Source organism: Aegilops tauschii, chromosome 5 (assembly GCF_002575655.3).
Source record: "Aegilops tauschii subsp. strangulata cultivar AL8/78 chromosome 5, Aet v6.0, whole genome shotgun sequence".
In the NCBI taxonomy this organism is placed as follows: domain Eukaryota; kingdom Viridiplantae; phylum Streptophyta; class Magnoliopsida; order Poales; family Poaceae; genus Aegilops; species Aegilops tauschii.
This window is the reverse complement of record NC_053039.3, coordinates 117,093,129-117,165,217: the sequence shown is the minus strand read 5'-3', so window position 1 is coordinate 117,165,217 and position 72,089 is coordinate 117,093,129. Positions and strand designations below refer to the sequence as shown.

The window sequence follows — 72,089 nt, the reverse complement described above, 5'->3', positions numbered from 1 at the left end:
ACAGCAAGATCACATTAACTTTCACCCAAGTCTTCCCAAAGGTCTTACTTGGCACTTTATTGAAACAAAAGATACAAAACATGATTAATACAGTAGATTAATCATGTAAACACACAAAAACAGTAAGGGTAAATATTGGGTTGTCTCCCAACAAGCGCTTTTCTTTAATGCCTTTTAGCTAGGCATGATGATTTCAATGATGCTCACATAAAAGATAGGAATTGAAGCACAAAGAGAGCATCTTGAAGAATATGACTAGCACATTTAAATATAACCTACTTCCTATGCCTACAGATTTTGTGAGCACACAATTTATAAGAACAATAATCAACTAGCATAGGAAGGCAAAACAAGTATAACTTCAAAACTTTAAGCACATAGAGAGGAAACTTGATATTATTGCAACTCCTACAAGCATGTATTCCTCCCTCATAATAATTTTCAGTAGCATCATGGATAGCAACTTTGTTCTCATACTCAATTGGAACCTCTTCCGAAATAGTGGAATCATTACTAGCTAAAGTTGACACTCTTCCAAATCCACTTTCATAAATATCACACTAAGATTCAGCACCCTCCAAAATAGTGGGATCACTAATTCCTAAAGTTGACACTCTTCCAAACCCACTTTAAATGATAGTATTATTCATACTCCAAAAGATATAAGTGAAGTTCATGGAGCATTCTACAATTAACATAGACTAACCAATATCCAAGCTCAAAATATATAAGTGAAGCACACGAAGCATTCTATAAAACCATACTCAAAAGATTTAAGTGAAGCACAAAGAGTAATTCTATAAGGTCATACTTAAAAGATATAAGTGAAGCACATGAAGTATTCTATAAATTGATGAAGGGACATCTCATACTAGCATGGTTCTTAAAGAAAAAGAAAAACACAAAGGACACAAATCATGTGAACAAAACAAAAACCGAGGTATACCGATATTTGTTGAAGAAGAAAGATGGGATACCAACCGGCGCATCCCCAAGCTTAGATGCTTGAGTATCCTTTGAAATATTTACTTGGGGTTCCTTGGGCATCCCCAAGCTTGAACTCTTGCCTCTCTTTATTCTTCTCATATTGATAGCTCCTCGATCTTCGAACACTTCATCCATAAAAACTTAACAAAAACTTTGTGAGATCCGTTAGTATAACAAAGCAAATCACTACTATAAGTACTGTTGCAAACCAATTCATATTTTGTTTTTGCATTGTAGCTACTGTAATATAACTTTTCCATGGCTTAATCCACTGATAGAAATCAATAGTTTCATCAAAACAAGCAATCAATGCATCAAAAACAGAATCTGTCTTAAACAGGACAGTCTGTAGTAATCTGGAAGTTTAGTATACTTCTGCAACTCCTAAAATTATGAACTAAACTTTACAATTTGAACAATTTGTACAGAAGTAATGTGCAAAAAGTTTCAGACCCATTTGACTTTCCAGTAAAAAATGTAAAATCATGCACTACAGCCAAAGTTTCTGTTTTTGTTCTGCACATAGCAAACAAGCAATCTAATCATCCTAAAACCAAAGCTTGGCACATTTATTTTTGGGATAATTAGATTTATGCCCCTAGTTGTGTCCCACTCGTCTGTTTTACCCCTAATTCCCAAAAGTCACCGGTTCTGTCCAAATCACTTTGCTCCTCTTATGCTTTTGCCCTTTGACCGTTTGACCGTCAGTTTGAAAACTTCATAACTAATTCATACTAAATCAGAAAAATGCAAATAAGATACCAAAATGTTCAGAAAAACATCACCTATATGTCAGTGTCATTTGCATTCATGAAAAAAGTGTTGGAAAGTGCCCATCTGAGTTTTAGCTCTTATGCTACCACCATTAATAGTAAAATCTAAAAAAGTTCAAAAAAAATCAAAAATAATTTGGTGGCAAAGAATGAAAAATGTTTTAAGTGCCTGCCAAGTTTTATTAGGGAATAACATTAGTGGGTGCCGCGGCAAAAAAACAATCAGCACTCCAAAATAGATTATTTTTTTGCCACGACTTCCACGAATGTCGTTCCCTAATGAAACTTGGCAAGCACTTAGAACACTTGTCGTTCTTTGCCACCATATTTTTTTGATTTTTTTGAATTTTTTTAGAGTTTACTATTCATGGTGGTATCAAAAGAGCTAAAACTCAGATGTGCACTTTCCAACACTTTTTTCATGAATGCAAATGACACTGACATATAGGTGATGTTTTTCTGAACATTTGGTATCTTATTTGCATTTTTTTGATTTTGTATGAATTAGTTATGAAGTTTTCAAACTGACGGTCAAACGGTCAAAGGGCAAAAGCATAAGAGGATCAAAGTGACTTGGACAGAACCGGTGACTTTTGGGAATTAGGGGTAAAACAGATGAGTGGGACACAACTAGGGGCATAAATCTAATTATCCCATTATTTTTATAATACAATGGATATATACAAGGGGATAATTATTTACAGAGAAACTTCCATGAAAAATTCTACATTGTTTCCATGAGCATGAACACATGTGCTCAAGGTCGACCCTCACTTCTTCAATGCATAACTTTCCAATCACTTCTCTTTTTGAAAAACTTTTTAGGCATGAGAGGCAAGTAATTTTTTTTGTATTTTCATTCTTTTAATTTTTTGTATGTTTCACCCACAACTAAACAGAAACAAAAAGGAAAAACAAAATCTACTTAGTGAAGAAAGCAGACAAGCACACACGAGAATATCAACCCCACGCTATTGCTCCCCGGCAACGGCGCCAGAAAAGAGCTTGATAATCCCCAAGTGCAAGGAATCATCGTAGCAATTTCCAAAGGTGGAAGTGATAAGTATGGAGTGTCGAACCCACAAGGAGCTAAAGGTAAGATCAATATTCTCTCAAGCCCTATCTGCCACTGATACGACTCTACGTACACCGAACGTTTGCTTCCAACTAGCAACGAGAAATAAAACTATGTTGTCGGTATGAAGAGGATAACTTTGTATGATATCGGAGAGCTAAAATATAAAAGTAGGTGCTGTTATCATAAAGTTAGAATATATTACTAAATATTATAAATAGCGAGTGTGGAATAATGGTGGATCGGTGTGCGGAATTGTCCAAAGCAATTATTAACAAGACCGGTAGTCGTCATTGCAATTTCATATGAGGAAGAGGCATAAGCTAACATACTTTCTCTACTTGGATCATATGCACTTATGATTGGAACTCTAGCAAGCATCCGCAACTACTAAAGATCATTAAGGTAAAACCCAACCGTAGCATTAAAGCATCAAGTCCTCTTTATTCCCATACGCAACAATCCCTCTTACTCGGGTTTGTGTTTCAGTCACTCACCAACCCACTATAAGCAAATCATGAACGTATTGCAACACCCTACAACGGGAATCCCTCATGCTTGCACGACACGGAGGGCGCCATAGGACAGCACCAAAATAAAACATACAACTCTTACCAATCTAGATCATCAATCAACCCAAAGACAAAGGATATCTACTCAAAACATCATAAGATGGCAACACATCATTGGATCATAATATGTGGCATAAAGCACCATGTTCAAGTAGGGATTACAGCGGGGTGCAGGAGAGTGGACCGCGTAAAAGAGATGAGGATGCCAATGATGATGGTGATGTTGATGAAGACGATCACCGTGGCGATGATTCCCCTCCCGATGGCACTCCGGCGCCACCGGAAGAGAGGAGGAGAGGTTCTCTCCCTTGTGCTTCCTCCTCCATGGCCTCCCCCCTAGATGGGGAAAGGTTCTCCCTCTGGTCCTTGGCCTTCATGGCGATGATGGCCTCTCTGGGATACTCCTCCATGGCCACCGGTGATGATGGCCCCCTCCGGCAGGGTGCCGGAGAGGGCCTAGATTGATTTCTCGTGGCTACAGAGGCTTGCGGCGGCGGAACTTCCGATCTAGGTTTCTTTCTGGAAGTTTGGGTATATATGAGAGGTGTTGGTGTTGATTTCACGTAAGGGGGGTTTCCGGGCTGTCCACGAGGCAGGGAGGGCGCGCCCCAGGGGGGTGGGCGTGCCCCCCACCCTCGTGGGCAGCCCAGGACTCTTCTGGCTTACTTCTGGTACTCCGTGGGCTTCTTCTGGTCTAAAAATGATCTCCGTCAAGTTGTACGTCAATTGGACTCCATTTGGTTTTCCTTTTCTGTGATACTCTAAAACAAGGAGAAAACAGAAACTGACACTGGGCTCTAGGTTAATAGGTTAGTCCCAAAAATCATATAAAAGTGTATAATAAAGCCCATTAAACATCCAAGATAGATAATATAACAACATGAATACTTCATAAATTATAGATACGTTGGAGACGTATCTGTTGGGGAACGTAGCAATAATTCAAAATTTTCCTACGTGTCACCAAGATCAATCTATGGAGTCATCTAGCAACGAGGGAGGAGTGGATCTACATACCCTTGTAGATCGCGAGCGGAAGCGTTCAAGAGAACGGGGTTGATGGAGTCGTACTCGTCGTGATCCAAATCACCGATGATCCTAGCGCCGAACGGACGGCACCTCCGCGTTCAACACACGTACAGAGCAGCGACGTCTCCTCCTTCTTGATCCAGCAAGGGGGGAGGAGAGGTTGATGGAGATCTAGCAGCACGACGGCGTGGTGGTGGAAGTAGCGGGATTCCAACAGGGCTTCGCCAAGCGCTGCGGGAGGAGGGAGATGTGTCACGGGAGGGAGAGGGAGGCGCCAGGGCTTGGGTATTGCTGTCCTCCCCTTACCCACATATATATAGGGGCAAGGGAGAGGGGGGGCGCAGCCTTGGCCGTTCCTCCAAGGAAGGGTGCGGCCAGGGAGGAGTCCATCCTCCCAAAGGCACCTAGGAGGTGCCTTCCCCCTTTAGGACTCTCCCTTTCCCTTATCTCTTGGAGCATGGGCCTCTTGGGGCTAGTGCCCTTGACCCATATAGGCCAAGGCGCACACCCCTACAGCCCATGTGCCCCCCCCCGGGGCTGGTGGACCCCTTTGGTGGACCCCCGGACCCCTTTCGGCACTCCCGGTACAATACCGATAATGCGCAAAACTTTTCCGGCGACCAAAATAAGACTTCCCATATATAAATCTTTACCTCTGGACCATTCCAGAACTCCTCGTGACGTCTGGGATCTCATCCGGGACTCCGAACAACTTTCGGGTTACCGCATACTAATATCTCTACAACCCTAGCGTCACCGAACCTTAAGTGTGTAGACCCTACGAGTTCGGGAGACACGCAGACATGACCGAGACGACTCTCCGGTCAATAACCAACATCGGGATCTGGATACCCATGTTGGCTCCCACATGCTCCTCGATGATCTCATCGGATGAACCACGATGTCGAGGATTCAATCAATCCCGTATACAATTCCCTTTGTCTATCGGTATGTTACTTGCCCGAGATTCGATCGTCGGTATCCCAATACCTCGTTCAATCTCGTTACCGACAAGTCACTTTACTCGTACCGTAATGCATGATCCCGTGACTAACTCCTTAGTCACATTGAGCTCATTATGATGATGCATTACCGAGTGGGCCCAGAGATACCTCTCCGTCATACGGAGTGACAAATCCCAGTCTCGATTCGTGCCAACCCAACAGACACTTTCGGAGATACCTGTAGTGTACCTTTATAGCCACCCAGTTACGTTGTGACGTTTGGTACACCCAAAGCATTCCTACGGTATCCGGGAGTTGCACAATCTCATGGTCTAAGGAAATGATACTTGACATTAGAAAAGCTCTAGCAAATGAACTACACGATCTTGTGCTATGCTTAGGATTGGGTCTTGTCCATCACATCATTCTCCTAATGATGTGATCCCGTTATCAATGACATCCAATGTCCATGGTCAGGAAACCATAACCATCTATTGATCAACGAGCTAGTAAACTAGAGGCTTACTAGGGACATGTTGTGGTCTATGTATTCACACATGTATTACGGTTTCCAGTTAATACAATTATAGCATGAACAACAGACAATTATCATGAACAAGGAAATACAATAATAACCATTTTATTATTGCCTCTAGGGCATATTTCCAATAGTCTCCCACTTGCAGTAGAGTCAATAATCTAGTTCACATCACCATGTGATTAACACTCAAAGTTCACATCGCCATGTGACTAATACCCAAGAGTTTACTAGAGTCAATAATCTAGTTCACATCACCTTGTGATTAACACTCAATGAGTTCTAGGGTTTGATCATGTTATGCTTACGAGAGAGGTTTTAGTCAACGGGTCTGCAACATTCAGATCCGTGTGTGCTTTACAAATCTCTATGTCATCTTGTAGATGCAGCTACCACGCACTACTTGGAGCTATTCCAAATAACTGCTCTACTATACGAATCCGGTTCACTACTCTGAGTCATCCGGATTAGTGTCAAAGTTTGCATCGACGTAACCCTTTACGATGAACTATTTTACCACCTCCATAATCGAGATAATTCCTTAGTCCACTAGATACTAAGGATAAGTTCGACCGCTGTCATGTGATCCATTCCCGGATCACTATTGTACCCCTTGACTAACTCATGGCAAGGCACACTTCAGGTGCGGTACACAGCATAGCATACTGTAGAGCCTAGGTCTAAAGCATAGGGGACGACCTTCGTCCTTTCTCTCTCTTCTGCCGTGGTCAGGTCTTGAGTCTTACTCAATACTCACACCTTGTAACACAGTCAAGAACTCCTTCTTTGCTGATCTATTTTGAACTCCTTCAAAATCTTGTCACGGTATGTATTCATTTGAAAGTACTATTAAGCGTTTTTGATCTATCCTTATAGATCTTGATGCTCAATGTTCAAGTAGCTTAATCCAGGTTTTCCATTGAAAACCAGTTTTCAAATAACCCTTTATGCTTTCCAGAAATTCTACATCATTTCTGATCAACAATATGTCAACAACATATACTCATCAGAAATTCTATAGTGCTCCCACTCACTTCTTTGGAAATACAAGTTTCTCATAAACTTTGTAAAGAACCCAAAATCTTTGATCATCTCATCAAAGCATACATTCCAACTCCGAGATGCTTACTCCAATCCTTAGAAGGATTGCTGGAGCTTTGCATACTTGTTAGCATCTTTCAGGATTGACAAAACCATCTGGTTGTATCACATACAACCTTTCCTCAAGAAAATCGTCGAGGAAACAATGTTTTGACATCCTATCTGCAAGATTTCATAAATAATGCAGTAACTGCTAATATAGACCCAACAGACTCTTAGCATCGCTACGAGTGAGAAAATCTCATTGTAGTCAACTCCTTGAACTTGTCGGAAAACATGTTAACGACAAGTCGAGCTTTCTTAATGGTGATACTTACCATCATTGTTTGTCTTCCCTTTTAAAATCCATGTGTACCCAACAGCCTTACGACCATCAAGTAGTTCTTCCAAAGTCTATACTTTGTTTTCATACATGGATCCTCTCGGTTTTATGGCCTCAAGCCATTCGTCAGAATCCGGGCCCACCATCACTTCTCCATAGCTCGTAGGTTCATTGTTGTCTAGCAACATGACTTCCAAGACAGGATCAAGTACCACTCTGAAGTAGTACGCATCCTTGTCGTCCTACGAGGTTTGGTAGTGACTTGATCCGAAGTTTCATGATCACTATCATAAGCTTCCACTTCAATTGGTGTAGGTGCCACAGGAACAACTTCCTGTGCCCTGCTACACACTAGTTGAAGTCATGGTTCAATAACCTCATCAAGTCTCCACCATCCTCCCACTCAATTCTTTCGAGAGAAACTTTTCCTCGATAAAGGACCCGTTTCTAGAAACAATCACTTTTGCTTCCAGATCTGAAATAGGAGGTATACCCAACTGTTTTGGGTATTCTATGAAGATGCATTTATCCGCTTTGGGTTCGAACTTATCAGCCTGAAACTTTTCCACATAAGCGTCGCAGCCCCAAACTTTTAAGAAACGACAGCTTAGGTTTCTCTAAACCATAGTTCATACGGTGTCGTCTCAATGGAATTGCGTGGTGCCCTATTTAAAGTGAATGCGGTTGTCTCTAATGCCTAACCCATAAACGATAGTGTAATTCGAAAAGAGACATCATGGTATGCACCATATCCAATAGGGTGCAGTTATGATGTTCGGACACATCATCACACTATGGTGTTCCAGGCGGTATTAGTTGTGAAACAATTTCCACAATGTCTTAATTGTGTGCCAAACTCGTAACTCAGATATTCATCTCTATGATCATATCATAGACATTTTATCCTCTTGTCACGACGATCTTCAATTTCACTCTGAAATTACTTGAACCTTTCAATAATTCAGACTTTTGTTTCATCAAGTAAACATACTTAGCATCTACTCAAATCATCTGTGAAGTAAGAGCATAATGATATTCACTGCGTGCCTCAGCACTCATTGGATTGCACACATCAAAATGTATTACTTCCAACAAGTTGCTCTCTTGTTCCATCTCACTGAAAACGAGGCCTTTCAGTCATCTTGCCCATGTGGTATGATTTGCATGTCTCAAGTGATTCAAAATCAAGTGAGTCCAAATGATCCATCTGTATGGAGTTTCTTCATGCATATATACCAATAGACATGGTTCGCATGTCTCAATCTTTTCAAAAACGAGTGAGTCCAAAGATCCATCAACATGGAGCTTCTTCATGCGTTTTATACCAATATGACTCAAGTGGCAGTGCCACAAGTATGTGGTACTATCATTACTATCTTATATCTTTTGGCATGAACATGTGTATCACTACGATCGAGATTCAATAAACCATTCATTTTAGGTGCAAGACCATTGAAGGTATTATTCAAATAGATAGAGTAACCATTATTCTCCTTAAATGAATAACCGTATTGAGATAAACATAATCCAATCATGTCTATGCTCAACGCAAACACCAAATAACAATTATTTAGGTTTAACACCAATCTCGATGGTAGAGGGAGCATGCGATGCTTGATCACATCAACCTTGGAAACACTTCCAACACATATCGTCATCTCACCTTTAGCTAGTCTCCGTTTATTCCGTAGCCTTTTATTTCGAGTTACCAACACTTAGCAACCGAACCGGTATCTAATACCCAGGTGCTACTAGGAGTACTAGTAAAGTACACATTAATATAATGTATATCCAATATACTTCTGTCGACCTTGCCTACCTTCTCATCTACCAAGTATCTAGGGTAGTTCTGCTTCAGTGACCGTTCCCCTCATTACAGAAGCACTTAGTCTCGGGTTTGGGTTCAACCTTGGCTTTCTTCACTAGAGCTGCAACTGATTTGCCGTTTCATGAAGTATCCCTTGTTGCCCGTGCCCTTCTTTAAACTAGTGGTTTTACTAACCATCAACAATTGATGCTCCTACTTGATTTCTACTTTCGTGGTGTCAAACATCACGAATAGCTCAAGGATCATCATATCTATCCCTGATTTGTTATAGTTCATCACGAAGCTCTAGTAGCTTGGTGGCAGTGACTTTGGAGAACCATCACTATCTCATCTGGAAGATTAACTCCCACTCGATTCAAGCGATTGTAGTACTCAGACAATCTGAGCACATGCTCAACGGTTGAGCTTTTCTCCCTTAGTTTGCAGGCTTAAGAAACTTGTCCGAGGTCTCATACCTCTTGACGTGGGCACGAGCCTAAAATCCCAATTTCAGCTCTTGGAACATCTCATATGTTCCGCGACGTTTCAAAATGTCTTCGGTGCCTCAATTCTAAACCGTTCAACATTACGCACTGAACTATCACGTAGTCATCAAAACGTGTATGTCAGATGTTCGCAACATCCACAAACGACGCTCGAGGTTCAGCACACCAAGCGGTGCATTAAGGACATAAGCCTTCTGTGCAGCAATGAGGACAATCCTCTGTTTACGGACACAGTCCGCATAATTGCTACTATCAACTTTCAACTAAATTTTCTCTAGGAACATATCTTAAACAGTAGAACTAAAGCGTAAGCTACGACATAATTTGCAAAGACCTTTTCACTATGTTCATGATAATTAAGTTCATCTGATTATTTAATGAACTCCCACTCAGATAGACATCCCTCTAGTCATCTAAGTGATACATGATCCGAGTCAACTAGGCCGTGTCCGATCATCACGTGAGACGGACTAGTCATCATCGGTGAACATCTGCATGTTGATCGTATCTACTATACGACTCATGTTCGACCTTTCGGTCTCTTGTGTTCCGAGGCCATGTCTGTACATGCTAGGCTCGTCAAGTCAACCTAAGTGTTTTGCTTGTGTTCCGAGGCCATGTCTGTACATGCTAGGCTCGTCAACACCCGTTGTATGCAAATGTTAGAATCTATCACACCCGATCATCACGTGGTGCTTCGAAACAACGAACCTTCGCAACGGTGCACAGTTAGGGGGAACACATCTCTTGAAATTTTAGTGAGGGATCATCTTATTTATGCTAGCGCCATTCTAAGCAAATAAGATGTAAACACGACAAACATCACATGCAAATCATAAAGTGACATGATATGGCCAATATCATCTTGCGCCTTTTGATTTCCATCTTCGAGGCGCGGCATGATCATCTTCGTCACCGGCATGACACCATGATCTCCATCATCATGATCTCCATCATCGTGTCTTCATGAAGTTGTCTCGCCAACCATTACTTCTACTACTATGGCTAACGGTTAGCAATAAAGTAAAGTAATTACATGGCATTTTTCATTGACACGCAGGTCATACAATAAATTAAGACAACTCCTATGGCTCCTGCCGGTTGTCATACTCATCGACATGCAAGTCGTGATTCCTATTACAAGAACATGATCAATCTCATACATCACATCCTTTTGGCCATATCACATCACATAGCATACCCTGCAAAAACAAGTTAGACGTCTTCTAATTGTTGTTGCATGTTTTACGTGGCTGCTATGGGTTTCTAGCAAGAACGTTTCTTACCTACGCAAAAGCCACAACGGTGATATGCCAATTTCTATTTACCCTTCATAAGGACCCTGTTCATCAAATCTGATCCAACTAAAGTGGGAGAGACAGACACCCGCTAGCCACCTTATGCATCAAGTGCATGTCAGTCGGTGGAACCTGTCTCACGTAAGAGTACGTGTAAGGTCGGTCCGGGCCGCTTCATCCCACAATGTCGTCGAATCAAGATAAGACTAGTAACGGTAAGAAAATTGAACAAATCATCGCCCACAACTACTTTGTGTTCTACTCGTGCATAGAATCTACGCATAGACCTAGCTCATGATGCCACTGTTGGGGAATGTAGCAATAATTCAAAATTTTCCTACGTGTCACCAAGATCAATCTATGGAGTCATCTAGCAACAAGGGAGGAGTGGATCTACATACCCTTGTAGATCGCGAGCGGAAGCGTTCAAGTGAACGGGGTTGATGGAGTCGTACTCGTCGTGATCCAAATCACCGATGATCCTAGCGCCGAACGGACGGCACCTCCGCGTTCAACACACGTACGGAGCAGCGACGTATCCTCCTTCTTGATCCAGCAAGGGGGGAGGAGAGGTTGATGGAGATCCAGCAGCATGACGGCGTGGTGGTGGAAGTAGCGGGATTCCAACAGGGCTTCGCCAAGCGCTGCGGGAGGAGGGAGATGTGTCACGGGAGGGAGAGGGAGGCGCCAGGGCTTGGGTATTGCTGCCCTCCCCTTCCCCACATATATATAGGGGCAAGGGAGAGGGGGGCGCAGCCTTGGCCCTTCCTCCAAGGAAGGGTGCGGCCAGGGAGGAGTCCATCCTCCCCAAGGCACCTAGGAGGTGCCTTCCCCCTTTAGGACTCTCCCTTTCCCTTATCTCTTGGCGCATGGGCCTCTTGGGGCTGGTGCCCTTGACCCATATAGGCTAAGGCGTACACCCCTACAGCCCATGTGGCCCCCCCGGGGCTGGTGGACCCCTTTGGTGGACCCCCGGACCCCTTTCGGCACTCCCGGTACAATACCGATAATGCGCGAAACTTTTCCGGCGACCAAAATAAGACTTCCCATATATATATCTTTACGTCCGGACCATTCCGGAACTCCTCGTGACGTCTGGGATCTCATCCGGGACTCCGAACAACTTTCGGGTTACCGCATACTAATATCTCTACAACCCTAGCGTCACTGAACCTTAAGTGTGTAGACCCTACGGGTTCGGGAGACACGCAGACATGACCGACACGACTCTCCGATCAATAACCAACAGCGGGATCTGGATACCCATGTTGGCTCCCACATGCTCCTCGATGATCTCATCGGGTGAACCACGATGTCGAGGATTCAATCAATCCCGTATACAATTCCCTTTGTCTATCGGTATGTTACTTGCCCGAGATTCGATCGTCGGTATCCCAATACCTCGTTCAATCTCGTTACCGACAAGTCACTTTACTCGTACTGTAATGCATGATCCTGTGACTAACTCCTTAGTCACATTGAGCTCATTATGATGATGCATTACCGAGTGGGCCCAGAGATACCTCTCCGTCATACGGAGTGACAAATCCCAGTCTCGATTCGTGCCAACCCAACAGACACTTTCGGAGATACCTGTAGTGTACCTTTATAGCCACCCAGTTACGTTGTGACGTTTGGTACACCCAAAGCATTCCTACGGTATCCGGGAGTTGCACAATCTCATGGTCTAAGGAAATGATACTTGACATTAGAAAAGCTCTAGCAAACGAACTACACGATCTTGTGCTATGCTTAGGATTGGGTCTTGTCCATCACATCATTCTCCTAATGATGTGATCCCGTTATCAATGACATCCAATGTCCATGGTTAGGAAACCATAACCATCTATTGATCAACGAGCTATTCAACTAGAGGCTTACTAGGGACATGTTGTGGTCTATGTATTCACACATGTATTACGGTTTCCAGTTAATACAATTATAGCATGAACAACAGACAATTATCGTGAACAAGGAAATACAATAATAACCATTTTATTATTGCCTCTAGGGCATATTTCCAACAGTATCATCCCCCAAGCTTAGACCTCGCTTGTCCTCAAGCGGAAGCCGATAACAAAAAATATGTCCACATGTTTAGAGATAGAGGTGTCGATAAATTAAAATACGGACATGAGGGCATCATGATCATTCTTAAAACAACAACATATATATATATATATTGTCATATGACTTCTTATGCTAAAGTAACAACCTATTCACAATGTCAAGTATGAATCAGAAACATCATTGAAAACTAACAAACTATGATCTCGGTCATTGAAGCAATTGCAATTTATCATAACATCGGAAAGAGTCAATATAAGAGCTTTTCAGCAAGTCCACATACTCAACTATCATTTAGTCTTTCACAATTGCTAACATTCACGCAATACTTATGGGTATGGAGTTTTAATCGGACACAGAGAAAGATTGGGGCTTATAGTGTTGCCTCCCAACCTTTTACCTCAAGGGTAATATCAACAATAATAGTTTATGATAACTTACATCCAATTGGATATATATATCAGGATCTTTCCAACACAATGTGCTTTCCAAAGGATAAAGTGTAAAAAGGAAAGGTGAAGATCACCATGACTCTTACATAAGGCATAAGACAAAAATAAAAGGCAGGCCCTTCGCTGAGGGAAGCAGAGGTTGTCATGTGCTTTTATGGTTGGATGCACAAAATCTTAATGCGAAAGAACGTCACTTTATATTGCCACTTGTGATAGGGACCTTTATTATGAAGTCCGTCGCTTTTATTGCTTCCATATCACAAGATCGTATAAAACTTATTTTCTCCACACTAATAGATCATACATATTTAGAGAGAAATTTTTATTGCATGCAACAATGACAACTTACTTGAAGGATCTTACTCAATCCATAGGTAGATATGGTGGACTCTCATGGCAAAACTGGGTTTAAGGATATTTGGAAGCACAAGTAGTATCTCTACTTGGTGCAAAGAATTTGGCTAGCATGAGGGGGGAAGGCAAGCTCAACATGTTGGATGATCCATGACAATATACTTTATTTCGGATATAAGAAAACATAACCCATTACGTTGTCTTCCTTGTCCAACATCAACTTTTTAGCATGTCATATTTTAATGAGTGCTCACAATCATAAAAGATGTCCAAGATAGTATATTTATATGTGAAAACCTCTCTTTCTTTATTACTTCCTATTAATTGCAACGATGACCAAAACTATGTTTGTCAACTCTCAACAACTTTTATTCATCATACTCTTTTATATGTGAAGTAATTACTCTCCATAAGATCAATATGATCTCTTTAATTCTTTTTATTCTTTCTTTTATTCCCTCAAGATCATAGCAAGATAACCAAGCCCTCGACTCAAGACTAATCTTTATTATATATAGCTCACGGACTCGATTACATAGAAGGATCATAAAGCAAAACTCAAAACTAGATCATACTAAAACTTTATTCTACTAGATCAAGATATTACCAAAAGGATCGAACTAAGAAAAACGATAAAGATAGAAGTGTGATGGTGATACGATACCGGGGCACCTCCCCCAAGCTTGGCAGTTGCCAAGGGGAGTGCCCATACCCATGTATTTACGTCTCTTTCTTCGGAGGTGGTGAAGATGGAGTTATTGATGACGTAGGCTTGTCGTCCAACATCGAGCGTAGGAGGTGCTCCAACTTACGAATAATGCCCTTGAGTGCGGTGATATGCTCTTGCAACAGAATATTTTCACGAGTTAGATACTTGTTCTGCACCTGAACTATTTCAATCATCTTGAAAGCTTCAATTTCAGTAGGGGTAAGAAGATTATAATGAGGTTGAAGGATGTCTTCTTCTTTTGCTGTCGGAGCTTGATCCTCCGTGGCCTTTTTGATCCTATCATCCTTGTTGATCTCCCCGGGTTCTTCTCTCTTCAGCTCTATCTTCATTAGCCAAGCATCATCGCCCTCAATATTGGAGGAGGGGGACGACATGATGCCTGGCCTTGACAACTCTGGCAGAAAACATCTCGAAACAAAAACAGAGGATATTTGTGTGGTACAGTGGTCAAAACCTTTGGGGGATTATATAGTGAATTTTTATCGACCAAAAGAAGTATCGTGCAAGAGGTGCCCACGAGGCAGGGGGCGCGCCCAGGGGGTAGGGCGCGCCCACCACCCTCATGGATGCCTCGTGTCCCTTTCGGACTACTTCTTATTTTCCTATTTTCTTAAATATTCCAAAACGGAGAAAAATTGCCATTAGAACTGTTTTGGAGGCGGGTTACTTACCGTACCACATACCTATTCCTTTTCGGAGTCTGAAAAGTTCTGGAAAGTGTCCCTTATATATTTCTCCGGGGTTACGGTCTCAATAACATTAGTTTCAACATTTATTGGATTACCTGAGATATAATGTTTGATTCTTTGACCGTTCACCACCTTTGGATTTGTGCCTTCGAAGTTGTTGATTTTTATGGCACCGGAACAATAGACCTCCTCGATAACGTAAGGACCTTCCCATTTAGAGAGAAGTTTTCTTGCAAAAAATCTTAAACGAGAGTTGTATAGAAAAACATAATCACCTACGTTAAACTCACGCTTTTGTATCCTTTTGTCATGCCATCTTTTAACTTTTTCTTTAAACAGTTTGTCATTCTCATAGGCGTGGGTTCTCCACTCATCAAGTGAGCTAATGTCAAATAGTCTCTTCTCACCGGCAAGTTTGAAATCATAATTGAGCTCTTTAATGGCCCAATATGCCTTATGTTCTAGTTCGAGAGGTAAGTGACATGATTTTCCACAAACCATTTTATATGGAGACATACCCATAGGATTTTTATATGCAGTTCTATAGGCCCATAATGCATCATCAAGTTTTTTGGACCATTCTTTCTAGATCTATTAACCGTATTTTACAAAATTAATTTAATCTCTCTATTACTCAATTCTACTTGACCACTAGACTATGGATGGTATGGAGATGCAATTCTATGATTAACATCATACTTAGCAAGCATTTTACGAAACACACCATGAATAAAATGTAAACCACCATCAGTCATTAAATATCTAGGGACTCCAAACCTCGGAAAAATAACTTCTTTAAGCATCTTAATAGAGGTGTTATGATCAGCACTACTAGTTGGAATAGCTTCTACCCACTTAGTAACGTAATCAACAACAACTAAAATATGTGTATACCCATTAGAGGAAGGAAATGGTCCCATATAATCAAAGCCCCAAACATCAAATGGTAACAAGTGAATAGTTCATATGCATTTCTTGACGTCTACTAATATTACCAATTCTTTGACATTCATCACAAGACAAGACAAACTTATGGGCATCTTTAAAAAGAGTAGGCCATTAAAAACCGGATTGCAATACCTTATGCGCAGTTCTATCTCCAGCATGGTGTCCTCCATAAGCCTCGGAGTGACACTTGTGTAGGATCTGTACCTGTTCATGCTCAGGTAGACAACGTCTAATAACACCATCTACTCCTTCTTTATAAAGGTGTGGGTCATCCCAGAAGTAATGTCTTAAATCATAGAAAAACTTTTTCTTTTGCTGGTATGTGAAACTAGATGGTATAAATTTAGCAACAATGTAATTGGCATAATCAGCATACCATGGAGCAGTACGAGAAGCATTTATGACAGTTAATTGTTCATCAGGAAAGCTATCATCAATAGGTAGTGGGTCATCAAGAACATTCTCTAACCTAGACAAGTTGTCTGCAACGGGGTTCTCAGGTCCCTTTCTATCAATAATATGCAAATGAAATTCTCATAGTAGGAGAACCCATCTAATAAGTCTAGGTTTAGCATCTTTCTTTTCCATAAGATATTTAATAGCAGCATGATCAGTGTGAACAGTTACTTTAGAATCAACAATATAAGGTCTGAACTTGTCATAAGCAAATACAACTGCTAAAAATTCTTTTTCAGTAGTAGCATAATTTCTCTGGGCACTGTCTAGAGTTTTACTAGCATATTGAATAACATTTAATTTCTTATCAACTCTTTGTCCTAGAACAACACCTATATCATAATCACTAGCATCACACATAATTTCAAAGGGTAAATTCCAATCAGGTGGCTGAACAATGGGTGCAGAAATCAAGGCTTTCTTAAGTATTTCAAATGCTTCTACACAATCATCATCAAAGACAAAAGGAACATCTTTTTGTAAGAGATTAGTCAGAGGCCTAGAAATTTTTGAGAAGTCTTTAATGAACCTCCTATAAAAACCGGCATGACCAAGGAAACTTCTTATACCTTTAATGTCCTTAGGACACGACATCTTTTCAATAGCATCAACTTTAGCTTTATCAACTTCAATACCTCTTTCGGAAATTTTATGTCCGAAGACAATACCTTCATTAACCATAAAGTGGCACTTCTCCCAATTCAAGACAAGATTAGTTTCTTCACATCTCTGCAAAACTCGATCAAGGTTGCTTAAGCAATCATCAAAAGAAGTTCCATAAATGGAGAAATCATCCATGAAAACCTCAACAATCTTTTCACAAAAGTCAGAGAATATAGCAGTCATACATCTTTGAAAGGTAGCAGGTGCATTACATAAACCAAAAGGCATATGTCTATAAGCAAAGGTACCGAAAGGGCAAGTAAAAGTGGTCTTTTATTGATCCTCTTTTGACACAGGTATTTGAGAGAAACCAGAATAACCTTCTAGAAAGCAAAAATGTGTATGTTTGGATAATCTTTCTAGCATTTGATCGATAAAAGGTAAAGGGTAATGATCTTTTCTAGTAGCTTTATTCAATTTGCGGAAATCAATTACCATTCTATAACCTGTAACAATTCTTTGTGGGATCAATTCATCTTTATCATTAGGAACAACAGTAATACCTCCCTTCTTAGGGACACAATGGACAGGACTTACCCACTGACTATCAGCAACGGGATAAATTATACCTGCCTCCAAAAGCTTTAGTATTTCATTTCTTACCACTTCTTTCATCTTAGGATTTAACCGTCGTTGGTGATCAACAACCGGTTTAGCGTCTTTTTCCAATTTTATTTTGTGCTGGCATAGAGTGGGACTAATGCCCTTAAGATCATCCAGAGTATATCCAATAGCAGCACGGTGCTTCTTCAGAGTTTTCAATAATTTCTCTTCTTCCTGCTCTGAAAGATTAGCACTAATAATAACAGGATATATCTTCTTTTTATCAAGATAAGCATATTTAAGAGTATCAGGTAATGGTTTAAGCTCAAACACGAGATCACCCTTGGGTGGAGGAGGATCCCCTAGAATTTCAACACGCAAGTTGTGTTTCAAAATAGGTCCCTGTTTAAAAATACTTCATCTATTTCCCTTCTTTCATTCATAAACATATCATTTTGATGGTCTAACAAATATTGTTCTAAAGGATCATTAGGAGGCATGGCAATAGAAGCAAGACCAATAATTTCATCTTTACTAGGAAATTCTTTATCATGGGGTTGTCTACAAAATTTAGCAAAATTAAAATCATGAGACATATCCCCTAAACCAACAGAAACAATATCCTTTTTGTAGTCTATCTTAGCATTAACGGTATTCAAGAAGGGTCTATGTTGAGGATATAGACCTTAGAGTCACCCGCCAGGAGGGGCCGGGTTACTCATATGGTCATTGCCAGAAGCCCGGCGCCAAGCTTAAAGACGGTGGGCCAAGGATGGGCTTAAGACCCGGATATGGCTTAAGGCCCATAGTTACAATCATTATTATGGTAGAACTTGTAGTGTAAGGCAAGAATAGTTGAGAGTCCGAGCCGGACACTCTTATGAGCCGGCCGGGACTCTGAGAGCTGCAGGGCGTCAGCCTCCCTATATAAAGGGACGACCCAGCAGCAGTTTAAGGGCGACAACAATCTCATCGAGAGCCGGGATAGCAGTTTAGCTCCCTGGTTATCGAAACCCTAATCAATACCACATCAAACTGGACGTAGGCTTTTACCTTCACCGTAAGGGGCCGAACTAGTATAATCCCTCGTGTTCCTTGTCCCGCATTAACCCCTTCAAGCTTCCTAGTTGCGATGGCTCCACGACTAAGTCCTAACTCAAGGACATCTGCCGTGACAATTCCACGACAGTTGGCGCCCACCGTGGGGCCAGCGCACGGTGGATTTGAGTTCTTGAAGGGCAGCTTCGAAGGGCTCAAGGGATACGCTGTGGGCCGGATGACCAAGAGTCGTCACGGCAAGCTCTACATCGACGATGCAAACTGGGGCCCCGACGCCGGCTCAATTGAGTACGGGTACCGGGTCCCCTTCGGCGGGATTCATGTTTTCATTGGCAAGATTGGTGAGCCGGGCCCTGAGCCGGGTCTCTGCGCCGATCTCGTCGAGACGGCTCAGCGTGCGCGACCCGCCCGGGCCCGGCCTGCCGTAAGGCGCGCTTTTGTGGGATGTATCCATGGAGGGCCCTCTGATCCACCTGGGTCCGGTGATGAGGCGGCCGCCGGCTCTGATGGCGAGTTGGCCACCGATGAGTCAAACTCGTTGTATCAACTTCAAGATGGCAGGCTCATGGGTTGTTCCGACGGTGACAGTATTCCGGACCCGTTTGAGCCGCCAAGTCAGGTTGGAGTCTTTATGGATGGCGCGCAGCCTGTTCAGAACCCCGCTGCTGGAGCGGGAAACCCGGTGCCTTCTCCGGCTCAGGTGCTGATGGATCTCACGGACAAGATGACGGCCCTGTTAACCGCCACGGTTGACCCGGCGGATCAGGCCCAGCATGATGCGGAGGTGGCACAGTTAAAATTGGATCTAGTGAAAGCTAAGGAGGAGCTTGCAGCGGAAGGGATCAGGATGGCTGCAGAGAGGGCGGCTCTCGATGCCCAAACTCAGCTGATCCAGGCGCAGTCCTTCCAACTCACGATGGATCAGAACGCGTCCAATGAGGTCATGAGAAGGAGGCATCAAAAGGCCCAATCTCGACTCCCTCCGGTTTACGATCCACGCAACCTCTTCAACACGCTAGGAGCAGGGTCTAGTAACCCGCCAAGGGTCATAGTGCCCGGGTCTGGAACCCCTATTCAGCCACAAGTGATGGGGCCTCCCCAGGTGCCCCCTGCCCCGCTTCAGTACGTGCCAATACCCCCGGGTCATTATAATAACCCGCTGGAGAACATGGTCGCTGCGGCAGCACGGCTGGCGGCTCTCCCAGTTGACGACGACTCTCCGACGGCTATTGAAACCCGCCTGGTCAGGGAACTCCTTCAGACGGCACTGGCGCAGCAAGAGGCGTACTCCTACAGCCGGGATAGGATCCACTCAACCCCTCGTCCGGGCCAGAGCCCGAGTTACAGCCGGCACATGGTCTCAGCAACCGGCTCAAGTAACGTCCGACGCCATGACCCGCCCCTGGCCACGGCCCAGCTTATAACGGAGCCTTTCACGCCGCAGATCAGGACAGAGCGCGGCAAGAGGCGGAGCAAGTGCCTCAATTGACGGCTTACCAGACCCCCCCGGCTTATCCGACGACTTCCGTCGACGTGGGTATCCCCACCAGGACTGGGGGTGTCCCTTGTTTAGTACCAGCTATCCGCAATGAGCGTCTACCCAAGGACTTCAAAGGCCCTAGGAAGGTGCCTAATTACACAGCAGACTTACAGCCTGCGGCCTGGATCGAGAGTTATGAGATGGCTATGGAGCTGCTGGAGGTCAGTGAGGCGGCCATGGCTAAGTATTTCACCATGATGTTAGATGGAACTGCCCGCACTTGGTTGCAAGGGCTACCACCGAATTCCATTGGGTCTTGGGCTGAGCTGAAAGCCCGGTTCATCCAAAACTTCAAAGATACCTGTAGGCAGTCTATGCCAATTGTGGATTTGACTAACTGTAAGCAGCAGGAGGGTGAGTCTACAACCCATTGGGTTCGCCGGGTTAAGGAGATCATACACTCGTCAGACAAGATGGATGCCGGCTCAGCGGTTTTAATGCTGGAGCAGAATTGTCGTTTTGTGCCCCTGAAGATGAAACTCGGGGGGCTTAAGCGCGACTGCAGTGATATGGGTACACTAATGGCGGCTCTTGTCAAGTACGCCGATTCTGATGGTACCAAGGATCCCCCTTCAGATGATGAAAGGACAGGGAAGGGAAAGAAGAACGGCAATGGCAAGGGTCCTCAGTTTAACCCGGGAAAGCCAAGGAGGAGGCAAGCGCAAGGCTGATGGCAGCCTAGAGTTTGTAGCCAACGCCAGCTCACAAGGTAATAACCAGCGACGCAAGGGGAGGCCCCCTCCCCGAGGCGGCGGGTCAGGTCCGATGCTGGAGCAGCTGTTGAATGAACCTTGTCCAAGGCATGGCTCTAGAGAGAAACCAGCGACTCATCTGTGGAAGGATTGTGCAATCATGAAGGCCTTTAAGAATTACAATGGCCCGGGCGGCGGCTCAGGCGCCGGCGGTTTTCATGGCCCGGGCGGCGGCTCAAACTCCGGTCCTCAGAACGGTCAAGGGGGCTTTAATCAACAGTCTGGCCAGGGTCATCAACAGTAGCAGGGGGGTTATCAGACCAATCCAAAGCAGCTTAGCGGTGGACAGTATCATGTGTTTACCACTAGTTTGTGCAAGCGAGATCAGAAGCTTCACAAGAGGGCTGTGAATACTGTTGAGCCGGCGGTTCCACGCTACTTGCGGTGGTCTGAGCAGCCTATAGTGTGGAGCAGGGAGGATCACCCTCCACGGGTGGATAATCCGGGTCACTTGGCCCTGGTGGTGGCTCCTCAGGTGGGAGGATATAAGTTCACTAAGGTGCTCATGGATGGAGGCAGCAGCATCAACATCCTCTATTATGAGACGTTCCGTCGTATGGGGTTGATTGATAAGAACCTCAGCCAGTCCAACACTATTTTTCACGGGGTGGTACCTGGTAAGTCGGCTTATCCAGTCGGCAAGATTGAGTTGGAAGTGGCCTTTGGAGATGAGAACAACTACAGGGTGGAGAAATTGACCTTTGAGGTAGTCAAGATAAGAAGTCCATACCATGCTATATTTGGACGGCCGGCTTACGCCAAGTTCATGGCACGACCGTGTTATGTATACTTACAGCTCAAGATGCCGGGTCATAATGGGACCATTACGGTTCATGGCAGCCGGAAAGTGGCTCTGGAGTGTGAGGAAGGCGATGCAGCTTATGCAGAATCTGTTTGTGCAACAGAGGAGTTGAAGTTTTACAAAGACAACGTTGACCCAACAGATATGACCTCTCTGAAGAAGCCGACTACGGAGAATGGGCCGGCGATGAAATTTAAGTCAGCTGATGAGACTAAACTTGTTGATTTCGTTCCAGGAGACTCATCTCAGCAATTTAGCATCAGTGCCAATCTAGATCCAAAATAGGAAGGCGCGCTCATCGAGTTCATCCGTGAGAATAGGGACATCTTCGCATGGAAACCTTCTGACATGCCAGGTGTACCTAGAGAGCTCGCTGAGCACACTCTCAATGTTGATCCGAAATTTAAGCCGGTCAGGCAGTTCCTTCGGCGGTTTAATGAAGAGAGGCGGAAAGCCATTGGTGAAGAGGTGGCCCGGCTCTTGGCGGCCGGGTTTATTGTTGAAGTCTTTCACCCAGAGTGGTTGGCTAACCCAGTGCTCGTACTCAAGAAGAACAGCACCTGGCGGATGTGTGTGGACTACACGGACTTAAACAAGGCGTGTCCGGCTGATCCTTTTGCCCTCCCCCGTATTGATCAAATCATTGATGCTACGGCAGGTTGTGCACGCTTAAGTTTCTTGGATGCTTATTCTGGATATCATCAGATTAAGATGGCAGTTAAGGACCAGGAGAAGATGGCGTTCATCACTCCCTTTGGAGCCTTCTGCTATGTGTCTATGCCCTTTGGACTCAAGTGTGCACAGGCGACTTACCAGCGTTGTGTACAGAACTGTCTTCATAAACAGATTGGGCGCAATGTTCATGCCTATGTGGACGATATTGTGGTTAAGTCCATTAAGGAGGAAACCCTGATAGATGATTTAAGGGAGACCTTTGATAACCTCCGGATCTACAAGATGATGCTTAACCCGGCCAAGTGTGTTTTTGGTGTTCCTGCAGGCAAACTCTTGGGTTTTTTGGTTTCTGACAGAGGCATTGAAGCTAACCCGAAGAAGATCAAGGCCATCACCTCCCTGGCTAAGCCGGCGTGTATAAATGACGTTCAGCGCTTGGCAGGTCGCATCGCTGCTTTAAGCCTGTTTATAAGCCGTTTGGGTGAGAAAGCCATGCCATTATATCAGTTGATGAAGAAAACTGATAACTTTGTCTGGAATGATGCGGCTAATACTGCCTTTGAGGATTTGAAAAAGCAGCTGGCAGAGCCCCCAGTCCTTGCTGCTCAGGTTGATAAGGAGCCCTTGTTACTGTATGTGGCGGCGAACACACGAGCCGTCAGTGTGGCTATGGTGGTGGAGCGCAAGGAGGAGGGCAAGGAGCATCCAGTTCAGCGGCCGGTTTATTATGTCAGCGAAGTGCTCATTGAGTCCAAGCAGCGATATCCGCATTGGCAGAAGCTTGTTTATGGTGTGTTCATGGCAAGCCGGAAACTCAAGCATTATTTTCAGGGTCATCCCATCACCGTGGTCAGTTCTGCCCCTCTTGGTGATATCATTCAAAACAGAGAGGCCACAGGGAGAGTAGCTAAGTGGGCTATAGAGCTTGGACCTCAAGGTCTCAAGTACGTGCCACGCACTGCTGTTAAATCTCAGGCCTTGGTGGATTTCATCAATGACTGGACAGAGTCACAAGTGCCCGAGCAGAAGCCGGATAACACATATTGGACTATCCACTTTGATGGGTCCAGGCAGTTGGAGGGCTCGGGGGCTGGAGTTGTATTGGCTTCCCCTAAAGGTGACAAGTTCCATTATGTGTTACGGTTGATGTTTCCTTGCACTAACAATGCGGCTGAGTACGAGGCCTTTCTCCACGGTCTTCGGATGGCTAAGGAGATGAGCTTGAGCCGGGTAAGGTGTTTCGGTGACTCAGACTTGGTGGCTCAACAAGTATCAGGCAAGTGGGACTCTAAAGACCCTCTCATGGCGGCTTATCACCGCGAAGTTGATGCCATTGCTGGGCACTTTCAAGGCTACCAAGTGGAGCACATTGATCGCAGGAAGAACGAGGCGGCTGATGCCCTAAGCCGGCTAGGCTCTCAGCGAAAGCCGGTACCGCCTAATAGTTTCCTGGATGTCCTGTATAATCCTTCTGTTAAGCTGCCTACGGAGGAAGACTTGGCTGTCCCTGACCCGGAGGCGCGACTGGTGGCGGCTCTCCACGTCATACCAGACTGGACAATGCTGTATCTAGCTTACATGACCCGAGGCGAGTTGCCTGAGGATGAAACTTTGGCCAGGCAAATAACCCGGCGAGCTAAGTCAATGATTGTTATCGACGGCGAGCTGCATCATCGCAGTGTTACAGGGGCGTTTCAGCGTTGTGTTTCCCCTGAGGAAGGGCAAGAGATCTTGCGTGAAATTCATGAAGGGGATTGTGGCCATCACGCCGGCTCAAAGTCCCTTGTGGCCAAGGCTTTTCGCCATGGTTTTTATTGGCTGATGGCTCATGCTGATGCAGAGGACTTGGTCAGTAAATGTGATGGTTGCCAGAGGTTTTCGCGACGGGCTCATGTGCCGGCTCAGGAGTTGAGGATGATCCCAATTACTTGGCCCTTTGCGGTCTGGGGGCTTGATATGGTTGGGCCTTTCAAACGATCCAAAGATAAGAAGACTCACCTATTGGTGGCGGTTGACAAATTTACCAAGTGGGTGGAAGCTGAGCCAGTTAGCAAGTGTGATGCGGCCACGGCGGTTCAATTTATGGAAAAGGTGATTTTCCGCTTTGGTTTTCCACACAGCATTATAACTGACAATGGCACCAATCTATCTAAAGGCGCCATGGAAGAGTTTTGTCAACGAGAGCATATCCGACTTGATGTCTCCTCAGTTGCTCATCCTCAATCCAATGGTCAAGCTGAGAGAGCTAATCAGGAGATTCTGAAGGGTATCAAGCCCCGGCTTTTGGTCCCTTTGCAACAGACGCCGGGTTGTTGGGTGGAGGAGTTGCCCTCCGTGTTATGGAGCATCAACACTACTCCTAACAGATCTACAGGCTTCACGCCTTTCTTCATGGTTTATGGGGCGGAGGCCGTCCTCCCCAGTGACATCCGTCATGATTCACCTCGAGTGGCGGCTTATGTTGAGGCGGATAATGAACAGACGAGCCAAGATGCTCTTCATTTGTTGGACAAACAGCGTGATGTGCCAGCAGCCCGTTCAGCAATTTACCAACAAGACCTACGCCGTTATCATAGCCGCCGGGTTAAATCCCGGGTCTTCCAGGAAGGCGATCTCGTGCTCCGGCTCATCCAGGATCAAACAGACGCACACAAGTTATCACCACCTTGGGAAGGGCCCTTTGTGGTCAGCAAGAACTTGCACAACGGGTCATATTACCTCATTGACATTCGGGAGCATAAAGATTCACGTAAGTCGGAGGAAGAGACCCGTCGGCCATGGAACATAGCTCAGCTTCGGCCTTACTACACTTGAGCCACCGGCTCTCGTGGTGTACATATTTCTCTTAGCCCTGTATATATTATGATAAGCAATAAAGCAGGACCTTTGTCCTTTTTTCTCCTCCAAATATGCGCGTGTTATTTTTTGGAAGATTACATGATGACTTAAAGGAGGATCCGGCTTATGATCGTATTCGAATTTAGCCGTAAGCAATAAAGTCACTTGGGGGCTTCCTGTTCAAACATGGGTCGTATTCGAACCAAAGAGAACATAGCTGTCGATACCCATTTGATTGGCAAAGTGCCGAGCTCATTGGGAGGTTACCTTTGGTCATATTTGAATCATCGCTTAACCCCTCTGAGAACCGACGTGGATCGTATTCGAATCAGCGTCGTTAAACAATTCTTAAAATCACTTGGGGGCTTCCTGTTCAAACATGGGTCGTATTCGAACCAAAGAGAACATAGCTGTCGGTACCCTCTTGATTGGCATCGCCACACCCACTGGGGGCTATGTGATCGTATCCGAATCTTAGCTTAACCCCTTTGGGCCGGGTCTCTGGTCGTATTCGAACCGGAAGCCCCTAAGTTTTTCTGCTTTATCACAAGTTTTCTTTGATTATGTCAAGGTGTGTACAGCCGGGTTTCACTTTGCCGGCTTAACTTTGGTTTACAGTATTGCTAAACGCAATGGGTGTTATAAGGCAGGTAAACCGGAGTTGCGGTACCAACTTTCTCATCCGGATTATCTAAACTGGAAGTATGCTTGCAGGCCGTTAAGTATGTTCTTACGGTTGTATTCAGGATATCATTGAAGACCAGTCCTTTTTGATTCATATTCCGAGTTATCTAAAAATTTATGATTCTCAGGACGGTAAGCCGCCTCGAGACTTGTGATTTGCCCTTTTATGCAGTATAATTAAAGGCACCTCTTTTGAGGTTAAGAAAAAACAAAGGATTGATTATGACCCGGAGAAATATCAAAGAGACAACTTCAAAAGACTTTAGCATTCAATACATGCACGATGGCACGGCAGAGATAAACTGTTGTCCCTACTCTATTACAAAACTCATCAAGTCTAAAAGGGTGGAGCATTGTTTGGTAAACCGCCAGCCGAGTTATGATGCTTGCTGAGTTGAAGTCTCCGGCTCGTTCCTATCCTCTCCTCCGGCTGATCCCAAGAGCTGGAAAGTTGATGACTTCCAGTCGATGCCACTGAGAGCTTCGAATTGGGCTTCCTCGTCAATTAACCCGGCCGGGTCAATCTCTGGGGCGAAAGTGTGCTGACGAGCCGGTGGGATCAAGGTGAGGGCTTCATAGCGAGGGGTTGGAATCCTCTGATTCTCCGTGTTGTAACCCGGCTGGTACTTGGTTAGATCTGTGTCGTTCCTGATAAGGGTGGCCACCGGGCGTACAGCCTTCACGCAAGCTGTGAAGTCCTTCTGATCGAAAGCTGAGCCGTCTTCCTTCAGGCTTGGATAGCCAAGGGCGATGTCTGCCGGGTCTAACTCCGGCAGGAATGCCTTGGCCCGGCTCAGCGCGGCGATCACTCCGGCTCTCGCAGAGGCCCGTCGCAGCTCTTGGATCCGCTGAGGCAGAACGGCGAGCCGGCGCAGGACTTCTGCCAGGTGAGTCGGCACCTCGTTGGATAAGGCCACCACAGCTAAGGCACGCTGTGACCCGGTGTAGAGCTGCTCCACCAGGGTATACACGGCCTTCAGCTTGGTGACCACGCTCTGGTTGAGGTTGGCACTTCTGGGACCTGTTTAATAGAATCAGACAAGCCGGCGACAAGGATGAGTTATGAGATATAAACATTTTAAACTTGATGAAAGCCGGTGACGCGACTTACCGAAGATGGCGGCCACCATCTGGGAAACCTGGCGCTTTGGGCCGGAGAGCTCAGCGGTTTTCTCGAAGAGAGTTTTCTCTGCCTGTTTAGCCCGGGTTACCAATGCGGCCTTCTCTTCGGCCCAGGCTTTCCGCTCAGCATCAAATTCTGTCTTCAGCTTCTCTTGAGCAGCGATGCTGGATACAAACTTGGCGTTTGCCTTTCGGGTCTCCATTTCTTGCATCTTTAGCCGGCTCGTGAGATCAGCAAGGTCAGTCTCCAGCTTCTTGCTAGCAGCCTGTATAAATTTCCGGGTTATGGCATGAACAATTACTCTACAAATTTAAAGTCCCAAGCGTTTTCCAAGCAAAGACACTTGGCACTTGGGGGCTAATGCATATTGAACGTTTTCTATCCACATATTGCCGGTTCAAATGGAGTAAGCCGGAACCTAAGTCTACAACATACTCAGTCATAAGTCGTCGACTTGGGGGCTAGCATGGTACAGGTAACTAAGCAGTAAATAAGAGGACAAAAGGATGTTACCTCAGACTTCTGCTGGATCTGGGTCACCATGGCAACCTCGGCGTCCCGGCTCTTGTGCACTTGGCTGATGTAGCCAGAGACGAGCTCTCCAATGCTCAGGTTGGTGTAGTCGGAGAGGTCCAGGTTCACCCGGCGGGGCTGCAGCAACTCCCCCTTAGCGGAGCACTTGGCCAGTACGGTAGGTCTCCCCGGCTCAACGAACTCCGTCCGGGTGATTACCACGTCCGGGTCATTTGTTGGTTGGGCCGAGCCGGAGGCCTCCGGGTCAGCAGAAGCTTCTATAGGCGCCGTGTCCATTGGAGTGGTGGCTTCGGGGGCGGAGGCAGCTGGTGGGTCTTGGACCGTCACCTCCGGCTCAGGCAAATCCGGCACTCCGGCCGACTTGGTTTTCTTCACCCTCTTGGTGAGCTTTGCCTGGGCACTGAAAGAGCAACAAAGGTTAATACAAAAAATATGAGTAAAGATCAGAACAACATGAGATGATTATCGTTACCCGGGCGAGGTCTTGAAAGCCGGAAGACTCGACTGCATAGAGTCGCCCGAAGAGGGGGAGGTCTCCTGATAATTGGAGTCAGAAGAGTTGAGTGGCTGACGGATAACACCTGCCAACGGGTGAAAAGGGTACAAGTGGGAAATAACCTCAGTTCGGTGTTTCCTTGATGTGTCAGGTAACCCGGCGGAGAGGTCGGTGTCCTTGTTGGTCTGGGTGTGACGCCGGCTCTCATGAACCTATTGCTTCAAAATAAATTGAGGATCTTGATAAGCTAAGGGATGTGAAAAGCTTACTTTCTGGGTTACCCTTCGGACTTTCAGCCTTGGCAAGGGCTCCGAGTAGGAGGAAAGTGACATTACCTCTTCAACCACCGGGTTACTTGCGCCGGTGTCATCCTGTCAATGAGCAAGTATTGATAAGGCGGACAGCAACAAACAACAAGTACAGCAAGGACTTAAAGGCTCAGGGGTTACCTCTGACTCGGAGCTGTCGCTTAATTGCATCAGCTCTGAAGCAGAAGGCCTGCTTCCTTTCCTGCGAGGGGCGGCTTTCTTGGCGGCTTTCTTCACCTTTCTGGCCTTCTTGGCCGCCTCATGGTCATATTTGACCCGCCAGAACTTGTCGTCAGCCTGAAAAATATAATGGTGATTTCTTTAAACGATTCAGATGAGAATTATATACAGAAGAAGATAGGATGTTCAGATTGGCGGCTTACCGCTGGGGCTGGGTTGGTCTTGCAGAAGGGGGCTAACCCGGTACTTCCACAGTCTGCCAGGCTCTCGTTCAAGAGAGCCTTGGTCATCTCCCCTGCAACGTCTTCAGGAAGATCGTTGCGGCTGTGTCTCTGAGGGTCGTCTTTGTGGCCCGTATACTCACACATTAAGCCGGGGCGGCGGCTCAATGGGATCACCCGCCATGAGATCCAGACCCGGACCAGATCGATTCCATTCAGACCATTGCCCAGGAGAGCCTTGATCTTGTTGATGGTTGGGAGCAGAGGCTGGCGCTCCGCCGGAGTCAGTTTGTCTGACAGTGGGTGTGTTGACTCCAGACGTGATGGGCGAAAGCCGGGCAGCGGACTTTCATCAGCCGGTGATGTATCTTGGCAATAGAACCAAGTCATGTTCCAGTCCTTTGGGTGGCTCGGCGGCTCTACGTAAGGGAAAAGGCAGTCCCTACACCACTGGATGGAGATGCCGACTAACTCCAGACTTGGCCCATTGGCGCACTCATTCTGACGGTTTAAGTAAAAAAGCTCTCTGAAGAGCAGTAGACTAGGCTCTTCTCCAAGATAAACCTCGCAGAAGACTTGGAAATTGCAGATGTTGGACACTGAGTTGGGTCCTATGTCTTGAGGCCGTAAATCAAAGAAATTTAGAACATCTCTAAAAAACTTTGAGCCGGGCGGTGCGAAACCCCGGCTCATGTGATCCGCAAAAATCACTACCTCCCCATCCTTTGGCTGTGGCCTTTCTTCTGACGGGTCAGGGGCACGGTAGGACATGATGTCTTTCTTGGGAAGATATCCTGACTTAACAAAATCCGCTAGGGTCTCGTTGGTGACATTGGACCTCATCCAGTTACAAGTAATGGGAGCTTTGGGAGGCATGGTGAAAGTCGGCAGTCTATGACAAAAAGGAAAAACGTCTGGGTTAATGATAAGCCGGAGGAGATCTACAGTTCAAAGCTAAGGTGGCGGCTTATGAAGGGGACTAATGGTATATACCTAAGTACATCGGGTTATTTAAGCCGCAGGGGCATTCAGAATAAATTGATTATCTACGGCCTTATCACAGCTAAGCCGGAGGATTCTATGAAGCATGGTTCTCTTTAAGCCAGAAGGTTCTACGGCGCGTGGTTTCTTTAAGCCGGAACTGTAAACCGCCAAGATTCAATGATTGCAGTTTTTTACGAAGTGTGGTAAAACAGGTTTCACACATTGCAGTAACTTTTTTGGATCGAAATGGTCGGGCAAAAGAAAAATTTCTAGACCTAGAAACAGAAGCGAGGGAGTTCTTGGGCCCGAACAAAGTTCCTATGCAGTAAAAAGAGAGCTGTTTGCGTGTAAAATGGGTGCTAAACAGTCGCCGCACTAGTTCTATGCAGATCTAAGATCAAACAGGGGCAGTAACTATGAGAACTACCGGAACTTGCGGGCAATGGCGACGAACACGAAGAACGCGGACGTATCCTACGGCAGATCTACTCTACAGGACAAGCAGGACTTACAAGAGCTGGAGAGTCGCGGGGGTCGCCGCGTTTCTCTGGTCAGATCAGGGTGATGCAGCGGCCTGAGCTGGTGACGACGAGGAGACCGCGGCGGCGACGGCGGCGGAGCTCGAGCAGCACGGGACAGTGAGAGGAAGAAGACGACAGAGGAAGGAGCGTGAGAAGAGCCCGTCGGGCCGGCCTATTTATAAGTCGAGCTCGTAAAGCGGGCGCGAGAATCAAGGAGACCGTGGCGTGGTTATCTCCCCACGCAGCGCCTCGATTTTCGGGATGACAGTAAAGGAAAAGATCCGTTGCGGATCTGGCGGAGTAAAAAATGGACTTAATGGAAGATGACGTCACGGCGGATTATCCGGAGTCCAGAGGATGACGTCACGCCGGGTTATGGCCTTCACACGAATGGTAAGCCGGAGATTTTTTCTGTCGAAAGAGTTGAAGATTGACATGAGCCGGCTCAAATCAATCTGGGGCCTAATGTTGAGGATATAGACCTTAGAGTCACCCCCCAGGAGGGGCCGGGTTACTCATATGGTCATTGCCAGAAGCCCGACGCCAAGCTTAAAGACGGTGGGCCAAAGATGGGCTTAAGACCCGGATATGGCTTAAGGCCCGTAGTTACAATCATTATTATGGTAGAACTTGTAGTGTAAGGCAAGAATAGTTGAGAGTCCGAGCCGGACACTCTTATGAGCCGGCCGGGACTCTGAGAGCTGCAGGGCGTCAGCCTCCCTATATAAAGGGACGACCCAGCAGCAGTTTAAGGGCGACAACAATCTCATCGAGAGCCGGGATAGCAGTTTAGCTCCCTGGTTATCGAAACCCTAATCAATACCACATCAAACTGGACGTAGGCTTTTACCTTCACCGTAAGGGGCCGAACCAGTATAAACCCTCGTGTTCCTTGTCCTGCATTAACCCCTTCAAGCTTCCTAGCTGCGATGGCTCCACGACTAAGTCCTAACTCAAGGACATCTGCCGTGACAATTCCACGACAGTCTACCAAATATAATGGGACAAATGTTATCTTGTGGGGAAGCAAGAACAAGAAAGTCAGTAGGATATTTAATTTTCCCACCCAAGACTTCAACATCTCTAACAATCCCAACCGGTGAGATAGTATCTCTATTAGCAAGCTTAATAGTAACATCAGTATCTTCTATCTCAGCAGGTGCAATATCATGCATAATTTGTTTATATAAGGTATAAGGTATTGCACTAACACTAGCACCCATATCACATAAGCCATGATAACAGTGATCTCCTATTTTAACAGAAACAACAGGCATGCCAACAACAGGTCTATGTTTATCTTTAGTATCGGGTTTAGCAATTCTAGCAGCTTCATCACAGAACTAAATAACATGCCCATCAATATTATCAACCAAGAGATCTTTAACCATAGCAATACAAGGCTCAACTTTAATTTGCTCAGAGGGTTTGGGTGTTCTAATATTACTTTTGTTGACCATAGTTGAAGCGTTAGCATGATCCTTTATTCTAACAGGGAAAGGTGGTTTCTCAATATAAGCGGTAGGAACAATAGGATCAACATTATAAGTGATAGTATTTTCTTCAACTTTAATAGGTTCAACTACTTTTACTTCAATGGGAGGATGATATTTAAACCACTTCTCCTCAGGAGTATCAACATGAGTAGCAAATGATTCACAGAGAGAAGCTACTATCTCAGAATCAAGTCCATATTTAGTGCTAAATTCACGGAAAACATCGGTATCCATAAAAGATTTAACACAATCAAACTTAGGTGTTATACCTGACTCCTTACCTTCGCCGAGTTCCCAATCTTCAGAGTTGCATTTAATTCTTTCCAATAAATCCCATCTGAATTCAGTAGTCTTCATCATAAAAGAACCAGTACAAGAAGTATCGAGCATGGAGCGATTATTGAGAGAAAGCCGAGCATAAGAATTTTGAATAATAATTTCTCTTGAGAGCTCATGATTGGAGCATGAATATAGCATTGAGTTAAGCCTCCCCCAAGCTTGAGCGATACTTTCTCCTTCGCGAGGCCAAAAATTATATATATAGTTACGATCACGATGAACCAGATGCATAGGATAAAACTTCTGATGAAATTTCAATTTCAATCGGTTGTAGTTCCATGATCCAATATCATCACATAGCCTAAACCATGTCAATGCCTTTCCCTTCAAAGATAAAGGGAAGACCTTCTTCTTGATAACATCCTCGGGCATACCCGCAAGATTAAATAATCCACAAACTTCATCCACATAGATTAGGTGCATATCGGGATGTAATGTTCCATCTCCTGTAAAAGGATCAACTAGCAGTTTCTCTATCATACCCGAAGGAATTTCAAAGTAAACATTTTCAGTTGGTTCAGTAGGTTGAGGAGCAACTCTTTGCTCTACTGGTCGGGGTGCAGATACCTCGAACAAGCCCCTCAAAGGATTATTTTCCATAGTAACAAGTGACAGTAAATTTCAGCACACTATATAAAATTTTCCTTACCAAATTCCACCTACCAAAGGCGCTTCACTCCCTGGCAACGGCGCCAGAAAAGAGTCTTGATGACCCACAAGTATAGGGGATCTATCATAGTCCTTTCGATAAGTAAGAGTGTCGAACCCAACAAGGAGCGGAAGGAAATGACAAGAGGTTTTCAGTAAGGTATTCTCTGCAAGCACTGAAATTATCGGTAACCGATAGTTTTGTGATAAGGTAATTTGTAACAGGTAACAAGTAATAAAAGTAAATAAGGTGCAGCAAGGTGGCCCAATCCTTTTTGTAGCAAAGGACTAGCCTGGACAAACTCTTATATAAAAGAAAGTGCTCCCGAGGACACATGGGAATTATCGTCAAGCTAGTTTTCATCATGCTCATATGATTCGCGTTCGTTACTTTGATAATTTGATATGTGGGTGGACCAGTGCTTGGGTGCTGCCCTTCCTTGGAAAAGCATCCCACTTATGATTAACCCCTATTGCAAGCATCCGCAACTACAAAAGAAGTATTAAGGTAAACCTAACCATAGCATGAAACATATGGATCCAAATCAGCCTCTTACGAAGCAACACATAAACTAGGGTTTAAGCTTTTGTCACTCTAGCAACCCATCATCTACTTATTACTTCCCAATGCCTTCCTCTAGGCCCAAACAATGGTGAAGTGTCATGTAGTCGACGTTCACATAACACCACTAGAGGAAAGACGACATACATCTCATCAAAATATCGAACGAATACCAAATTCACATGACTACTTATAGCAAGACTTCTCCCATGTCCTCAGGAACAAACATAACTACTCACAAATCATATTCATGTTCATAATCAGAGGGGTATTAATATAAATAAAGGATTTGAACATATGATCTTCCACCAAATAAACCAACTAGCATCAACTACAAGGAGTAATCAACACTACTAGCAACCCACAGGTACCAATCTGAGGTTTTGAGACGAAGATCGAATACAAGAGATGAACCAGGGTTTGAGAGGAGATGGTGCTGGTGAAGATGTTGATGGAGATTGACCCCCTCCCGATGAGAGGATCGATGGTGATGACGATGGTGACGATTTCCTCCTCCCGGAGGGATGTTTCCCCGGCAGAACAGCTCTGCCGGAGCCCTAGATTGGTTTCGCCAGGTTCCGCCTTGAGACGGCGGCGCTTCGTACCGAAAGCTTCCTTCTAATTTTTTCCAGGGTGAAAGATTTCGTATAGCAAAAGATGGGCACCGAAGGTCTGCCAGGGGGCCCACGAGGCAGGGTGGCGCGCCCAGGGGGTAGGGCGCGCCCCCACCCTCGTGGACGGTGGGTGGCCCCCCTCTGGTGCTTTCTTTGACCAATATTTTTTATATGTTCTAAAACTGACTTTCGTGGAGTTTCAGGACTTTTGGAGTTGTGCAGAATAGGTCCCTAATATTTGCGCCTTTTGCAGCCTAGAAGTTCAGCTGCCGGCATTCTCCCTCTTCATGTAAACCTTGTAAAATAAGAGAGGAAAGGCATAAGTATTATGACATAATGTGTAATAACAGCCCATAATGCAATAAATATCGATATAAAAGCATGATGCAAAATAGACGTATCAATGGACATGCATCTTTAGTACAACAGGGTTAGCATCAACCAAAAATAGCAAATGGGCAGCATCTCTAGTATATCTTCATTACAGAGAGTAGCATGGTAGCAAAGGGATAGATTAAAAAATGGATACATCTGTTAATTGCAACAAGCTTAACAACATCTTAAGTCATGTTTTGTAAGTTTGTAGCCATTGAAATACAACTTTTTAAAAATGGATTCAACTGTTAATTGCAACAGGCTTAATAGCCATTGAAACCGGTACTGATAAAAATGCAATTGGCATAGTTAAACATCATAAGGCAGGTGCTAGCAGAGCAGAGAATGGCCCAGATGTCTATAAAAAGGTAGGGAAAGGTGCTAAAACGTGTTAGGCATGTTTACTAGAACATGCTTAATACATCGAACGTACAGAACATAGCCATTAATTGCAACTGGTATTGGTAAGATTGAACTGTTGAGTACATTCTTGGTAAGTCCTGAGAGGTAGTTGCTGGGGCACTTCATCTTGGCGAGAGCCCGCCCAAAGTCAGCAACGGCGGAGGCGACCTGTTCCTCCGGGTCGAAGCGTGGATCAGTTCCACTGAGAGATGTACCTATAGGCTACCGGTAAATTTTACACTACAAGAAACCTGTTAATGCATGACGGATTTCCGCTGACAGTTTTGAAAACCGTCATGAACAGCCTAGTACAGCCCCGCAGGCCTGTCAAAAGCCCGCCTAAAGCCCTAAACTTTTACCCGTATAAAACTTAACCCTAACACACTTCCCCATCCCCATGTTCTCAAAAAAAAAACTTCCCCATCCGCCGCCGCCACACCTGGCCTCTCCTCGCCCCCGTCCTCCGCCGTCACACCTTGCCTCTCTTCGTCCCCGTCCTCCGCCGCCACGCCTCTGCTTGTCCCCGTCCTCCCCCCACCTCCCTGCCTCCAACCGATTACGGCGGCCCGAGATCCATGGCGACGGCGGTTGCAGCGGCCCCATGTAAGCGGCGGCCAACCCTAGCCGATGCGACGCGCCAGCCATGGATCTGACCAGGGGCCTCCCTCCTCTATCTCCCAGGCCGCGCAGATGCCTCTCCATCCGGAGGTTCGGAGCATCAAGTGTCGGACGAGGAGTGGACGACGACCATGACTGCGGGAGGCCGAGCTTGACCAAGCGTGAGACGACGAGGGCCAGCACAAGGTCCATCCCTACTTCCCCCTCGTCTCCTCTCCTTCATTCCCTCCTTCTTTCTCCCATCCCCAATCAATTATTTTTTGATTTTATTCAGATCAACATGAGCTCTCCGCCTCTCCAGTTCCTTGAAGGACGACCGGGACCCCACGCTCCAGCCCGACGAGCTGGACGAGTTCGACAGCGAGGTCGTCCCGCCCCGCCCACCGTGATTCCCCACAGAACAAGGTCGACCCTCTCACTCTGTTTTTCTTTTGTTTCCAAGTGATTATGCTCAAATTTTCTTAGACTGAACCTGATGCAAAAAACGTGGCCACTTCCTTTCCTCATACTCGCATGTTACAGCCAACGATAGAGTAGCACATCTGGCTATATCCATCTTCTTTTCTCACTGTGCGAGCACTAGCAGTGTGGAAATCGTGAGATCTACTAGTTAGTTAAGCAACTACTAGTTTATTTTAGCAAGTAAACGCCCATGAGATGCTCCTGTTGGTTCCTTGCTACTCTGTGCATGCAGCAAGGATGTAATTGCCAACGGGGCAGGTGATGATGCTATTTGCCTTTTAGCTGAGGAGAAGAGTACTATCGTATCTTAACCTTCCACTGAACATTCAAATCTCATGACTCTTGATTTATCTCTATGGGATCTAACTACTTAGCTGACCACTTTGTCCAAGTTACATTTGTGGCAAATAGTGGGGTGTGATGTTCCAACATGTCTTGCATACTTTAGTAGACAAAACTATCATTTATTTTAGCGTCAACGATGATGCAGTTCGTACTTGTTTTGTTCAGACTTTCCTGGATTCCATAGTTCTATATTTTTCTTGCTTCATGAAAGTAGCCATCATATGTTTTGTTGTGATATTGGTTGGTCAATGCCTAAATACAGAGTTGTATTTATCGATATACCAGATTTGCATTTCGAGGATAAATCGTGATACATAAAACATATTTGTTACTTTACTAGAGTTTTGAACTTAGAACAGACACTTGCCAATGGCAATAGTATTTTTGATGCCCAACGCCCTTGCAGCTATTCATATATCAAAAGCTCAACATGCACCTTCCTTCTATTAAGTTTTAATTAAATATTTACAATAAAACATGTCTTGTTGTTTATTGTCAAGGGCAAATGTTGTTGTCCGGAAACAACTCCAGGCACCAGCTTCGAATAGCTCTTGTATTCATCTAGAATTTGATATTTCAGGCACATTTCTTGTGTAAGTTTCTTGATATCTATTACAGATCCAAAATATGTCAAGTTTCTCTATTGCTTGTCCATGTGGTTCCACTTCAGACTATTCAGAAGCATCTTGTGAGCCAAGTGCTATTTAGTGTTTAGTTTTCGAAACTTCAATTGTTGCATTTATTTTTCCTCATGTAGTGTTGATCCTTTTTTGCCTACTTAAATAAAAGAAAGTGTAGCAATTTATGCTTGTAATTTTTGTGCCAGGAAGTTATACTAGATCTACTATCCCAATAATTTTTTATTTCCTAAATCTACACTAAAGGCCTACATCTAGACACGTTGTAAAAAGAACTTTTTCCGCACTATACTTTGTTTTACTTATTAGAAACTGGTGTAGGGTTAGATATCTTTACTGCCTAAAGCTTAGTCATCTTAAAATAGTCCAGCCATAGTTTGTCTGTACTGCTTGAAGCTTAGTCATCACAAAATAGTTCAGCCATAGTTTGTATCTACACTTGTACCTAGCTGTTAGTTCTTTTCACTTATCCAGATTTGTCCACATGCTGGTTAACTTGTTTTTTTATGCCTTTGCTTAGTGCAGGTTCCAAGAAATCAGAGGCTCCTTTTTCAAAACGGATACACAGAGAAATACATAGAGAAATCAGGGGCTCCTTTTTCGAATCGGTTCCAAGAAAATGTAGAGTTATATAGTAATTTTGTTTAGAGGCTCCTTTTTCAGATCTGTTCCAAGAAAATGCAAAGTGATGTAGTAATAATGTTTGTAAATACTTGATGAGCTATCTATGTAAATATGTATTTTGGTATCTGAACATTGCCGTGATTGTAATAAGTTTGGTCTGTTATTTGAAAATTAAATTTTATTTATGGCTTTGTTTGAATATTAGGCGTGAAATTTATAGATAACAAAAATATTTAACTGTTATCTCCGCCCGATGTGGGTTAAGAAGAAAAACGCAAAAACAATTGTCTGGTAGTGTCCACGTAGGATGCAACGTCATTCCAATTGGTCAAGCAAAAATCCAACATGGCGTATGTCCATGACGGCTTGTTCCGTCACAAAAGATTGGGCTTGGGCGGGCCTGGTGCAGATCCATGACGGCAAAGAACTATCATGGAAGGTACCATGTCAAATTATGACGCGATATACATGATGGATTTCAAATCCGTCATGGAAGGCCACCCATGATAGTTTTTCATTAACAGAATTCTTGGATTTCAAATCCGTCATGGAAGGCCACCCATGACAGTTTTTCATTAACAGAATTCTTGTAGTGGTAGAAGTTAAACTGTAATTGCAGAAATGATGTGAAATATTGTAAGACATGGGATGCAGCTAACCTCAACGGCAAACAACAACATCGACTGTTATGACCCTGCGTAAGTACATGGACAGGCATGTTAAGTACAACAGGGTTATCATCCACTAAAAATAGCAAATGGGCAGCATCTCTAGTGATATCCTGAGTCATGTATTGTAAGTTTGTTGCTGGTATTGGTGAAATTGAGCTGGACACGGTAATATTTGAACATCACATAGTGTGTAGTACTGAAATAAACAAGGCACGAACATGCTTAATACATCAACCGTACAAATCATAGCCGTTGCAAGTGGTATTGCACTACTACAGGATACCACTAATGTGACACTACGATCAAAGACCCTTTTCCGAAACTGTGTGCGATGCAATAATCGCAAACGGCGTTGTAAAAAAACAGTCAAAAAAGGTGCAAAATGTTTGCGATGGTGGAGCCATCAAACAAGGTTCAGATTTTAGTGGCGTGTGCGATGCAGGGCACACGGGTTAATCCACTCCAACTGTTTGCGATGAGGCCGAACAACAGAAACGGGCAGCCATATTAATGTGTGTGTGATGCAGGACACACAGTTAATCCATTCGAACTGTTTGCGATGAGGTAGAACAACATAAACGAGCAGCCATATCGATGTGTGTGTGATATACGGCATACGGTTCACTCGGATGAACTGTATGGGAAAGGTGCACAAGAACGGTCTGGAAAACCATGCTCGTGCTATTTAGTACATTCTCACGCCTTTTACAAGGAATGTGCAGATATTTCAAGGAAATGTGTGGCAATAGTCAACCATAAACGTGTCGTTTACTGGGTTAACAACTATACAAAAATGAAATACATGCTTGGAAAACATGATGCCTGGTTGTGGTGCCATGGTATGGCCTCACCGTGCACTGGTAAAAACGTCATCATGCACGCCTTTCATAAATTGAACCATCACCGAGGAAGTTTCATGGTTTCGAGGGGGAAATCAGCAAGATTGAAGCGGGGGTCCAAATTTCCTTTGTCCTTTGTCCACGAGTTTTTTTTCTATGATGAACATACAACCTGCAAATCACCGAGTTCAAATTTGGCGCTTTTCCGGGTTCATTTCCCATATTTAGGGGATTATGTGCATTTCCTAGGCATTAATGCACATAATTCAAGTTCAAACAATCGATGCATGAAAGGGTGCACAAGAATGGCCTGAAAAACCATGCTCGTGCCATTTAGTAAATTCTCATGCCTTTTACAAGGAATGGACATATATTTCGATGAAATGTGTGGTGATAGTCAACCACAAATGTTTGTTTGTTGGGTTTTCAACTATAGAAAAAATGAAATAAATGCTTGAAAAACATGACGCCTGGCATGGTGCCATGGTATGACCTCACCATGCCCTGGTAAAAATTTGAGAACGTTTGGCTTATGTCGTCATGCACGCCCTTCATAAATCGAACCATCACCGAGGACATGCTTTCGAGGGGGAAATCCCCAAGATTGAAGGGGAATCCAAATTTCCTTCCTAGTGTGTCATTCAGTTTTTTCCAACGATCAACATACTGCCTGAAATGCAACGTGTTCAAATTTGACATTTTTCCGGCTCATTTACCAAATTTATGGGATTATGTGCATTTTCTAGGCATTAATGGACATAATTCAAATTCGAAAAATCGATGCATGAAAAGGTGCACAAGAACGGTCTGGAAAACCATGCTCATGTTATTTAGTACATTCTCATGCCTTTTACAAGGAATGGGCAAATATTTCAAGGAAATGTGTGGCAATAGTTAACCATAAACGCGTCGTTTACTGGGTTAACAACTATACAAAAAATGAAACACATGGTTGGAAAACATGACGCCTGGCGTGGTGCCATGGTATGGACTCACCATGCCCTAGTAAAAATTGGAGAATCTTTTCCTTATGTCGTGATGCACGCCTTTCATAAATCGAACCATCACCGATGAAGTTTCATGGTTTCGAGGGGGAAATCACCAAGATTGAAGGGGGATCCAAATTTCCTTTGTCCTTTGTCCATGAGTTTTTTTCTACGATGAACATACAACCTGCAAATCACCGTGTTCAAATTTTGCACTTTTCCGGGTTCATTTGCCATATTTAGGGGATTATGTGCATTTCCTAGGCATTAATGTACATAATTCAAGTTCGAACAATTGGTGCATGAAAGGGTGCACAAGAACGGCCATGGGGAACCAATTCTCCATGACCTTCTCGTCGCCGTTGGCCGCCTCGATGCTTAGCTCATAGAGCTGCAGGAACTCCGTGGGGTCGGGGGTGCCGTCGTAGTGCGGAGGCAGGTCCGGCTTGAACTTGCCAGGCCAGACAATGATGCGCAGCTCGGGAGTGAAGGCATGACAGCCCGCGGTGGTCACCGGAGCCCGTCGCGGGGGCAGAGCCTGATCTTGACATCCACACGCCACCGCAGCAGGCGGCGCGCGGTCTTGATGCAGTGGTGCCGGGAGCGCAGGAGCGTTTTCTTGCGGCCGAGGGACTTCTTGGCAGCTTCCTTCTTCGTGCACGGGCGCCCGGTGTGGCGGGTCACGCCGCGGGACCGCGCGTCTTGGTGCGAGGGCAGCGTCTTGATGCGGAGGTGGTGGAGGCGCTCCGTGGGCGACGTCACCCGCAGCTGGAGGTGGTCGAGGTAACGAAAGGGATGGTGCAGGGGAGCCCCCAGCAGCGCTGACGAGCTCGGCGATGCGGTCGAGCCAGTCGTCGTAGAGGTCATCGACTGGACGGTAACGCAGGAGCTCACGTGCCATGAGCAGCGCAGCCTGCGCGTCCGTGGCCGCGCGACGAGCGTGGGACGACGAGCCGGCCGGAGTCAGCGATGGGGTGGCGGTGCGTCCGTCCCGCCGCACGAAAGGGTGCAGCGATGAAGCTTGCTGCTCGTTCCCTGCTGGGCCAGTGGCGGCGTTGGCAGTGGGTGATGGAGAACGGCGGGAAGGTCCACCGACGGGCGCCGTCTGAGCGACGCGAGCGGCGAGGGCGGCACGGCGCTCGGCACGGGCTCGGCGGGCGTCAACCATGGATCCGGTGGATCAGTGAAGCGCGGATCGATGGAAGAAAGGCTTCAGCGCACCCCTACCTGGCGCGCCAAATGTCGGATTCTGGGTTCCGGCAAACCCTTGAGGTTTGAACACTGGGGTGCACATGAAGATCTCTCCCTCTGTAGCTCGCCCTCGAAACGATCTCAAGGCCTAGCTCGACGAACCCAAAGAACAAGAGACATGAGGGTTTATACTGGTTCGGGCCACTGTTGTGGTGTAATACCCTACTCCAGTGTGGTGTGGTGGATTGCCTGGTAGGCTGATGATGAACAGTACAAGGGATGAACAACCTCCTGAGAAGAGGTGTTCTTGGCTCGATGAGCTTGTGTGGTGGCCTTGGTGGACTGGATCCAGTCCAAGATCAGTTGCCTCCTATGATGGTGGCTAGTCCTATTTATAGAGGCCCTGGTCCTCTTCCCAAATATTAGGTGAAGGGATCCACAACGGCCAGTTTGAAGGGGGACAACTAGTACAAGTTATCCTGACAAAAGGTGGTCTTCGCCTGCCAAAGGCTCTGGTGGTGACGCCGTCGTGGGCTCCGCGGTGACCTCCATCCTGCCGTCCTGCTGGTCTTGGTCTCGTTGCACCAATATGGAAACCTTTGCCTGATGCCTCGGGACTCCTCATCTGCTGTTGCCCCTTTAGCACCAAAGAGGCAACGAGTACTCTGCGCCCGCTGGCGCCCACCTGGCCTTGGTCGTCATGGCTCACATCACGTGCACCTCGCGAGGTGCCCCTTGCATAGATATCTCTGCTCCTCGGGAGCCAGCCTAGGGAGGCTGCCCCTGAGGAGGTCTTGCATCATCCGCCTCGCGAGGCTTGGCCCCTCGCGAGGGTCTTGAGTGGTTGTTGGTGAAGATGGGACGTGCCAGGCAGCTGGATGAGCCACGCCGTGGGCCGTAGGCAGGCAAGTCTGGGTACCCCCGTTCCCAGGACGCCGACAGCTGGGGTTCCGACCAATCATAACGCAACACACAATAGGCTCAGCGACGGAAGCAAGGGAGATGAACCGTGTGCGATAATGAACGAGCAAAATTGTAAGGGAAGCCAATTCTCTGTTTTCGTTTGTCGCTAAGCTCTTGAATACCAACGCACTGTACGGTTGCCCGGCCCCTCCGTCCCAGAGCTCTCTCCAGGCGTCGTCCATGGCACCGCGGCACACAGTAACTGGTAAGGAAGCGATGGCATCCCACCGCGCCGCGTTCCTCGCTGCCCGCAACCGCACACATGGTAAGGAAGCGATGGCATCTCGCTGCGCCGAGTTCATCGCCGCCGCCGGCTAGACAGCTACATGGGCGGACTTTGCGCCTGCCATGGCCGAATAGGTGGTGGATCTAGAGGCGGTCAAAGCCGCACAGAAGGAGCAGAAAAGGCAGAAAGCAGTCAAGAAAAGAGAGTCCCGCCACCGCAAAAAAAGAGGTCGCACGCCATGGTGAGGAGAGCTTGGCGGAGATCAAAGCACGGTGGGCTACCGCCTACAAGGCCGGGAAGGAGAACGCCGACGTCTGGCCAGCATGCCCCAATGGCAGCATGTGAGAAATAGTTTATGTTTGTAGTATTAGAGCAAATTACCAGTAGTACTTCAAGTTTGTAGTATTAATGTACAATGTCGGTAAGAGCATCCTTTGAGGGCTTTGAGCGTTGATTAGCATGTGTGCCCGTGTGCGTTTTTTGCGTTAATCATTAGAGGATCACAAAACACACGGTTTCTATGCCGTACCCGTCTGCGTTTTTTTGCGTTAATGATCCATAAGTTAGTTACCTGTGCGATGTTTCCTAATAAACCAGGCGTACCATTGACCGAAAAAATCAACTACACGTGTAAATTTTTTGGAGACGGGATCTGCCAATTTTCTTTTTTCTCGCACACGAGTATTTTACGCGCTTCATCTGCGTTGTGTGTTTCCCCCGCCCAAGTTTCAAGTTTCGCAGTGAAATTTTCATTAGGCGCGCGATTTCAGAATTTATTCCTCCAACCACATCCCGACCCTCAGTATCCCCCCTCGTGCCTCCCCTACCGGCTTCTCAAACCGCCGCCGCCGCAACCACAACTTCAACCACATCTACGTTCTGCTCGGATCCAACCAGGTAACCCACCGATCTCTATCACGACCCCGACCTGATTGCCTAAATAGCGCATGCGAAATATCCTCATGCCTCCAAATCCCCACCGCCAGGAGCTGATGGCGGTCCATGGCGCGATGGAGGCTGTGCATGTTGACCCAGAGGAACACCTTGCCTCCACTGCCGCAGGTGACATGGTGTAGGCTCTGGCCCAGATGAAGTGCCCGAGCGACTACCCCCCCAGGACTTAACAGGTAAGATCTGACCAGCTAAATCTTACCAATACCACTTCCAATGGCTATGATTTGTACGGTTGATGTATTAAGCATGTTCGTGCCTTGTTTATTTCAGTACTGCACACTGTGTGATGTTCAAATATTACTATGTGCAGCTCAATTTCACCAATACCAGCAACAAACTTACAATACATGACTCAGGATATCACTAGAGATGCTGCCCATTTGCTATTTTTAGTGGATGCTAACCCTGTTGTACATAACATGCCTGTCCATGTACTTACACAGGGTCATAACGGCCGATGCTGTTGTTTGCCGTCGAGGTTAGCTGCATCCCATGTCTTACAGTATTTCACATCATTTGTGCAATTGCAGTTTAACTTCTACCATTTACTGGTTGCCTGTAGGTACACATGTCAGTGCCACTGATCCATGCTTCGACCCGGAGGAACAGCTCGCCTCCGCCGTCGCTGACTTTGGGCGGGCTCTGGCCAAGATGAAGTGCCCCAGCAACTACCTCTCAGGACATACCAAGTATGTACTCACCAGTTCAATCTTACCAATACCAGTTGCAATTAATGGCTATGTTCTGTACGGTCGATGTATTAAGCATGTTCTAGTAAACATGCCTAACATGTTTTTGCTACTTTCCCTACCTTTTTATAGACATCTGGGCCATTCTCTGCTCTGGCAGCACCTGCCTTGTGATGTTTAACTATCCCAATTGCATTTTTATCAGTACCGGTTTCAATGTCTATTAAGCCTGTTGCAATTAACATTTGGATGCTATTAAGCCTGTTGCAATTAACAGTTGTATCCATTTTTAATCTGTCCATTTGCTACAATGCTACTCTCCGCAATAAAGATATACTAGAGATGCTGCCTGATACGTCTCCAACGTATCTACTTTTCCTAACGCTTTTCCTCTTGTTTTGGACTCTAATTTGCATGATTTGAATGAAACTAACCCCGGACTGACACTGTTTTCAGCAGAACTACCATGGTGTTGTTTTTGTGCAAAAATAAAAGTTCTCGGAAAAGAACGAAACTTTGCGAGGAATTTTTATATGATAAATAAGAATTCTGGAGCCAAGACCTGCCGGAGAGGGGCACCTGGGTGGGCACAACCCACCAGGGCGCGCCCCCTCTCCTGGCGCGCCCAGGTGGGTTCTCCCCACCTGGTGGCCCCGCAGACCCTTAAACCGACGCTATAAAATCTATTTTTCCAAAAAAACCAGGGAGAAAGAATTATCGCGATCCATGAGACGGAGCCGCTGTCACCTCCTGTTCTTCATCGGGAGGCCAGATCTGGAGTCCGTTGGGGCTCCTAAGAGGGGGATCTTTGTTCTTCGTCATCACCAACCCTTCTCCATCGCCAATTCCATGATGCTCCCCACCGGGAGTGAGTAATTCTTTCGTAGGCTCGCTGGTCGGTGAGGAGTTGGATGATATTCATCATGTAATCGAGTTAGTTTTGTTAGGGCTTGATCCCTAGTATCCACTATGTTCTAAGATTGATGTTGCTATGACTTTGCCATGCTTAATGCTTGTCACTTTGGGCCCGGGTGCCATGAACTCAGTTCTGAACCGTTTATGTTATCACAATTATATCCATGTTCTAGATCCGATCTTGCAAGTTATAGTCACCTACTACGTGTTATGATCCGGCAACCCCAGAGTGACAACAACCGGGACATCTCCCGGTGATGACCGTAGTTTGAGGAGTTCATGTATTCACTATGTGTTAATGCTTTGTTCCGGTTATCTATTAAAAGGAGGCCTTAATATCCCTTAGTTTCCAATATGGACCCCGCTGCCACAGGAGGGTAGGACAAAAGATGTCATGCAAGTTCTTTCCATAAGCACATATGACTATTTACGGAATACATGCCTACATTATATTGACGAACTGGAGCTAGTGCAGTATCGCCCTAGGTTATCACTGTCTCATGATGGATATCGTCCAACAAGTCACTGATCCAATGCGTACGAATTTATCTTATATTGTCTCTGCTAAGTTACTATTGCTAATATCAACCATGTCATAGACAACATGCGTCTTCTTCTTCCCCCTTCATACAACTACTGGTTTTCCTCCGTCTCATCTGAAACCGAGCAAGCAAATTTTTCTTCTTAATAGTTCATCCCCATGAAGAAATAAATAGTTCTTCAGCAATATCAGACACAAGAGCACGGTTCTTAAGGTGTTCCGTCAGGTAAATCTGTTCATTCTTCTTCATGTTTCACTACTGCAGGATGTACTAACGCGACACTACAAACAGAGACCCTTCGACGAAACTATGTGCGATGCAATACTCGCAAACGGTGGTGTAAAAAACCCATCAAAAAAGATGCAAAACGGTTGCAATGACGGATGCATCAAACAAGGTTCAGAATTTAGTTATGTGTGGGATGAGGGGAATACGGTTCAGTTCAATGAACTGTTTGCGATGAGGCAGAACAAAAGAAATGGGCAGCCAGATGAAGGTGTGTGCGATATACAACATATGGTTCACTCGGATGAACTATTTGTGATTAGGTAACACAAACGAAACGGTCAGCCAGATCAAGGTGTGTGCGATGTACATCATACAGTTCACTCGGATGAACTGTTTGCGTTGAGCCAAGAGAACAAAAACGGTTCAACTTAACAAGATGTGTGTGATACACGGCAAACAGGTCTGTAATCGGAAACGTGTGGGAAGACCGATAACAACACAGACGATTCCTGTTAACAAACCGTGTGTGTTGTGAGCAAACGATTGCTGGTATACAATTGTCAGTGATTGATGAAATCATCACCGACGGGTTCCATTGTTTAGTCCGTGTGCAATGTGATTTGCTCTATCTACAGAGCATCAACATATATACTTAAAAAGACAGCATTGCAAAACCAAATTAAGCATACAATAACACAAGTGACTACACACATAACATTTCCACACACCAAAGTAAGCAATTACATGCATACTAAACTAGGAAAAACGAGGATCTAATCATCTACTTTTTCTTGCGACGACGCTTGCCATTGCTTTGCTTCCGGCTGGATCCCTGGCCGTTTTGGGGAAGGAGGCACTTGAAGGAAATATGCCCTAGAGGCAATAATAAAGTTATTATTTATTTCCTTATATCATGATAAATGTTTATTATTCATGCTAGAATTGTATTAACCGGAAACTTGATACATGTGTGAATACATAGACAAACAGAGTGTCACTAGTATGCCTCTACTTGACTAGCTCGTTGATCAAAGATGGTTATGTTTCCTAGCCATAGACATGAGTTGTCATTTGATTAATGGGATCACATCATTAGGAGAATAATGTGATTGACTTGACCCATTCCGTTAGCTTAGCACTCGATCGTTTAGTATGTTGCTATTGCTTTCTTCATGACTTATACATGTTCCTATGACTATGAGATTATGCAACTCCCGTTTACCGGAGGAACACTTTGTGTGCTACCAAACGTCACAACGTAACTGGGTGATTATAAAGGTGCTCTACAGGTGTCTCCGAAGGTACTTGTTGGGTTGGCGTATTTCGAGATTGGGATTTGTCACTCCGATTGTCGGAAAGGTATCTCTGGGCCCTCTCGGTAATGCACATCACTTAAGCCTTGCAAGCATTGCAACTAATGAGTCTGTTGTGAGATGATGTATTACGGAACGAGTAAAGAGACTTGCCGGTAACGAGATTGAACTAGGTATTGAGATACCGACGATCGAATCTCAGGCAAGTAACATACCGATGACAAAGGGAACAACATATGTTGTTATGCGGTTTGATCGATAAAGATCTTCGTAGAATATGTGGGAGCCAATATGGGCATCCAGGTCCCGCTATTGGTTATTGACCGGAGACGTGTCTCGGTCATGTCTACATAGTTCTCGAACCCGTAGGGTCCGCACGCTTAACGTTACGATGACAGTTTTATTATGAGTTTATGGGTTTTGATGTACCGAAGGAGTTCGGGGTCCCGGATGAGATCGGGGACATGAAGAGGAGTCTCGAAATGGTCGAGACGTAAAGATCGATATATTGGACGACTATATTCGGACATCGGAAAGGTTCCGAGTGATTCGGGTATTTTTCGGAGTACCGGAGAGTTACGGGAATTCGTATTGGGCCTTAATGGGCCATACGGGAAAGGAGAGAAAGGCACCAAAGGGTGGCCGCACCCCTCCCCATGGACTAGTCCGAATTGGACTAGGGAAAGGGGGGCGCCCCCTTCCTTCCTTCTCCTTCTCCCTTCCCTTCTCCTACTCCAACAAGGAAAGGAGGAGTCCTACTCCCGGTGGGAGTAGGACTCTCCCCTTGGCGCGCCCTCCTCCTAGGCCGGCCGCCTCCCCCCTTGCTCCTTTATATACGGGGGCAGGGGGCACCCCATAGACACAACAATTGATCTATTGATCTCTTAGCCGTGTGCGGTGCCCCCCTCCACCATATTACACCTCGATAATATCGTAGCGGTGCTTAGGCGAAGCCCTGCGTCGGTAGAACATCGTCATCGTCACCACACCGTCGTGCTGATGAAACTCTCCCTCAACACTCGGCTGGATCGGAGTTCGAGGGACGTCATCGAGCTGAACGTGTGTTGAACTCGGAGGTGCCGTGCGTTCGGTACTTGATCGGTCGGATCGTGAAGACGTACGACTACATCAACCGCGTTGTGTTAACGCTTCCGCTTTCGGTCTACGAGGGTACGTGGACAACACTCTCCCCTCTCGTTGCTATGCATCACCATGATCTTGCGTGTGCGTAGGAATTTTTTTGAAATTACTACGTTCCCCAACAGTGGCATCCGAGCCTGGTTTTATGCGTAGATGTCATATGCACGAGTAGAACACAAGTGAGTTGTGGGCGATATAAGTCATACTGGTTACCAGCATGTCATACTTTGGTTCGGCGGTATTGTTGGATGAAGCGGCCCGGACCGACATTACGCGTACGCTTACGCGAGACTGGTTCTTCCGACGTGCTTTGCACAAAGGTGGCTGGCATGTGTCAGTTTCTCCAACTTTAGTTGAACCGAGTGTGGCTACGCCCGGTCCTTGCGAAGGTTAAAACAACACCAACTTGACAAACTATCGTTGTGGTTTTTGATGCGTAGGTAAGAACGGTTCTTGCTAAGCCCGTAGCAGCCACGTAAAACTTGCAACAACAAAGTAGAGGACGTCTAACTTGTTTTTGCAGGGCATGTTGTGATGTGATATGGTCAAAGCATGATGCTAAATTTATTGTATGAGATGATCATGTTTTGTAAACCGAGTTATCGGCAACTGGAAGGAGCCATATGGTTGTCGCTTTATTGTATGCAATGCAATCGCCCTGTAATGCTTTACTTTATCACTAAGCGGTAGCGATAGTCGTAGAAGCATAAGATTGGCGAGACGACAATGATGCTACGATGGAGATCAAGGTGTCGCGCCGGTGACGATGGTGATCATGACGGTGCTTCGGAGATGGAGATCACAAGCAAAAGATAATGATGGCCATATCATATCACTTATATTGATTGCATGTGATGTTTATCTTTTATACATCTTATCTTGCTTTGATTGACGGTAGCATTATAAGATGATCCCTTACTAAATTATCAAAGTATAAGTGTTCTCCCTGAGTATGCACCGTTGTGAAAGTTCTTCGTGCTGAGACACCACGTGATGATCGGGTGTGATAGGCTCTACGTTCAAATACAACGGGTGCAAAACAGTTGCACACGCGGAATACTCAGGTTAAACTTGACGAGCCTAGCATATAACAGATATGGCCTCGGAACACGGAGACCGAAAGGTCGAGCGTGAATCATATAGTAGATATGATCAACGTAATGATGTTCACCGTTGAAACTACTCCATCTCACGTGATGATCGGACATGGTTTAGTTGATATGGATCACGTGATCACTTAGAGGATTAGAGGGATGTCTATCTAAGTGGGAGTTCTTAAGTAATTTGATTAATTGAACTTGAATTTATCATGAACTTAGTACCTGATAGTATCTTGCTTGTCTATGTTAATTGTAGATAGATGGCCCGTGCTGTTGTTCCGTTGAATTTTAATGCGTTCCTTGAGAAAGCAAAGTTGAAAGATGATGGTAGCAATTACACGGACTGGGTCCGTAACTTGAGGATTATCCTCATTGCTGCACAGAAGAATTACGTCCTGGAAGCACCGCTGGGTGCCAGGCCTGCTGCAGGAGCAACACCAGATGTTATGAACGTCTGGCAGAGCAAAGCTGATGACTACTCGATAGTTCAGTGTGCCATGCTTTACAGCTTAGAACCGGGTCTTCAACGACGTTTTGAACGTCATGGAGCATATGAGATGTTCCAGGAGTTGAAGTTAATATTTCAAGCAAATGCCTGGATTGAGAGATATGAAGTCTCCAATAAGTTCTATAGCTGCAAGATGGAAGAGAATAGTTCTGTCAGTGAGCATATACTCAAAATGTCTGGGTATAATAATCACTTGATTCAACTGGGAGTTAATCTTCCGGATGATAGCGTCATTGACAGAATTCTTCAATCACTGCCACCAAGCTACAAGAGCTTCGTGATGAACTATAACATGCAAGGGATGGATAAGACGATTCCCGAGCTCTTCGCAATGCTAAAGGCTGCGAAGGTAGAAATCAAAAAGGAGCATCAAGTGTTGATGGTCAATAAGACCACTAGTTTCAAGAAAAAGGGCAAAGGGAAGAAGAAGGGGAACTTCAAGAAAAACAGCAAGCAAGTTGTTGTTCAGGAGAAGAAACCCAAGTCTGGACCTAAGCCTGAGACTAAGTGCTTCTACTACAAGCAGACTGGTCACTGGAAGTGGAACTGCCCCAAGTATTTGGCGGATAAGAAGGATGGCAAGGTGAACAAAGGTATATGTGATATACATGTTATTGATGTGTACCTTACTAATGCTCGCAGTAGCACCTGGGTATTTGATACTGGTTCTGTTGCTAATATTTGCAACTCGAAACAGGGGCTACGGATTAAGCGAAGATTGGCTAAGGACGAGGTGACGATGCGCGTGGGAAATGGTTCCAAAGTCGATGTGATCACGGTCGGCACGCTACCTCTACATCTACCTTCGGGATTAGTTTTAGACCTAAATAATTGTTATTTGGTGCCAGCGTGAAGCATGAACATTATATCTGGATCTTGTTTGATGCGAGACGGTTATTCATTTAAATCAGAGAATAATGGTTGTTCTATTTATATGAGTAATATCTTTTATGGTCATGCACCCTTGAAGAGTGGTCTATTTTTGTTGAATCTCGATAGTAGTGATACACATATTCATAATATTGAAGCCAAAAGATGCAGAGTTGATAATGATAGTGCAACTTATTTGTGGCACTGCCGTTTAGGTCATATCGGTGTAAAGCGCTTGAAGAAACTCCATACTGATGGACTTTTGGAACCACTTGATTATGAATCACTTGGTACTTGCGAACCGTGCCTCATGGGTAAGATGACTAAAACACCGTTCTTCGGAACTATGGAGAGAGCAACAGATTTGTTGGAAACCATACATACAGATGTATGTGGTCCGATGAATATTGAGGCTCGTGGCGGATATCGTTATTTTCTCACTTTCACAGATGATTTGAGCAGATACGGGTATATCTACTTAATGAAACATAAGTCTAAAACATTTGAAAAGTTCAAAGAATTTCAGAGTGAAGTTGAAAATCATCGTAACAAGAAAATAAAATTTCTACGGATCTGATCGTGGAGGAGAATATTTGAGTTATGAGTTTGGTCTTCATTTGAAACAATGCGGAATAGTTTCGCAACTCACGCCACCCGGAACACCACAACGTAATGGTGTGTCTGAACGTCGTAATCGTACTTTACTAGATATGGTGTGATCTATGATGTCTCTTACTGATTTACCACTATCGTTTTGGGGTTATGCTTTAGAGACGGCTGCATTCACGTTAAATAGGGCACCATAAAAATCCGTTGAGACGACGCCTTATGAACTGTGGTTTGGCAAGAAACCAAAGTTGTCGTTTCTTAAAGTTTGGGGCTGCGATGCTTATGTGAAAAAACTTCAACCAGATAAGCTCGAACCCAAATCGGAGAAATGTGTCTTCATAGGATACCCAAAGGAAACTGTTGGGTACACCTTCTATCACAGATCCGAAGGCAAAACTTTTGTTGCTAAATTCAGAATTTTTCTGGAGAAGGAGTTTCTCTCGAAAGAAGTGAGTGGGAGGAAAGTAGAACTTGATGAGGTAACTGTACCTTCTCACTTATTGGAAAGTAGTTCATCACAGAAACCGGTTTCTGCGACACCTACACCAATTAGTGAGGAAGTTAATGATGATGATCATGAAACTTCAGATCAAGTTATTACTGAACCTCGTAGGTCAACGAGAGTAAGATCCACACCAGAGTGGTACGGTAATCCTGTTCTGGAGGTTATGTTACTAGACCATGACGAACCTACAAACTATGAAGAAGCGATGGTGAGCTCAGATTCCGCAAAATGGCTTGAGGCCATGAAATCCGAGATGGGATCCATGTATGAGAACAAAGTATGGACTTTGGTTGACTTGCCCGATGATCGGCAAGCCATTGAAAATAAATGGATCTTCAAGAAGAAGACTGACGCTGACGGTAATGTTACTGTCTATAAAGCTCGACTTGTTGCGAAAGGTTTTCGACAAGTTCAAGGGATTGACTACGATGAGACCTTCTCACCCGTAGCGATGCTTAAGTCTGTCCGAATCATGTTAGCAATTGCCGCATTTTATAATTATGAAATTTGGCAAATGGATGTCAAAACTGCATTCCTGAATGGATTTCTGGAAGAAGAATTGTATATGATGCAACCGGAAGGTTTTGTCGATCCAAAGGGAGCTGACAAAGTGTGCAAGCTCCAGCGATCCATTTATGGACTGGTGCAAGCCTCTCAGAGTTGGAATAAACACTTTGATAGTGTGATCAAAGCATTTGGTTTTGTACAGACTTTTGGAGAAGCCTGTATTTACAAGAAAGTGAATGGGAGCTCTGTAGCATTTCTGATATTATATGTGGATGACATATTGCTGATTGGAAATGATATAGAATTTCTGGATAACATAAAGGGATACTTGAATAAGAGTTTTTCAATGAAAGACCTCGGTGAAGCTGCGTATATATTGGGCATCAAGATCTATAGAGATAGATCAAGACGCTTAATTGGACTTTCACAAAGCACATACCTTGACAAAGTTTTGAAGAAGTTCAAAATGGATCAAGCAAAGAAAGGGTTCTTGCCTGTGTTACAAGGTGTGAAGTTGAGTAAGACTCAATGCCCGACCACTACAGAAGATAGAATGAAAGTCATTCCCTATGCCTTGGCCATAGGTTCTATAAAGTATGCCATGCTGTGTACCAGATCTATTGTATACCCTACACTGATTTTGGCAAGGGAGTACAATAGTGATCTAGGAGTAGATCACTGGACAATGGTCAAAATTATCCTTAGTGGAATAAGGATATGTTTCTCGATTATAGAAGTGACAAAAGGTTCGTCGTAAAGGGTTACGTCGATGCAAGTTTTGACACTAATCTAGATGACTCAAAGTCTCGGTCTAGATACATATTGAAAGTGGGAACAATTAGCTAGAGTAGCTCCGTGCAGAGCATTGTAGACATAGAAATTTGCAAAATACTTACGGATCTGAATGTGACAGACCCGTTGACTAAAATTATCTCACAAGCAAAACATGATCACACCTTAGTACTCTTTGGGTGTTAATCACATTGCGATGTGAACTAGATTACTGACTCTAGTAAACCCTTTGGGTGTTGGTCACATGACGATGTGAACTATGGGTGTTAATCACATGGTGATGTGAACTATTGATGTTAAATCACATGGCGATGTGAACTAGATTATTGACTCTAGTGAAAGTGGGAGACTGAAGGAAATATGCCCTAGAGGCAATAATAAAGTTATTATTTATTTCCTTATATCATGATAAATGTTTATTATTCATGCTATAATTGTATTAACCGGAAACTTGATACATGTGTGAATACATAGACAAACAGAGTGTCACTAGTGTGCCCCTACTTGACTAGCTCGTTGATCAAAGATGGTTATGTTTCCTAGCCATAGACATGAGTTGTCATTTGATTAACGGGATCACATCATTAGGAGAATAATGTGATTGACTTGCCCCATTCCGTTAGCTTAGCACTCGATCGTTTAGTATGTTGCTATTGCTTTCTTCATTACTTATACATGTTCCTATGACTATGAGATTATGCAACTCCCGTTTACCGGAGGAACACTTTGTGTGCTACCAAACATCACAACGTAACTGGGTGATTATAATGGTGCTCTACAGGTGTCTCCGAAGGTACATGTTGGGTTGGCGTATTTCGAGATTGGGGTTTGTCACTCCGATTGTCGGAGAGGTATCTCTGGGCCCTCTCGGTAATGCACATCACTTAAGCCTTGCAAGCATTGCAACTAATGAGTCTGTTGTGAGATGATGTATTACGGAACGAGTAAAGAGACTTGCCGGTAACGAGATTGAACTAGGTATTGAGATACCGACGATCGAATCTCGGGCAAGTAACATACCGATGACAAAGGGAACAACGTATGTTGTTATGCGGTTTGACCGATAAAGATCTTCGTAGAATATGTGGGAGCCAATATGGGCATCCAGGTCCCGCTGGTTATTGACCGGAGACGTGTCTCGGTCATGTCTACATAGTTCTCGAACCCGTAGGGTCCGCACGCTTAACGTTACGATGACAGTTTTATTATGAGTTTATGGGTTTTGATGTACCGAAGGAGTTCGGGGTCCCGGATGAGATCGGGGACATGAAGAGGAGTCTCGAAATGGTCGAGACGTAAAGATCGATATATTGGACGACTATATTCGGACATCGGAAAGGTTCCGAGTGATTCGGGTATTTTTGGAGTACCGGAGAGTTACGGGAATTCGTATTGGGCCTTAATGGGCCATACGGGAAAGGAGAGAAACCCCCCAAAGGGTGGCCGCACCCCTCCCCATGGACTAGTCCGAATTGGACTAGGGAAAGGGGGGTGCCCCCTTCCTTCCTTCTCCTTCTCCCTTCCCTTCTCCTACTCCAACAAGGAAAGGAGGAGTCCTACTCCCGGTGGGAGTAGGACTCCCCCCTTGGCGCGCCCTCCTCCTAGGCCGGCCGCCTCCCCCTTGCTCCTTTATATACGGGGGCAGGGGGGCACCCCATAGACACAACAATTGATCTATTGATCTCTTAGCCGTGTGCGGTGCCCCCTCCACCATATTACACCTCGATAATATCGTAGCGGTGCTAAGGCGAAGCCCTGTGTCGGTAGAACATCGTCATCGTCACCACGCCGTCGTGCTGACGAAACTCTCCCTCAACACTCGGCTGGATCGGAGTTCGAGGGACGTCATCGAGCTGAACATGTGCTGAACTCGGAGGTGCCGTGCGTTCGGTACTTGATCGGTCGGATCGTGAAGACGTACGACTACATCAACCGCGTTGTGTTAACGCTTCCGCTTTCGGTCTACGAGGGTACATGGACAACACTCTCCCCTCTCATTGCTATGCATCACCATGATCTTGCGTGTGTGTAGGAAATTTTTGAAATTACTACGTTGCCCAACAGCACTTCCTCATGTCAACGATCCTCCTGTACATGTCATAGCTCGTGTACGCCTCCTTGGCCGCGTACACGACGAGAGCTTTCTCGAGTATCTCCATCCAGGCCGAGTGCCAGGCATGCTTGTCCTTGTTGCAGGAATCCTTCATGTCTCTATAGTAGGGGTCGATGATGGCCTCGACGAGGTGAACCAGTGAGTCCTTCTCATGCTCCTTGCTACCCCAAATCTTGTATTGGCCCTGGATGTTGACAAGATTCTGGCAGGCGATGCCCGAATTCTCGAGCGCCTTTACATCGTTGGTGATGTCCACCATAGCGAACATGTAGTGGGGGCTATTGAAAAACTTGGCGAAACGCTCGCGAGGCCTTGTGGCCAGGCAGTAGTGGTAGATGAGGACGTGATGGCACACACACATTTGGGCGACAGTGACCTTGGGACGAGACCCGGCACGAGGGCGGGTGTACTCGAGGTCGAACCCGACCACCTTGTACTTCTCCTCGGCAAGCAACAGCTCCATGATGTGGATGGAGTGCTCCACCCAGATCGGGTCGTTGGTGTACACCACCGAGAGGTCCATGAACCTTCTGTGGGTGTCCACCACGGCATGCATGGTGAACTGCTGCTCGTCGTCGGCAGCCGCTCGAAGCGCCATTGGAGCCGCGCAGGATACCCTCGAAGAATTTGTCGTGGTGGGTGTGCTTCTTGCAATGGTGGGGCGCGATCGAAAGGTTGAAGAGACACAAGGGTTAAATGGCCGCTATAATAAATGGGGGTCGGCCGGCCTGTAATCGTCACGTCTTGTCACGGCGTTCATAGCGGAGGATTCTAGTGCACGCTTGATAACACCGCACCGCATGCGTTTCGTTTGACCACGTGTGGGCTCGAAGAGGCGCCAAATGTCTCGTTGGTGAGCCTATTCCCGCGCTACCGCGCAGTTTACCGCGCAAGCTTCCATGATGGCATTTGGAACCGTCGCCAAGTGAGTGTGGGCGATAGGGGGTACTCCCTACACGACCCAGAAACTGTCGGGGATTGGCGAGGGGCTACTGATGATCGCCATATAATAAATGTATGAGAAGCCGCCCCAGTCCCACACGTTACATGTTGACGTTACGTTTCTGATCAGAGAGACATCCCAAACGAGTACGCCGCTATAGTCATGTGAAAAAGGTGGACATCAACATTTAATCTGCCGATATGCTTGTGATAGGTACGTTATCGCACACGGTTCAAGAATGTAAAATGTGTGCGGTGCCTCTACTAAGGACAACGTGTCCATTTTCATAACTGTGTGCGATTGGTATTCCAATCACACACGCACACTGGTTTGAAACGGTTGCCGTATTACCATGAATCGCACACGCATATGATACGAAACCGTGTGTGTGTCCGTCGGGCATCACAAACGTTTCACGTCAAAGAACCATCTATTCTATTTTTTTATCGCACACGTTGTTTTCTTTATAACCGTATGCACATTATTTTATTAGCTCCTGTATATTTTTATTTTTTCCTATATTTATTATTTGAATTGGAAATTTTGAAATATGAAACGTGCAATTCAAATTCTCAGCACAATGGTTCAACAACGAATCCATAAATAAAATTGTCAGTACAATATGTTCAGTAATTATAGGATTACAGGTTTAGACAACAATTAACTATGATGAGACACAATATTTAAAGGAGGTAAAGGTGAAGAGACAAGTGTAAATAATTTTGACTGCCGATGGTGTTGAAGAAGCGGAATGCCCATAATGTGCCTTCCTGCATGCCATAGGCACGAACCACTTTTGTCCAACCCCTTGTGACGATCGCCCGCCCATCCTTCACCGCCTTCAGGAAGACTTCTAGAACATTATCATGGTAGCATGAATTATATAATTTAACCTTAGTTTTCTCCACTCCGGTCATGTAGTTTGCAAGGTAATCATCAGTAAATAGCTTCAAAAACCACTGAAAAGAGAAAAATATCAGATACTGAGGTCTAATAGAGTAACTTGTTGTGGGCAGGGGTAAAAGGCAACACATTACTTACCATCCTAAAGTTCACTGTTGTCTTGGACAAAGTGTAAATAAAGAGCTTAATTCCAATCACCCGTTTCTTTTGCCTAACAATCTTTCTTAGTTTCCTCACTTGACGCTTGTTCATGAATATCTCATTGCCCCATACGCAAAAGGGATCGAAGCGTGGATCAGTACCGCTCATATATGTACTTACAAGCAACTAGTAAATGTTAGAAGCTAAAATGAGATTGCACAAATGATGTAAAATACAACTACCTACGTTCTTAAGTACAAGTATTTTTTAGAGATTTCAATATGAACTACATACGGATGTATATAGAGTTATAGATATAGTTTAGATTAGAATCTAGATTCACTCATTTTGCTCCTTATGTAGTCTATATTGGAATCTCTAAAAATACCTATATTTAGGAATAGATGGTGTATAAGACATGGGATGCAGCTAACCTCGACGGCAAACAACATCATCGCCCATTGTAGCCCTGTGTAAGTACATGGAAAGCCAATGTTACAGGGTTAACATCCACCAAAACTAGCAAATGGTAATAAAATGGCAACATCTGTAGTGATATCTTCATTGCAAACGAGTAGCATGGTAGCAAAGGGACGGATTAAAAAATGGATACAATTTTTAGTTGCAACAGGCTTAAGAACATCCTAATTCATGTTTTGTAAGTATGTAGCCATTGAAATACAACTGTTTAAAAATGGATACAACTATTAATTGCAACAGGCTTAATGGCCATTGAAACCGGCAGTGAAAAAAATGCAATTGGTAGAGTTAAACATCACAAGGCAGGTCCTGCCATAGTAGATAATGGCCCAGTTGTCTATAAAAAGGTAGGGAAAATAGCTAAAATGTGTTAGGCATGTTTACTACAACATGCTTAATACATTGACTATACAAAACATAGTCATTAATTGCAACTAGTATTTGTAAGATTGAACTGGTGAGTACATACTTCATAAGTCCCGAGAGGTAGTTGCTGGGGCACTTCATCTTGCCCAGAGCCCGCCCAAAGTCAGCGACGGCGGAGGCGAGCTGTTCCTCAGGGTCGAAGCATGGATCAGTGCCACTGACAAATGTACCTACAGGCAACTAGTAAATGGTAGAAGTTAAACTGCAATTGCACAAATGATGTGAAATACTATAAGACATGGGATGCAGCTAACCTCGACGGCAAACAGAAGCATCGGCCGTTATGACCCTGTGTAAGTACATGGACAGGCATGTTAAGTACAACAGGGTTAGCATACACCAAAAATAGCAAATGGGCAGCATCTCTAGTATATCTTCATTGCGGAGAGGAGCATGGTAGCAAAGGGACAGGTTAAAAAATGGATACAACTGTTAATTGCAACAAACTTAACTGCATCCTAAGTCATGTTTTGTAAGTTTGTAGCCATTGAAATACAACTGTTTAAAAATGGATTCAACTGTTAATTGCAACAGGCTTAATAGCCATTGAAACCGGTACTGATAAAAATGCAATTGGCAGAGTTAAACATCACAAGGCAGGTGCTGCCAGAGCAGAGGATGGCCCAGTTGTCTATGAAAAGGTAGGGAAAGTAGCTAAAACGTGTTAGGCATGTTTACTAGAACATGCTAAATACATCGACCGTACAGAACATAGCCACGCGTCATGTTTTCCAACTATGTATTTCATTTTTTGTATAGTTGTTAACCCAGTAAACGACGCATTTACGGTTGACTATTGCCACACATTTCCTTGAAATATCTGCCCATTCATTGTAAAAGGCATGGGAATGTAATAAATAGCACGAGCATGGTTTTCCAGACCGTTCTTGTGCACCTTTTCATGCACCGATTGTTCGAATTTGAATTATGTGCATTAATGCCTAGCACATATTCCCATAAATATGGTAAATGAGCCCGGAAAAATGTCATATTTGAACATGTTGCATTTGAGGCGGTATGTTGATCGTTGGAACAAAAACTGAATGTGAAACTAGGATGGAAATTTGGATTCCCCTTCAATCTTGGTGATTTCCCTCTCGAAAGCATGAAACTTCTTTGGTGATGGTTCGATTTATGGAGGGCGTGCATGACGACATAAGCCAAACCGTCTCGAATTTTTACCAGGGAATGGTGAGGTCATACCATGGCACACCATGCCAGGCGTCATGTTTTTCAAGCATTTATTTCAATTTTTTCTATAGTTGAAAACCCAATAAACAAACGTTTGTGGTTGACTATTGCCACACATTTCATCGAAATATCTGTCCATTCCTTGTAAAAGGCATGAGAATTTACTAAATGGCACGAGCATGGTTTTCCAGGCCGTTCTGTTGCACCCTTTCATGCACCGATTGTTTGAGTTGAATTATGTGCATTAATGCCTAGGAAATGCACATAATCCCCTAAATATGGTAAATTAACCCGGAAAAGTGCCAAATTTGAACATGGTGATTTGCAGGGTGTATGTTCATCGTAGAAAAAAAAACCGTGGACAAAAGACAAAGGAAATTTGGATCCCCTTCAATCTTGGTGATTTCCCCCTCGAAACCATGAAACTTCCTTGGTGATGGTTCGATTTATGAAAGGCGTGCATCACGACATAAGGAAAACATTCTCCAATTTTTACCAAGGCACGGAGATGCCATACCATCGCACCACGCTAGGCATCATGTTTTCCAACCATGTATTTCATTTTTTGTATAGTTGTTAACCCAGTAAACGACGTGTTTATGGTCGACTATTGCCACACATTTCCTTGAAATATCCGCCCATTCCTTGTAAAAGGCATGAGAATGTACTAAATAACACAAGCATTGTTTTCCAGACCGTTCTTGTGCACCTTTTTCATGCACCGATTGTTCGAATTTGAATTATGTGTATTAATGCCTAGAAAATGCACATAATCCCATAAATATGGTAAATGAGCCCGAAAAAATGTCAAATTTGAACACGTTGCATTAGAGGTGGTATGTTGATCATTGGAAAAAACTGAATGATAAACTAGGATGGAAATTTGGATTCCCCTTCAATCTTGGTGATTTCCCTCTCTAAGCATGGAACTTCCTCGGTGATGGTTCGATTTATGAAGGGCGTGCATGACGACATAAGCGAAAACTTCTCAAATTTTTACCAGGGCATGGTGAGGTCATACCATGGCACCATGCCAGGCATCATGTTTTTCAAGCATTTATTTTATTTTTTCTATAGTTGAAAACCCAACAAACAAACATTTGTGGTTGACTATTGCCACACATTTCATCGAAATATCTGCCCACTCCTTGTAAAAGGCATGAGAATTTACTAAATGGCACGAGCATGGTTTTCCAAGCCGTTCTTGTGCACCCATTGATGCACCGATTGTTTGAACTTGAATTATGTGCATTAATGCCTAGGAAATGCACATAATCCCCTAAATATGGCAAATGAACTAGGAAAAGTGCCAAATTTGAACACGGTGATTTGTAGGGTGTATGTTCATCGTAGAAAAAAACTCATGGACAAAGGACAAAGGAAATTTTGACCCCCCTTCAATCTTGGTGATTTCCCCCTTGAAACCATGAAACTTCCTCGGTGATGGTTCGATTTATGAAAGGTGTGCATGACGACATAAGGAAAACATTATGAAATTTTTACCAGGGCATGGTGAGGCCATACCATGGCACCACACCAGGCGTCATGTTTTCCAAGCATGTATTTCATTTTTGTATAGTTCTTAACCGAGTAAATGACGCATTTATGATTGATTATTACCACACATTTCCTTGAAATATCTGCCCATTCCTTGTAAAAGGCATGAGAATGTACTAAATAGCACGAGCATGGTTTTCCAGACCGTTCTTGTGCACCTTTTCATGCATCGATTGTTCGAATTTGAATTATGTGCATAATTAATGCCTAGAAAATGCACATAATCCCTTAAATATGGTAAATGAGCCCGAAAAAATGTCAAACTTGAACACATTGCATTTGAGGCGGTATGTTGATCGTTGGAAGAAAACTAAATGACAAACTAGGACGGAAATTTAGATTCGCCTTCAACCTTGGTGATTTCCCTCTCGTAGGCATTAAACTTCCTTGGTGATGGTTCGATTTATCACGGGTGTGCCTGACGATATAAATCAAACCTTCTCAGCTTTTAACTAGGGCACGGTGAGGCCATACCATGGCACCATGCCAGGCATCATGTTTTTCAAGCACATATTTCATTGTTCTATAGTTTATAACCCAGTAAATGACGCGTTTGTGGTTGACTATTGCCACGCATTCCCTTGAAATCTCAGCCCATTCCTTGTAAAAGGCTTGAGAAATTACGAAATACCATGAGTATGGTTTTTCTAGACCGTTCTTGTGCACCTTCTCAAGCACCAATTGTTTGAATTTGAATTATGTGCATTAATGCCTACAAAATGCACATAATCCCCTTAATATTGTAAATGAACCGAGAAAAGTGTCAAATTTGAACACGGTGATTAGCAGGGTTTATGTTCATCGTAGAAAAAAACTCATGGATGAAGGACAAAGGAAATTTGGATTCCCATTCAATCTCGGTGATTTACTATCGCACAGGATTCATCTTTGTTGCCTCTGTGAACCGTGTGTGTTCACTCACACATGCAAAAGGAAAAAAGAAAACCCTCGCCCACTTCTTTCCCACCCACTCACCATGGACTCCTCCGCAACTCTGCACCTCATCAACTTCTATCGCGGCAACCACCCTAAGCTCGACGGTTGTTGTCGGCGGGAATAGGTCGCGCTCCAAACGACACGAGATTTCGCCCCTACCGCTTTTCGCCGCCTATCTGCACCGACATTCTAGACTGTGGTCGACTAGGGCTTTCTGCGGGATTGGGCCGGGCATTTTTCTCATGGAGAAGGTAATCAACTTAGCGAAATATTCACTAATCTCTTATCGCAGTCCATCCGTCGCTGTTAATCAACTGGCGGAAATCGCCGTGGAATTATTTTCATTCTAGCTGATTTGTGGGTGTTCATTCATGTGTCCACAGTGCGAGCACAAATCGGGCAAGTGTGGTCATGGCCAGTCAGAAACGAAGTTCTATCTCACCATTCCGGATGACTTCAGGGAGCGCTCGGTATGTTCAGTCTGAACCTACCATGGTCGGCATGGCCTAAATTTGTGAACATATACCGTATGTTGCTACATTATCTATATATTTGCATCAAATATTTGTTACATTATCTATTTTTAATTCTATATTTTTGTACTTTTCTTTCATCTATATATTGATCTGTTCTATCAGTTACTCCCATATTTGCATCTTGCTCTGTTATTTCAATATATCTAATTTACTATCTTAGTTTTCATTTCAAGCAGTACATCCCTTGCTTTGCAAGAACAAGAGTAGAAGGAAATCTTGGGCTTTACTTTGTTGATGACTCCTAGGATGTCATATTGACAATGCAGCATGGATTTACAATGACGGTTAGCGTAAAACTTGATAAAGATGGTCATTCCGATTTTATTGCAAACCTTTGGAGAAAAATGTCTAAGTGTTATGAACTGAAAGTTGGCAATAAAATTCTAGTGCGTGCACCACAGCCTGGTCTAATTAACATGGATATTTACTTCCCCAACGTCATCAGCCGATCAAAGTCCGATCGAGGTTAGTGTCCGTTCAACTTTCTCCATGCTGTCATATTACTTAGCAAAATTGGGGTATTTGTTCTGACTAATTGATCACTATTTAAGCAACCAATTATGATTTCATATTCTAACTCCGTTCCTAGGCAGTAACAAATTCTATTTACCAATTTATGCACACTATATATTCTTCTGCCATGTTCTGAATAAATAATACCTTTCCACCTTTTAAGAAGGATATGTTGGATGCATAGTGAACGATCTGTATGTTACTAAGCGTACCAAATTTCACTGGAAGGACTTGAAGCATGTCATAAACTTTGTTGATAATTTGACAGAGATAGCACAGCGTATGAACGCTGGATTTTGGATGGGATTAATTAGACCTATGGTGCACACATTGAACAAGATCAATTGTGTGCACAAAATGCTGGTAAAAAGTCTTATGTTAATATTGATGCTCATAAACTATATATATCTTCAATGATATGTTACAATTGGTTTTTATTCTACATATCAACAGAAATTGCCCGCTGTAGCAGTTCCTGGACCAATTTACCGGCGTGGTCGAATTACACTTGTGCCTGCTAATAATGCCAAAGTGATTACAAGGTAATGCATTTCCCGCAGAAATGGAACGATTCAAATTAACAAGTTCTCGCTTGTCATGGCAATGCATCCATATTGGAAAATTGGAGACACTGTTCTACTCATGCTCTACCAAGGCACATGAGGGCTCTTCCTCTTCATTAACGAGATGCCGAGTCGCCGTGATCAAGCTGCTTCCAGCGGATAGTTGTGGTTGTTGGCCCTCAGTCTCTTAAAACGTGCTAGCTGTTACTATGTTAAGTATGTAGATATGGACCATATGGTTGTTGGCCCTTAGACTCTTAAAATGTGATAGTTGTTACTATGTTAAGTATGTAGATATGGACCATATGGTTGTCAAAACCGTGTGACGAAGATCCTCATTTTGTTGAATCATGTAACCACTATATATATGTTACTCAAATGCTGTTACCCAAGTTCTTAAATTTTCATGGATAGTATTAGTATCGTACACAGTTCATTGAGTTTAAGCGTGTGCCCGATGTCCAGAAGGCATTTGCATATTAACTGTCCGTATTGCAAATTCACACACATGTTAACATAAGGAAACGTATGTGTAACATACTAATCATGGCACACAAGTACCCGCAGACGCATCGTGTGCGATACTCCTAGCCACCGCAAGCAACTAGTTTGCCTTTTTCAGAGTTTTTTGTATACACAGAATCGCACACGAACTAAGTGCATTAACCGTCTGTGTTGTAATTTCTCATCGCAAACAGTTCATCCGAGTCGGTTGTTTGCCATGTATCACACACATCTTGTTTACACGACTCGTTTGTGTTCTTTTGGCTCATCTCAAACAGTTCATCCATGTGAACTGTATGCCGCATATCACAGAAGTTGAATCGTTTCTGTTGTGTTCCCTAATCGAAAGCAGTTCGTCCGAGTGAACCCTATGCCGTATATCGCACACGCATTGCTATGGCTACCCGTTTCTGTTGTTCTACCTCATCGCAAATAGTTCGAATGGATTAATCGTGTGACCTGCATCGCACACGGCACACCCATTGATATGGCTGCCTGTTTCTGTTGTTCTACCTCATCGCAAATAGTTTGAATGGATTAACCGTGTGCCTGGCATCGCACGCGCAACTAAAATCTAAACCGTGTATGATGGCTCCGCCATCGCAAACGTTTTGCACCTTTTTTGATGGTTTTTTTACACCATCGTTTGTGATTAATGCATCACACACAATTTTGGTAAAGGGTCTCTGATCGTAGTGTCGTGTTAGCAGTATCCTGCAGTAGTGATGATGTCATGGAAATATGAGAGTAATCGAAAGAACAATACATCATTAATTTGCCTAATATAGAAAGAAGAGGGGAAAATCCCCTTTGACGTATATGGTGCATGTGACACCTTTTATCCAAATGTAGCAATATTTAGAATATATTCAGGAAAGTAGGCCTTGCCAACCGATTTAGGGTGAGATTGAACATACTGCGCGCATCCTCAAGTCATCTGGTTGGTGAGATGGAATGTCTAGCGGAGGCCGCAAAGTCCTGACGTGTCCGCACACTGTACACTCTAAGATGGAAGAAAACCCTCAAACAGCTCAAATAAAAACGAATTCACAGCGCTTTCGGGCGGGTGATTAAAGGAGGCAAATGAACTGGGATAAGAGATGAGATAATATCTCATTAAATTAGTTACCTTGTTGTCCATGAGAAAGCACCCTCATTACGGCAGATTCCCCAACCGAGCGGAGCTGGGTCGACCGCGAGCAGCGTCGAGAAACTCGATGGCGATAGGCGGCGGCAAGCGAAAGTGGTGAAATGCGGTGGGCTTTGCCGGCAGCCTGGCGGCGGCAGGTGTCGAGCTAAGTGGTTATCGCCGGGATAGGCGGTGCCATGCAAAGACGCGGAGGAGCTTGTGCAGGTGTGAATGGGGACCGGAGGGGGTGGCGGGCGGGTTGAGGGTTTTTGTGACATGGGGATGGTGAGGGTTTTCTTTTTTCTTTTTTGAATTGGGTGGAGAGGGTTTTCTGTCCCACAAAGAATTTCGGAGGCAACGGTTTGCTAGAGCCAACTGTGTGTGATTGACGCAACAGGAAAAATGGAAGTCATTGCACACGGTTCCAATTTTGGGAACCGTGAGTGATTAACGTACTACCTCCGTCCTGGTTTATTGGTCCCCTTTGTAATTTGTACCAAATTTTGACCAAATATTTAACTAAGAAATGTTTATGCATGTCACCAAAAATTATATCATTGAATACTATGATCAAATACCCATCAAATGATATAATTTTTGCTGGCCTGCACTAATATTTTGTCGGTTAAATCTTTGGTCAAAATTTAACACAAATTACAAAGGGGACCAATAAACCAAGACGGAGGTAGATTCCATCAACCGAACTGATTGCATCCATATCCCATATACTCAGACATAGATAATAAGCGTACACGTACACAAGCATAGTTCAACCGTCATTAAGCGTACTCAAGCGTACATAGTTCGATCCCACATCTCATCTCACATGCGAGCATGATACTGAAGCTTCTCCAGGTACTCGGCGTATGCGCCATGCGCCATCCTGCGAGAATACTTCTGCTTGAAGGAGCCAACGACCCATCCTCTTGCATGCACCAGAACACTTAGATATGCGTCATGAAGCTTGTGGTTGCAAAATGGGCATCGATAGCCGCCGTTCCAAGTCCTAATACGCCTGTTATGCTTTCCCGCATAAAGCTCCCTTAGGATTTGCCTCTTGTACCTCCTCTGGCCATCTTCATCCTCGCTGTCCACATCGTCAGACAACACCTATACAAATAGTAAAACAAAATTGGCATGAAATCAATGTTTACATGACGTGAAGTAGGATTAGGAATTTATGGCTGTTTATTTATACATATCCAGAGATTATGGTTCGATTTTTAAGCACAATCGTCTATGTACAGACCAATCTTGAAGAAAATAATGGCACAAACATATGTAGGTCATTCAAAATCAATTGTCAAGTCCTGGCTAGGAATTATTAGCACGAACACTAACCCTAGTCAGATTACTAGCAGAAATCATTTGCACAGATGAAACAACTAATCACTTATCACTTGTACCATTCAAACAATCAATACACCATACGGATCTAACGAAACTTACTCAGATTTCATGGATTGGGAGAACATAACCATAGGTTTCTATTCCAAAAAGGGGGAGGCAGGAGTAAGCAGAGAAACCCTAGGATCTATTTGACACATAAATGGGTATAGATGACTAACCAGTTGTCCATCGTCGTCGGAGTCATCGCCGAAGTGGTCGTCGGAGTCGTCGCCGGGGTCGTCGCCCGAGTCATCACTAGAGTCAAACCGCTGGCTCGCCTCCTGGTGAGCCTGCGCACCATACTGCTGGTATGCCTACCGTCGTTTCATAGAGCTACTCGCACGCCTCCCGATGACACTGCGCAGCGAGCACGCCTCCGTCAATTCACGCACCTCCACGCACGCCTCCCGCTCTGCTGATGTCTACTACGCAACTTTATTCTTGTAGACACGTGTTGGGCCTCCAAGCGCAGAGTTTTGTAGGATAGTAGCAATTTTCCCTCAAGTGGATGACCTAAGGTTTATCAACCCGTGAGAGGTATAGGATGAAGATGGTCTCTCTCAAACGAACCTGCAACCAAATACAAGAAATCTCTTGTGTCCCCAACACACCCAATACAATGCCAAATTGTATAGGTGCACTAGTTCGGCGAACAGATGGTGATAAAAGTGTAATATGGATGGTAGAAATATATTTTTATAATCTGTATAAATAAAAACAGCAAGGTAGCAAATAGTAAACGGACACAAAAACGGTATTGCAATGCTTGAAAATGAGGCCTAGGGTCCGTACTTTCGCTAGTGCAACCTCTCAATAATGCTAATATAATTGGATCATATAACCATCTCACAAAGTGCGATGAAGAATCACTCCAAAGTTCCTATCCAGCGGAGAACATAAGACGGAATTGTTTGTAGGGTACGAAACCACCTCAAAGCTATTCTTTCCGATCAATCTATCCTAGAGTTCGTACTAAAATAACACGAAGATATTCTTTCCGATCGATCTAACTAAGAGTTCGTACTAAAATAACACCAAAGCAAATTCAGATTCATAATATTCAATCCAACACAAAGAACTTCAAAGAATGCCCCAAGATTTCTACCGGAGAAACAAAGACAAGAATGTGCATCAACCCCTATGCATAGATTACCCCAATGTCACCTCGAGAATCCGCAAGTTGAGTGCCAAAACATATATCAAGTGAATCAATATGATACCCCATTGTCACCACGAGTATTCAATTGCAAGACATATATCAAGTGTTCTCGAATCCATAAAAGTATTCAATCCGATAACAACGAAATCTCAAAGGAAAAAACTCAATTCATCATAACAAGATAGAGAGGGGAAAACACCATATGATCCGACTATATTAACAAAGCCTGTGATACATCAAGATCGTGACATCTCAAAAACACGAGAGAGAGAGAGAGAGAGAGAGAGAGATTAAACACATAGCTACTGGTACAAACCCTCAGCCTCAAGGGTGGACTACTCTCTCCTCATCGTGGTGGCCGCCGGGATGATGAAGATGGCCACCGGAGATGATTCCCCCCTCCAGCAGGGTGCCAGAAAGGGTCTAGATTGGTTTTCGGTGGCTACAGAGCCTTGCGGCGGTGTAACTTCTGATCTAGGTTAACCCCAAGGGTTTTTGGAATATTTATGAATTTATAGGGTAAAGAGGGGGTGCGGGAGGCCACCGAGGTGGGCACAACCCACCTGGGCGCGCCTGGGCCCCCAGGCACGCCCTGGTGGGTTGTGACCCCCTCGGGGTGTAACACCCCGCATGTAACTTGCCATATTTGTAACTCCGACTCTTGCCATTTTCGGCTATGTGATATGTTTTTCCCTCCGTTGTCGGGTTTTGTTTTTCGTTTTGTATTTTGTCATGTCATGCATTTTTATATCATGTCATCATGTGCATTGCATTCGCATACGTGTTCGTCTCATGCATTCGAGCATTTTCCCCGTTGTCCGTTTTCCAATCCGGCGCTCCTATCTCCTCCGGTGCACCCCTCTAGTTTTCTTTCGTGTGCGTGTGTCATACTTTCTCGGAATGGACCGAGGCTTGTCAAGTGGCTTTATGATACCACCCGGAGACTAGCGGTCAAGTTTCGCTCCATTCGGAGGTCGTTTGGTACTCCAACGGTTAACCGGGCATCCGCAAAGTTCATTTGAGTGTCCAGCAAAAACCCCCTCCAAAACCAGCCCAAAGCCCACCAAACTCTCTTCCATGCTCTAGATCGTTCGATCACGATCGTGTGGGCGAAAACCGCACCTCATTTGGAGTCTCCTAGCTCCCTCTACCTATAAATGAGTGGGCATCCCGAAAAACGGAATCGCAGTCTAACCCTAGCAAAAATCCCTCGCGCCGCCGGACAACGTCCGCCCGCTCCGGACACGTCCGCCCGCGCCGGCGGACGAATCACGCGACGCCACGTCAGCGCGCGCCGCCGCCGTCCCCCGCCGGCCCGCGGGCCCGACCCCGGCCCCCGCGGCCCACGCCCGCCGCCGCGCACCTGCCCCGCCGCCGGGCGCCGCCTCCGCCGCCGCTTCCCCACCGCCGGCCATCGCCGCCGCCGCGGCGCCCGTCCCCGCCGCCGCGCGCCCGCCACCGGCGCTCGCCGCCCCGCCGGCGACCCCCTCCTCCGGCACCGCCTCTCCTCCCTCGGCCCTCCCCTCCTCCGGCCAGGCCTCGCCGGCCACTGCCTCGCCGCCGGAGCCGAGCCCGACCTCCGGCCCAGATCCGATCGAGCGGTAGCCTCCCTGTTGACTTCCCTCGCTCGTTTTTTTTCCGAAGTCCCAGTATTTTCTCAGCATATGCTCCTGTTCCTGACGCGATAACTTTGTGCATGTAGCTCCGATTCGTGCGTATAATATGTCAAATTGTTCGTCTCGTGATGCTCTGCATTTTTTTCAATTGCACCATGTTCATTAGAGGTCATCTTGATGCCCAAATCTTCGTTGGAAGAGGGCTAGTTGCTGTTAATCTCTGGTTCTTATCAGAACTTGGAGATTTGTCATTTTTGTATCATTTATTCTGTGCATCTTTTGAGCATGAGCTCTATATGTGTTTTGAAGTATGCCATGCCATCTTTCCAGTGGTATAGTCCATGTATTTTTGTGATCTTTATGGTGACTAGCACAAGCATGCAAAGTAGGCCCCGTAATATTTCTGATTTCAGGGACTTCGTGATTTCTCCAAGTCTTTGTCTGCTGTAATTTTGTTGCCATATAAACTTGATGCTACAGAGAGATCCATGCATATTTTGGAGATGTTCAGTAAGGATGTTTTGTAGATATAGTTGTAATTGATCCATTCCTGCAATTGTTTGAAATTTTAGAGTGCCATAGCATGTCTCAATCTTGATCTACTTTTGCTATAAATTATTTCTGCCAGATTCTTAACATGATTTGCAATCTTGCCAAGCTTATTGTAGTTGGTCCATACATGCTATGCAATTGTTCTTGCCATGGATAGCTTCATAAACATGCCATCGTGCTGTAGGTATGCTTGGTTTGTCATGAATTGCTCTGTAGTGAGTGCATCAAGCTCACAAAGAGGCCTACATATTAATATTTCTGCCATGCTCTGTTTTCTGCTAAGTCTGAAACCTGATAACGAAACTTGCTATGTTTACATGCTTGCCATCATTTCTTCTGGTCCTTTTTGGCTTATGGTCAGTAAGGGACTTTTGTCATGTGCATTTAGTAGAACACTACCATGCCTTGTTTTGCTATGTTAAGTTTTTTAGCATATTGATTTCGTGCTCTGAACATTGCTACCTGATGCTGATTTCTGCCATGTCCAGTTTTTCACCAAGTCTGTGAACCTGTAATCTTTTGCACTTTTGCCATGCTTGTTTGAGCTTGATATTTTGTGAACTAGCCGTAGCTCAGTGTTCCTCTTTTGTCAAGCATCTCCTGCAGATTACTGCCATGTGCTTTGTTGCTATGTTGGGGTGCTGTAGCATTGTTACTTGTTGCATTTTAAGTGCTATCTTGCTGTTAATCGCAGATTAGTGTCATTCTTGTTTTGCTTGCCATTTGCAAACCGTGCATCCGATTCCGGTGATCTTTATATCGATTTCGACCGAAATCATATCATCTTTCCAGTGGCATGCTTGGGTTGCCAAGTTACTGCCATGTTCATCTTTTTCCTCCCGGAGCACGCATATGCATCGCATACCATATCTTGCACATCATACATGTTTTGCATCATGTTGCTTGCGCATTTCTCGTTGTTGATTGTGGTTCCGTTTGTTTGTGTTCTTGTCTTGGGTAGAGCCGGGAGACGAGTTCGTGAACGAGGAACCTGTCGAGTACGCTTACGAGGATCAAGCTTTCGTCAACTCTGAGAATCTTGCAGGCAAGATGACCACCCCTCGAAATCACTTCTTTCTTTGCTATGCTAGTTGTTCGCTCTATTGCCATGCTCCGCTACCTATCACTTGCTATATCATGTCTCCTATTTTAGCCATGTCAGCCCCTAACCATCCTTTCCTAGCAAACCGATGTTTGGCTAAGTTACTGCTTTTGCTCAGCCCCTCTTATAGCGTTGCTAGTTGCAGGTGAAGTTGAAGGTTGTTCCATGTCGGAACATGGATAAGTTGGGATATCACAATATCTCTTATTTAATTAATGCATCTATATATTTTGGTAAAGGGTGGAAGGCTCGGCCTTATGCCTGGTGTTTTGTTCCACTCTTGCCGCCCTAGTTACTGTTATACCGGGATTATGTTCCTTGAGTTTGCGTTCCTTACACGGTCGGGTGATTTATGGGACCCCCTTGACAGTTCGCCTTGAATAAAACTCCTCCAGCATGGCCCAACCTTGGTTTTACCAGTTGCTACCTAAGCCTTTTCCCCCGGGTTTTCGCGAGCCCGAGGGTCATCTTATTTTAACCCCCCCGGGCCAGTGCTCCTTCGAGTGTTGGTCCAAACCGAGCAGACTGCGGGGCCACCTCCTGGAAACTCGAGGTCTGGTTTTACTCGTAGGATGTCTTATCCGGTGTGCCCTGAGAACGAGATATGTGCAGCTCCTATCGGGATTTGTCGGCACATTCGGGTGGCTTTGCTGGTCTTGTTTTACCATTGTCGAGATGTCTTGTAAACCGGGATTCCGAGACTGATCGGGTCTTTCCGGGAGAAGGTTTATCCTTCGTTGACCGTGAGAGCTTATGATGGGCTAAGTTGGGACACCCCGGCAGGGTAATATCTTTCGAAAGCATTTGGGACACCCCCGCGGTTATGAGGCAGATGGGAATTTGTTAATATCCGGTTGTAGATAACTTGTCACTTGACCCAATTAAAATACACCAAGTGCGTGTGTAGCCGTGATGGTCTCTTCTCGGCGGAGTCCGGGAGGTGAACACGGTCTGTGTTATGTATGACGTAAGTAGGTGTTCAGGACCTCTTCTTGGTCATTGCTAGATGACGTCCGTTCCATTGCTTCTCTTCTCGCTCTCATTTGCGTAAGTTAGCCACCATATATGCTTTTGCCGTTGCAGCTCCACCTCTT

The 72,089-nt window shown here is 44.9% G+C and overlaps 1 long non-coding RNA gene across 3 annotated transcripts; it reads left to right on the top strand.

The window, feature by feature from the left end:
- Positions 1–35,244: 35,244 nt before the first annotated feature.
- LOC109743778 (uncharacterized) lies at positions 35,245–37,879 on the top strand. 3 transcript variants are annotated; one of them, XR_002228160.3, is made up of 3 exons: positions 35,400–35,811; positions 35,900–37,025; positions 37,596–37,879. It is a non-coding gene; the product is annotated as an uncharacterized lncRNA (long non-coding RNA). The 3 variants fall into 3 exon arrangements; XR_002228161.3 differs by having other exon boundaries at positions 37,591–37,879; XR_005756437.3 differs by having other exon boundaries at positions 35,245–35,811; positions 35,900–37,879.
- Positions 37,880–72,089: the final 34,210 nt, after the last annotated feature.